The 72,089-nt window shown below is 38.4% G+C and overlaps 2 long non-coding RNA genes across 2 annotated transcripts in view; one reads left to right on the forward strand and one right to left on the reverse strand.

Moving 5' to 3' along the window:
• Positions 1–8,332: 8,332 nt before the first annotated feature.
• On the forward strand, positions 8,333–9,885 carry LOC106149224. Its single transcript, XR_001235254.1, has 2 exons — positions 8,333–8,480; positions 9,700–9,885. It is a non-coding gene; the product is annotated as an uncharacterized LOC106149224 (long non-coding RNA).
• A 48,553-nt stretch (positions 9,886–58,438) lies between these two features.
• LOC102030003 overlaps positions 58,439–72,089 on the reverse strand; it is a 20,571-nt gene continuing 6,920 nt past the window's right edge. Inside the window, exons 2-3 of the long non-coding RNA XR_262026.1 lie at positions 67,124–67,213; positions 58,439–58,687 (exon numbers count right to left, since the gene is read on the reverse strand). This is a non-coding gene — a long non-coding RNA (uncharacterized LOC102030003). The remainder of the gene's footprint in view (positions 58,688–67,123; positions 67,214–72,089) is intronic.

Genomic DNA, 72,089 nt, shown 5'->3' on the forward strand with positions numbered 1-72,089 from the left:
ACCTTCACATATGGGTGCTGGAGGGTCACATGTAAACATCGGTCACGAGGAACTGATTTGAATAAATACTCCACAGACCTCTTGCATTTCTGCAGTTTGGGAGGTGAAGATAGGGCTGGAGAATTTCTGTGGAGTAAGTAGAAGTTTTGTGTAGGGAGTTCTATTCTGTGCTATCATCAAAGCAGTGTCCATATAGCACTGTTTGCAGTGCATCTTGGGTGGAGAGCTAACTTTACCAAAGGTTCCAACTTCATGTAAACCCAGAGTAGTGAATTTACCTGTGGTCATTGTAACTTTCCTGTGAGTCAGATTACCCCTTAGGTGAAACCTTTCCTGAAGGCACGTGAGTTAAGTGACTTGATCCGGGGTTATCAGGGTGCCAGCAAGCCCTTTTCTCCATAGCAGGTTGCGTAACCTAACTCTATGCAGGGCTGATAGACAGGAAGGCTTTTCAAGGCCGCTGACTTCAGCAATCCTGTGTAATCAAATCTTCTTTTGTGAAATGGTAACATATTTTACATTCAATGACCTGAAAAGAAGCACCAAAAATAAATATCTTACTTGATTTACTCCAGACATTGCTGAAATTATTTGATCACAATTTCCTCTCTCTTTTGTTAAATCTAGTAATACTCCATAAGACTAACAAGTATTTGCAGACACTGGCTTGAATGCCGCTGTCTCAGTAATAATGAGCACAGTTAACTGCTGTTCAGCGTGTGGAGTCTGACCGACACCCTTTTGATGTATCTGGTAATCCCAAGTGGAACTGTTTGAGAGCAGGAGTCTCCAAACCTTTTCTGCAAAGGACATGCAGTAAATATTTTTGTCTTCAAGGGACACACAGATTCTACCCAACTCTGCCTCCATAGTGTGAAAGTAGCCAGGAATAATCTGTAAAACAATGGTTTTGGCTGTTTTCCAGTAAGAATTTATTTTTACAAAAAACAGGCCACAGAATCAATTTGAGAAACAACCGTAGCTGGTAAAACTGTGTCAGAGCGGGGTAACACTCATTTACAACTCAGTTGTCTAATATCTTGAGAGTATGTGAAAAGGTAAAAAAAATAAAAGGGCAAAAGGGTCACTGCAATTTTGCTCTGCAACCAACCTGGGTCCACTCTAAGGTTTGGGAGACCGAAGCTTAGTTCACTTAGGCCATTATGTGAGGTACAATTCGTGGTAACAACAATCAAGATGAAACAGTATCTTCAGAGGAAGGCCAGAATATGGCCTCCCTTTACAGTTAAGGGAAAAAGGTACGAAGTAAGTGCCCTACTGCCTTAATATTTCTTTTAATTCTCCCCAGTGGCCAACTAGGAACTTACTGGTGAAGGAGGGATGTTTTGTCAGCAAGACTCCAAATTTCCTCTAGGAGGTTAAGTACAAGAGGGAAGTTCTTAGTAAGGAATCTGCAGTAAGTACTAGAAAACACAAAAGCTGGGGTTATTTTAAGTCAAGCCCTATTGCAGAATCAACAGTCTCCATTATGTGCTAGGGACCACCCACCAAAAGAGCATCCAAAGATAATAATCTGTGAGAAAAGAGACCACAAAAATGCAGATGCTGAATTTCTGGCAGACCCAGATTGCTCATATTTAAAGAAGTGATTGTCCCTTAGATACGAAGGCCATGTTACTAGCTTTATGTTGGCAAGATTTCTGTTTATTGATGCTTTATCTTTGTGTGACCCTTAAAAAAAAAACAAAACCACTCTTCTCAAGCATGTAGATTTTCCTTCAATATCAAAGTAAAAAGTTTTAAAGAGAAAAATGATTTATAGAAACCTCTTGATGAACGGAATGACAACATAGTACTTTAGTGTTTGAAGATATCTGAAAAATATATAATTTACATTGAAAAGATCAACTAGGCATCTCGGACAAGATACCATTTGATCAATGAGCAGCTGTGAGATTTGGGTTTCCTGAGTCAATCCACAGCTGTTGAGAGGACAGAGTCTCAAAGTGGATGATCCAGACCTTATGAATGCTCATTATCAGATTCCTGGCTGGGCATCTCTTCTTAGCATGAGTAACATCTGTGCTCTCTAGGGTGGAAAATATCACTGATGGACAGCAGAGTATCTGCTTCTACGCTGCTGTAGAAAAGAGGGAAGGCTCGGGTCCTGGGATGAATGCTTTCTCAAGGAGCAGGGGGATTTTGGCTAACCCTAAACTGGGAAAGAAAGTCTGGTCCTGTTTGCAGACTAACTATCTGCAAACTTCCTGGATGCGCTGATGAACATGTTGAGAAGATGATGCTTTGGAGAATTTGGAAGCAGACAGCTGTGAGTGCAGGTCCCTGGGGGAGAAGCAGAACATGGAGAAGTTTGTGTTTGGCTTTTCCTTCCTGGGTCACAGAGACTCATTTGTCAGCTTCCTGAAGGCAGAAGCCAAGGAATTTTCTTACTCCGAAGTCTCTGTGAAACAGGTGGGCTGCAAAGAGTGGCGACTCAAGCTCTGGAACAGGGGAAAGAGCTGTCTTTTATTTTACCTGAAGGTTGCGAAAGCTGAGGGACCTGGTGCGATCTGGCAGTTTAAGGGTTTTACCGGCCGTGGGAGCCCAAGGAAACGGCACGCAGGCAGGAGCGCTGTTGTTTTTGGAGGCAGCAGCAGGTGTGCTCATTCAACTCAGCCTGAAGCACGTGACAGAGGAGAAATATCTGTTCTTCCCATCTTGGGTTCACGGCGGTGGCCCCTCTGAGAAAAGACAGACTAACAAGAGGAAAGCACACAAATGCATTGAATGTATGTTTTATTTGACACAAGAGCCCTCAGAAGTGAAGATCCGAAATGCAAGGGAAACTGTATTGCTATGTTTAGGTTTGGTGGATAGCAGTGACTCCTGGAAAAGGATGGGCACAGAATGGAAACTCCAGAACTGATTGCAGGAGAGCGGGAGAAAGTCAAAGTGAGAGCGAGAGATTCTTTGGTTTCTTTTGAGTCCCCGTGTTTTTAGAGGCATGGGTGCTCCTTTTCTCCAGGGATAGGGAGGGCGCTCTTGAATGGAGTTAAGGTCTGTTTTAGAGAGGAAGGACTGACAGAGGTCAGAGCAAGACCTTCCTCAGTTTTACAACCTGCTTCGGGGTGAAAGGCTGTGAGTGTGATCTTCCTGCTTCCACTGGTCTGAAGAGTCTTGGTCCCCTGTTTTGAGGTAGCATGAACCCATGAAGCAGCAAGGAACAGTGTGGCTTTGTCCCCACCGCCCTGTGAGACAAAGCCCCGGCAGCTCTGCGGCCTGCCTGTGGCCACACTCTCTGTGATTAGGAGCTAGCAACCCCAAGCCATACATGTCATTATTCCCATATTTATTCGTAATCTACTGAAGTCTGGGAATGTTTTGGTTACACCTGGCAACAGTAAGAGAAAAACTTTCCAAAGGAATATTAAAGCACTTTCTCAAAATTAGAACTTTAGTTTTTTAGAGTATGATTCATGTCCTGTTGTTAAGCAACAACCACCCAAAATTTAAAAACACTAAATTTTAACATTCCTTTTATTGTTTATATTCTAAGATACATTCTAAGGTAACCATCTCTTCCCACACACAAAGTTTTGAACTGAAAGCAAAGCAATCGGTATATGGGGTTTATACCAAAAGAAGTTAATTAAAATATAAAGAAACAGTGTCTTGTCCAACCAGTGCAAGAAGCCTACATTTCCCAATGCCAGCAATGAAGAGCAACATTCACTATAAGTACTTTGTGCAAATAAATGATAGTGTGTATTCCTTTTATTGAACATGGTAGGCCTGCATCGCAAAGATGCATTTTGAAATTAATCTTCTGTTCCTTGCCCAAGAAAATTTATTTTCAGAGTGAATAATCATGCTTTTCCTGGATGATAGATCCCTATTTCCACTAAGTTTCTTTGTATATGCCCTATTATTTTCCTGCACTCACTCTACCCATACTTTTTGGGAATGGTTCTGCCTCCAAATCTTCAGTACCTCCTTGAGGTGCTTAAAAGTTATGACTATGCTTGACCTCCCTCCCGGCTAAATTTTTCTTTCCATATTTATGCACAGCTCGTGCTCACAGCACTGGACATCCTGCACTCAACGTTGCGTCAGCCTGCACCGCGGCATGTGATCCGGAGGCGCCTGGCTGTGTATCATGGGACAGATCTGCGAGATCCAGACCTGACAGCAGCCTTTTAGCAGCTAGGATTAACTTTCACATTTGAAGCGTCAGTTTTCAAAGGTGGAAGCCCTGGGTGTGCCCACGACATTACCACAGTTCTCCTGTTCATGGAGACCTGGACTGGCCTGAGCCGTAAACGCTTACAGGAATGGAGATGCCACACATTCCAAAGCCCGTCTTCAGACCCTGGCTTTGGGCCGGGCAATTACTGCCTGGGGCTGGCCTCCGAGTCCGCTTCAACAAAGGAGAGCTGCTCATTGTCCCCTCACCAGCCTGTGTCTCCCCACTGCCTTTTCTACTTTTTGCCCGAATTGCTACATACCCACATTCCATCTTTCCCTCAGACCTTAATTCCAATTCTGCTTATTCTGCAAGTTTTTTCTTAGAAACTCCACCCACATGGGCTCAGCCTTCTGGGTTTTCATTGTACTTACTGTCTGTCCTACTGTGAAGTTCCCTAAATTGTCTTCTTACTGGGTTATTTGATTGTTTTCCACTCTTGTGCTCATGTGGCCTTTCTCGAGTTTATGATTTATGTTCACTTCAACTAAATTGTCAAACGTTTGGTTTATGTTGCTCTTGAGTGTTCCAAATGTGCTTTAAAATCTCATTCTGTTGATTTCAGTGTGAATTTGGTCACAGAGGCGGTGGTCAGTGAACAAAACATGAAAAACAGCCACTGAATTTCATAGCAGTGGGTTAGAAGAAAGCAATTCTAGATGTTTCTTTTCTAAAATTTTCTGATTATTCAAAATTAATTGCTACTTTGATATCATGTGGTGCAAAGAAAACCAATGCATTTGAACCTAATCTAGCAATTAATTCCTCCAGGCAAACAAAGGGCCAAGGGTATCATTACTGACTTGCAGTGTTTGGGCCATAAACCCTAACAGATTTGACTTCCTGGGTTTTCTTTCAGTCAAAAGCAAATTGCTTAACTTTCTTGAACCACAGTTGTGTCTTTGTCTACCTGAATTATTTAAGAACTCCAAATATTACAATGGAAATCAGAGTTTTCAAAATGACATTTTACAAGTGGCAACCATTTCTTCAATCCAGTTTTTATACTAGACTTTATGGAGATACAAAAGTGACAGTCTGAAATTGGTGAATGTAAGATAATTCTGTTATGGAGGTGAGAAATGGTTTCTCATCTTTGCTTCCTTGCAGCACATTATGTTTGCTCATTCGTGTTTTCACCACAATTCTTGGGTAGTAATGTGTGCCCTAATCCTGTTCTTTCTTATAGGAAAGCAACTTAATTCCTTGATAACTGTTATTGTTAACCCTTGTGTTTATATAAAAAAAAAAATGTCTGGAGCTGGGAGTGCAGCTCAGTGGTAGAACATTTGTTTAGCTTGTATAAGGGCCTGAAATTAGTCCCTGGAACAAAAAAAGAAAACAAAAGAAGAAAGCAGCATAAGGCTGGTTGCAATTTGAATTTGTGTAGTTAGCTGGAAGAAATATGTGACAGTATATACTGAAACACACTTATGGCCTAGTAATTTCATTTTTAAGGTATTATATGCTAAGCAGAAATGCACTCATATACTTACCAACAGAAATGCACTACAATGTTCATGGCAATTTATTCTTAATACTAAAAACCACTCTAATGTCCATCATTAGACTAAAGACCAAGTAAATTGTGGCATATTCAAACAGTATAAATCTACACAGCACTAAAAATTCAGAAAATAGCTCCACAAGCAGCATAGAAAATCTCACAAATATAACTTTGAACAAAAGAAAACAGATCCAAAAAGGGATGTAGTGTGATTGCATTTACATGGAATAGAAATAAAGGCAACTTTACCCACGCTAGGAGTTCCCCTTCGTGATATCTAGGATGCTGTGTTGATGACACATTTCTTTGTGAGGGTGTTGTTTTTCACAGATTTGTTCAACTGTGGAAATTCACTGAAAACTCTCACGTATGTATATTATGTTTGAAAAGGGTTTTGCTGCTGTTTGGTCTTTGTTTGTTTTTGAGTGCTCACACCTTTCCTGTCTGAGTCCGCTTGGAGCGCAATAGCCTTCCTGGGCAGGGCCGCCAGGTCTTCTCCTCCTTTTCCTACAGAGTTAGGAGGAAGTGGCCGGGTCTCTGCTCTGATTGCCCCAGGACATGATTCTGTTTCGCTCCCTGGCTTTATTATCATCAGCTGCTGGTTAGTTTACTCTTTGCTTTATGTTTCGCCATTTGATAATCTTTCAAAACCAAATTTCTCTTCTTCGGTCCATTTCTTCTGACTATTGCAAGGTTCGTCTTGTTGTTTGCTCTGCTTTGATTTTTCTTTCCTTTAGATTGTTACCTTTGAATCTGCAGCCATTTCTCTAGTAACCAGGAACGTTCTGGGGCCAACTTCTGATGTCACCAGGAGTTGCAGGGTGTGGTCTGTCGAGCAGCTGGAGACATTTGGCTTACGGAGTTCTATGAGGGAACGTGAAGAACTCTTTCTGCCTTACTTATTTCTCTTTCTCACACTGGCGCTATTAAACATGGCGCAACTTGCACTGAAATTCTGCTGAGCCCTGTATTTATAGGCAGCATATGGAGGCCCAGGGTGCAGCACCTCCTTCCCTGGGAAAGGCGTCTAGCAGACGGTTACCTTTGTTGCCCTTCTCAGGCTCGTCCAGCCTAATTTTGCTATTATATCTCAAGAAACAGTTGTATTTCCACATACTCGTACATGTAAAATCTCATCCTGGAATAACGCTAAGGGATTCCAATCTGCTGTCTAGAGTAGAATGCATGGGCCCAGGGAGATAACACTTACAAACACACCTAAGTACATGAATGGAGGAGAAAGCAGAGCTCTTCACTACCACAGGTCCCTAATTAATAAATATCAGGGTTTTGTATGCCTTACGGTAACAGCTGAGGCAGCCGGGGCGCATCAGTGGTGCTGAAAGGAGAACATGAACTTGGATGGGGAGCAGCGTTCACACAGTGTCAGGAATACTGTCTCCCCACAAGCTATCCATTGAGAAGAGACAAAGGGAACTACCTTGGCAAAACTGGGGGAGACCAGTTTACCCAGGTGAGCAAAGGGGTTGCTGCCCTTACCAGTCATGGAATAGGCACAATCTATGTGCCTCCCGGTGTCGTGCACTTAAGCCAGAACACTACTTTACCGCATTCCCGCCAGAAAAGCGCGAGTCTAACCATGAAAAGCATCAGAAAAACCCAAACTGAAAAAGCCTATTTTCAAAGTCAGTGTCACAAAAAAAAGGCTGAGAAACTTTTTCAGGAAAAAAGAGGCAAAAAGACACTGAATCATTGAATATGATGTATGATCTTTAATTGGATCTTGAACATAGGACAGGAAAAAGAGCTATAAAGGGTACTATGGAGATAATTTGCAAAATTTGAATATGGATGGTATTTTAAATAATGATGTTTTGTAGATGTCAGCTTTCCTGTGTGTGATAATTGTGCCATGATTTTGTCAGAGTACGTACTTATTCTTAGGAAATATTTGTTGAAATATTGGGAAATACGCGGGAAATCCTCACATTATTTACTGCTTACTTTGGAATAGTTCAGGAAAATGACAGGTGAGACAGTACAAATGTAGCAAATTTGTAACAACTGGGGAATTTGGCTGGAAGTACAGAAGAGTTTATATACTCCTTTTGCACTACTTTCAAGATTTGCATTATTTCAAAGTAAAGTAAAAAGTAAGTGTTCCATATGGTTCTCAATTTTTTATAAGGTGATAATGGGTATTTATTAAAGAAAAAAATCAGTATTTCTGTCAGTATATTAGAAATTATCTGACTCCCAAAGGTTGCTGTCCTGATACCTGAACAGTAGGCTGGTACATTGCACGTCACCTCTTCTAAGGTTACAGTCAATAAATGTCCCACAAAAAGATTTTCAAGAGGAAGCTTTCTGATTGACTTCCCTCGAACTGACTTCCCTAGACGCTTGTCCAAAAATTCCACGATAAGCTCTTTGCCCATCTTTGGCCCTTCTGGCCTATGCTTCGGCTCCCCTGCCCAGACCCCGCCCTTCCTACCCCTAAGCCAGCGCTCTGCGGACTCTCACGCCTCTCCCCACCCCCTCCCCACTCCAGCGCCTGCAGTCTTGGGGCCAAGCCAGCTCTCCTCCTTCTGCGTGTTTGTTGGGAAGTTACATTCCCAAGGAAGCAGTCAAGGCTCCAGATATTACACTGCACTCTCTCACTTCCTTGCTCCAATTCTTCACCTTCCTTTTGCGGCCCATACCCATTCATCCTTCTCAGCTTCTGCTCTTGCTGTTCTGTATTAGCCACTCCTTAGCCTGGATCCATGAAAGATGCCACCAGATGGATTATTTCTTTCAGTAAAGAAGGTAAAGTACTAACCAATAAAGAAATGGTAACTTCAGATTTATAATATGTATATAATACGTACAGAATACATGATGTATGCACATGTGTGCTTGTATTTGTATGTATTCACTTCAACTAGCTTCCTAAGTAATTGTTTTTTACACAAAACACTTGTTTCCTCCATTCATATCAAAGCAGGTTGGGCTCAACAATGATTATATAATCTACATGCATTTTCTAATTTCATTCCTAGAATAATCTTGTGAGAAGAAGGTACTGATTTGGGGGAGAGAATTTTGCATGTGAACTTCTCCTTGAGAAGTCTTCCCCTCTGCGGCCCTTCTTAGAAGGCTGAGGGCAGCCTCCCTCTGAGCTGGCTCTGAGGATCTGATCAGACTCCTTCCAGAACTCTGGGAGCTGGCTTGAAGAAGTGCACTGAAAATGAGAAATCAGACAATTCTGTCAGGAATTCGGCCTCAAGACCAGCTATCCGGGGGCTGGGGATTTAGCTCAGCAGCAAAAGCGCTTGCCTGGCAAGCGCAAGGTCGTGAGTTCGGTTCCTGGTACCGGAGAAAAACCAAAAACCAAAAAAAAAAACAAAAAAAACAAAAAACAAAGACCAGCTATCCACAAAGAGGCAGGAACAGATGAAGACGCGTTGTGGTGGCAACATTTAGTGCCCAGTGTGCGGGGGCAGCGGTGACCCCAACAGGAGCCTAATCAAGCAGTTTCCTAGGTTCGCAGAGCACAGGTCTCTCACTCCCTCGCTTCTGCAGTCTCTAGACTCTGAGCTGACACCATGAGCGCCCTTCTTCCCTGCGGGTCAATTTTGGTTCAACTTGCTAAATTCAATATATGTCATTTGTTTGATAGATCTAGACAATGTTAGAATTTCAATTAGGAATCTGATGTCCACAGACACAAATTCACCAGCATCCCACAGCAGGTGATTTTCTCAGCCAGAATTATAATTCTAGCTTACATATTTCAAAACAATTTCTCTTATGTTATACCACAAAGTTGCTTCTAAATGTTGTTTTTACCTTATTAATAGAATAGAATTTGTAGGCCATTCATTCCTAGTAAAATTACCAGTACCCTGAATGCTCTATAGGCAAAATCCAAATGCCACATTCTTTGATACGTCTCAGTAAACTACACTGACTGCTGTTTGGACATATGTCATTGTGATTTCTTTGCACTGGTTAAAAAAAATCATTTGCTTTGTTTTTCCTCCAGGTGACCTTGGAGCTATTCTGTAGCTGCAAGAAGATAAAGATATTTCCTGGTTGGAGATTTTCTATTTGGCAGGCTTACCTCAGTATCTTGACACTGACCTTTGTGAGGAAGGACTTTTTTTCCAATGCGGAAAATGAGTCATTAGTATATGAAAGAAATATTCTTTAGAATATATTTGCTCAAGGATATTGGCTGTGTGTGTTCTTCTTTCTCAGTGAGAGCTTGCGTGAGTGTTTCTAGCCCAAACATTTTTCATATTTCCATAACCTGCAGAATTGTTGGCAATGCTACTTCTGAAAGCAATGCATTGTGGGACTGTGAAGAATGCCCTATTCAAGTCTTAGTGGCCCCAGCTGTGTGTCCTGAAGTGTAGGCACCCTGCGAACACTTGTCCCCTGAGAGGAAACTTGTTTTCCCACTCCCTCCTAACCACAGTGATGTTGTAAGGTGTTTTCCTTCTTGCCCTTGGACTTGGTCCTTTGAAAGTCTGACTTGAGCTAAACTACATCTGGTTGCAGAAACCCTGAGAATAATAACCTACTGCCTGGTATGGAATGCAAATCCTAGCTGTCAAAGCAAAAGTTCCAAATTAAAATGGCTGGGCTTTTCTTCATTTGTATGTAAATAGGTCAAAGGCAATGTCATGAGACGAGAGTCTATATGGCCATCGATGAGATTTTTTCCAGTTTTATCTATCTTGTCTTCTTCACTCCTCTCAGATAGGATGAGGGTCAGAAGACACGATACACAGAATCTGAATGTTATTCTAGAAACTCACCCGAATCTTCCACTGATGCTGTTACTACTACATTACTCAAAATATTTTTCATTTTAATAACAAATATATATTTAAGCCAACAGTGTATCATAGCCAAATCTCTCAAAGGAACATATTTGTGTTTTGTTATTTTGCAATAACATATGCCTAGACACTTAAAACTTTTAATTAATATTCTTTTTCTACTTCTGCCTTAAAAATGTTTCTCATTAAAAGAGGATAGCAGCCCCTAAAAAGTAAAGATGACAGTTAACACATATTTATTTCACTATCTTTGATTTGTTAATTTGAAAACTCGCATATACTGTATTTCCAGAACATATTTAATAGCAACATTAGTAAGTAAAGTTTAGAAAATAGAATCTAATTGCTCTGAATGAAGAAAGCAAGGCACTTCCAACTTCTGACAATAAGTTGCTTGGTAGAATTTATTAACAAAATTATAAATCTCAGTTTTGGTATTAAGATGTAATACAATTTCTCCAACATTTAGTTGCAGTTTGGTCTGATTTCGGATTGGTGACACTTGGCTTCTTCCTTGATTGGTTCTGACAGCTCCAGGTCTCTCTGTGGCATCAGAGGTTGGAAGCCCTCGTGCGGTCTATTCGTGTGGCCTTGGGCTGCCCTCCTGAGCAGAGTGCCATGCTTCCCCAGGCACATGGTGTGGGCATTGTGCATGTCTTCCGGAGCGTGGCGCAGCGTTTAGTGTGGTACTTAGCACACAGCGGGCATGGCATGCTGCCCGTGACCGGCATTTACACTCTTTCTGCACTGACAATTGTCATATAGCCTCTTTCTGTGCTTCTTGCTCAGTTGGAATATTTATGTCTCTTGGTCAACTTGGAATTATTATTCCTTACACATCTATCAACAACATTCTTCAGTCATCTTTATAAGTCTTGTTACTTCGGACCAAGCACGTAGACCTCATTTCTCTTATCTTTAAAATGAAGGACTCAGACAGAATGATATTTAAGTACTCTCCTAGATTGAAGTTCAAAGGCCTATAATACTCAGTCACCTAATATCTATCTCCACCTGGATGTCCCACAGGCATATTTAAGTTAGCAAGTTCCAAATAAACTCCTTTTCCCTCTAACACATCAGTACTGTCCTTATTTCATGTCTTAGTTACTTTCTTATAGCTGAGACAAAAACCCTGACAGCCAAAGTTAAAGGAGGAAAGGTTCATTCATCTCATAGTTAATAGACAGTGTCACGGCAGAGGGACATTGCAGAGGACAAACAGTCCATGGCAAACCAGGCAGGAGACAGCAAGGCACAAGCAGCAGCAGCAGCCGTCCTGAGCACGCCTTCTCTCTCTCCCCTTATATTCCATCCAGGCTGTAAGCCTTTGGATTGGTGCCACTGACTGCCAGGGTGGGGCTTCCATTATCCGTGCCAAGAACTATGCTAAACCAGTCAGTGAACTAATTCACTCACCCTTAATCCCAGTATCACACCTTTAATCCACATTCACACAGCCTAGATCAGCCACTTCCAGAAAGCCCCACCTATGAGTTCCTGAGGCTTTGGGAGGACATCTAGGTACCAGCCATAACGTCTCTTTTGCCAAGATTGAAAGCTTTTCCCTGTTTGAATCTTGGTTCTTCTATGTATGTATATCCAATCAGTGGTAATGCCTTCCAGCTTCTAACTGTATTGTCTGTCCAGTTACACACTTCTTGTTCGCACAGAGACTGTTTAACACATTATGGCTTTTTTTCAATGGACCATCATTTTTCCTGTCTATTGTTTCTTTCCTGTCCAAACTTACATTGTGCTTTTCCACACTTTTGAATGGTCATGTAATTTCTGCCAATGGTATCTATTATCTACCTACTTAATTAGATGCATATTTACATCTGCTGTTCTTTGTATTATTATCCCAAACTGCCTTTCCTGGTATTTGCCTGTTCTTTCTGATGCGTTTCCTATGTTTCAACCAAATAAAACTCCATGGTGCTCCATAACACACCTTGAATTTCCTTAGCCCACTCACTCATTTCAAGGAAAACTATCATCTCTTCCACTCAGATTTTCATCTCATCACTTTATTTCAACTGCAAAATATTTAGGACACTTTTTCATAAAAGTTTGTTGACACTTCAATAAGATTTGATTACATGATCCTTTGAATTGCCACAATACTTTATGTACTTACAGTATTACCTTCACATAGGAAGTTGTGTACTTATCTAAGATGTTAATACTCTGAATCCTTTTACTATGTCTTTTTTATCTTTTCTAAATCTTTCTATTTTTGAGGAAGTCTTTCTTAGCATCAGTTACATGGAAACTCAAGAATTTATTAAAGGAAATTGATAAATGTAAAAGGTTATCTAAATGATCATTGGATTGCAATTTGTAGAAACCCACATGACATAGCTCAAGCAAAGATCATTCTGAACAGGAATATATCCCAGAGCTTAAAGTAAGATAAATTTCTCAATTGCCAGGAGTGTACATGTTCTTTTTTTTTTTTTTTTCTCTTCCGACTGTTGGCTCTTCTATGTCCAGGAAAACACAAATTGAGTGACGTTCTCCAGATTCAAACCTACAGCAGAGACTAAGGAGAGTCTTGGAATCTCAAGCCAAATTCTCAGAAAGGACTCTGATGAGCTCCTCTGTTCAGTCGAGCCCTGCGCCAATGAACTTTGAGTGGGGCAGGTCATCTCTAGTGTCCTTTCCTCATTACAGGCATCCTAAGCAAGTTTGTTTAAAGCACATTTGTCTGAGAAAGGGAAAAGAACAGACAAGTGAACAAATGTTAATTACAGAGAAAGGGACAGAGGTGGAGCACACCATAAGAAAAATCATTCCAGTGCTCCAAATCTATGCATGAGCTTGTATATAGACGGGTGCATATTCAGAAGTATTCTAAGCTTCATTTAGGTCTATAAATATTCTGCAATACCTCTGTTATCCATACGACTTATGTACCTACATTACATGTATATTGTATCATTATCCTTTGCTTTTCATTGTATTAAAACTTAATGAGAGATAAGCTTCAAAAGGAGTTATCAGTATGGTTATAGTTATACTTTTGTCATCTGGAATTAAATAGGTGGGCAGCATACTCAGTTTCAGCAAAAATTGTACTGTCAGAGGAGCCACCTATCTAGATTACTACGTGACTATTTGAGATTTCAAGCAATTTAGCTCTCTTAGTCTTTGATAATAGCAAGTAGTCTTAGGAAGCTCACAGCCCTCAGAAAGGCACATTTCCAATGCAGTCTTCATATATGACCAAGGATGACTACGGCATGGAGTCAAGAACCTCTATGGTAAATGGTCTAGCAAGCAACACCCAGGGAGCGAGAGCAGGGCTTACGCAAGGAAGCTTTTCTGTCAGCAAGGAGGATCTTGTAAAGTTTGATCAAAGTTACTGAAACTTTTCAGAAATGCTGCAGACCAGGGGCTGCTGTGGGCCCATCATCATTTCTTTCTTAATGGGACCTCTTCACGGGGTTATCGTGTCCCTGTTCAACTCCCATATGTGTGTGATGGGGGACGCTGGTAACTTTCCTTTTAACCTCGTAGGGTTGTAGATTAAAAGGACCTCTGTCTGGCCCTGATGTAAGTGATATAAAATTTTGAGCTTGATATGATTGGTTTGATTAGATTTTGGAGTTTCTTTTTTTTTTTTTTTCTCCAGTACCAAGAATCAAACTCACAACCTCACGCTTGCCAGGCAGGTGCCGCTGAGCTAAATCCCCAGCCCCTGATTTTGGAGATTCTTTCCAGGACAGGGAAAGAGTACATGTTATACAAGGAAGAAAAGAGAAACAAAAATTTAGAACCAGAAGATAGAATGGATATGTTCATGAAGAGAGCACTGTAGTAATTGTTCTTAATTATTTTCTGTCAGTGCCTGCAAGAATATAATTTTTCCCCATGCTTTACTATCAGTCTTGGCCATGTGACTTGTTGCAGTCAGTAAAATGAGTGGGATTATCACAGGCCACTATTTTTCAGAAGTATCAAACTATATCACAGTCCGACTGTTTTTCTTTTTCTCTGATCTGGCATAAGAGTGTCGGTCTTGAGTAGGAAGACCTCCTTTTTCACTGTGCATATTAAAAGGAAGACAGCATGATATATAACCATTGCCGAAATCTATAGGATAAGTAATGTGAATGAGAAATAATATTGGTTATTGTAAGCCTCTGAGATTTAGAAATTGCGCTATAAAATTTGATCATGATGCTACCTGGTTTATGAAGTAAACTATAAGATGGTTTATAAATGTTGGGTCTCTTCTAGATTTGCACCATTTAAGATGGCTAAAGCTTTCCAAATCTTAGCACCTTGAATAATAAAGTTATAATTGTTTTAAAAATCTATTCTTTTTTCTCTCTTTCTTTGGTCTTCTTCCCTGTCTTCTGCATATCCTTCTTTTCTAAGCACTGGTACAATTATTTTTTCCAAGTGAATCATTTAGAAGAACAATATTAAATATCTAGCAGTTGAATTATTCTGGAAGTGGAGGAGTGACATGAGGGGAGGCGAGGGCTGAACACTTTTTCCTTTGTTTCCTGACAGATGTTCTTCTCACTTGACATGCCTGCGCTAAGCCTTTGAAAGGCCCTTCAAGGTAGAGGGTAGAGAGGGTTTGTGCTTAAGGAAGGAAAGTAGTATGCCCACAGCTTCACAGTTATCTTGTGAGCCAGGCAGGAGACCATTAGTGCAGTAGACCTCACAAAGGGACAGACGTAGGTGTGAACCTCTGCTCTGCTATTACCTGTGTCCTTGGGCTGCTTCCGCAGCATCTCCAAGTCTTTCACCCATCCGTAAAGTGGAAACATTGGACTAGGTCTCCTAAAGCAATTCGGAGGATTCCATGAAGCAGTTTGCTTGCACGAAGGATGTTTTTACTTGTTCTTTTTTCTCTTGATTCTGTTTTTTCTTCTTTCAACACAGAAAGATTTGTCACAATCTTGGAAATTTTACCAGAAAAGTGTTTATAGTGGGTTATTCCTTTATTCTTTATTTAAAAAGGTGGACACTGGCTCACCCATGGTCACACCTCTAGGCTTGGGAGCCTCAGTCTCCTGTCCTCCGAATGTGGCAAACAGCAGCCAAGTGGCAGAAGGTCTCTGTGTGTATGGTGTTGAATGAAATCCTCCCGTATTTACGGAAAGTGCCTCTTCTGCTGGAGTGAGCAACTGGTAGGTTTCATTTTTCTTCATTCCTTTGACATTCCAAGACTGAAATGTTTCCACTTAGCTCAGCAAAACTCAGCAAAGCATATCAGAAACTGAGAAAACTGTACTTTTGGGTTCAAACTGTAATTGATTCTGAAGTAGCGTAAAATGCTAGTGTGAACGAACCAGCTCCCCATTTCCCTGAAGGCATTCCGTGCCTAAATGACAGATAGTTGGTGCCATAAAAGGAGGGGACTTGAGACCAACAATTTAAAAAACAGTTCTCACATCTCTTCCAGGAAACGGGTATGACTTTAGCATCAAAGACTTCCCTGCCAGAAGCAAGAGGGTCCAAGAGAGAAACCTACCGAGCAATGCAGCCCAGCTTGTCAATTTCATTAAAAGAGTGCCTCACCCTCATGGCCTCAGTTTCTCAGGGCAAGGTTTTCCTTCCCGGACAAGAAGCAACAGCCCTTGGGTGTGGCCAGTCAGGCATGACTTTGGTTTCCCAACTTGCCATTTTAGTAAATGTGAGCCAATACCTTTGGGGCCAAGCAGGTTGCCCAGAATGAAACCACTGAAATTGCACATTCTTTTAGAATGCAGTCTCTGCTTGCTGGGTCTTGAGGTTTTTCTCTTCTCAAGATTGAGCACAATGCTCAGACAACCAAAGAATGCTGAGCTAAACGTTCTCTTGAAGACTCATGTCCAAGTGTGCTTGTTGCTGTAGAGATTTATGTCTTTACTTCTATTTCCATTTCAGCTCAGTCTGTACTAAGATGGGATTGATAATCTGGCATGAAAGCATTGACTTCACCTTTTCCAGTTCCATTTTGAAAGCTTATTAGGATTCTAACTAGCAGGTGACCACTTCCTAGAGCTAGTACATTTCCCTGGAAGCCTGGGGCTACAGTGGTACGGTTGCACCCCTGGTTCTGGAAGCGGAGAAATGATATTGGTCTCAGCAGTGAGGTGGCGCGGGGAGGTGCAGGCTGGAGTGTGATTCTACTTTCGCTGATGGGGCGTTGTCTGGGAGAATGGCTAAAGTCTTGGCTGTGTTTTCTTCATAACTGAAAGCAGGATTTTATTCTTTCAGCTGGTGGTAACTTTTCTACATAGGTAGATAATATGTATTACACACACTATATAATTTTTTCTGTATCTAATTTTCTATATATGGTTTTGAACCATAACATTTCAGCATAACAGTGTTTGTTAGGACACAGCTGCAGTACATAGCGATCACATTTACTGTGCGGAGCTGGCGCACAGGTACACTGCCTCTTGATTCTTTTTCCATTTCCTACTCCTCTCATCCCTCCATGCTCCCTCTACTGCTCCGTCCCCTTCCCATCTGCAAAGCTCTATTTATGTTTAGTTCTCTTGAAAATCACCTTTCCCTCCTCTACCTTCTCCCTCCATCTCTTTTTCCCCTTCAAAGTGGAAAAAGATCTCCTCACTTGTCTCAGTCTTCGAAAGCCTCACTGTCATACACAGTGACAAACGGACGCTTTCAAGTTACAGGCCACCTCTCACCTTTGACCTCTAAGGGGGCGGCAGCGTGGCTGGAGAGTTTCAGGGGCAGCTAATAGATGTGAGTACGCAGCCCCAAAGGAAGTACACGCTGCCAAGTTCAGCATTACAAGCTAGTCTTAGTGCTTATTGAGAAAGTCTAATAACAAGTTTGGAAGGACTCCAATACTCATTCATTCAAATCTATATTTAACTTACTTCAGTAAGACTTTGTCTTCTCTTTAGAAAAAAATGAAAGAATAGTCATACCTCGTCACTGGTTCCCTCAGAGAGACCGTGGGTGTTTAATTACTATCAATTTCCTTCACACTCCTTAAATGACTGAAATGACTGGAAGGCTCAGCTTAACACATTTTCGGAGATGCTCCATGAAAGTTTAATTGTGGATTGTTTTGCTCTTTTAATCATCTGGCTTTTTTTCTCTTCACTGCTATTTTATAATATGCTTTTGTGTGCTCTTAAAATACTATTTCATATGGTAAAATTCGCTGTCACGGTATAGTACATGGTATAGCACAGTATAGTATAGTACAGCTCTAGTCTGAGTGCATTAATACTCTTGGTCCATAAAATGCAGAATTTCTGACTACCTTACCTGGGAGAGAGTCTATTTGTACTATGTCTCATGTTGCAGTGACCCTGGGTCTAGGAAGGTGCATGGGCAGTGTGTTAGCCAATGTGTTGGAAAAAAATGGTGATTATAGACCATATAGCCTTGCTCACCAGGTAGCAGTGGCGGCGAACCTATGGCCCACGTGACGCAGTGGGCTGCTTGTTATCACTGAAGGCTCTGTAAGTTTTGTCACCCCTGGTTCAGAGTTTCACTAGGACTGATTTCTGAGTGCAGAGGCAAAATCATGCTTGTTCATGTTTTTAAATGTCAGTTTCATGAACAGTAAATTAAGTAGTTTGCATGGATGAATCTTGGGAATCTGATGTTGAAAACTCATTCTTGTGAATATTGGGGTCTGAAAAAGAGTAGCATCTTGATATAATATGTGAGGAACCATTTGTTCGTTCCCAAAGTCTTAGGACTGTGCTACAGTCAAGCAAACTAGAGTAGCATTGAAATCTCCTAGTAAAGAATGCATAGTTTTGGAAAATGCCAGAGAAGGAACGAGATTTACCTGATAAACATGGGACATGTCCCTGAGATCTCAAGTGTATGCAAGTATTTTAAAGAAAAATGAAAGAGGATAACATTTGCAATATAACATCATATAGTTGCGAAAATAGACATATTGTAGAGCAGAAATCACATGATTTAAATTAAAATATCTTCAAAGAAATACCAAGTGGCTGCAAGGGCTTAGACTTCTTACCAGAAATGTTGCTGTAGCTACTCACCCTCCCCTGTAAGGGACATTTTGCAGATGAAGAATATGACCCATTTTTGCGGGAAATTTGGCCGACAAGGTTAGGGTAAGTAATAGCTTTTTAAAATATAGGGTGAAATATCTATGAAAGTGCATAGGTTGTCCACATTCTTCATTTATTAAAACAGCAAATGTTTGATACCCAAATCAATAGCGATTTTGAAAATTTTTTAACCTTTAGAGTATGACACGGGAGACAGTGAAATTCAGTCTTCACAGAAGCATCACCTTCTGCATCCGTGGCATTTTCCAAAGATAACTGAAGCTCCTAGAAATGACTGCAAATGTGAAAACGCCTCATTCAAACTAGAAGCCTCCCTGCCGTCAGAGCGGGGACTCTTCCCTAATATTTTTGCCGTCTCTTTCCCAAGTCACTTTAGATTACGGCTCTCCGTTTTGAAGAGGTTGTTTCGAAATACAGATCTGGTGTCTTTCCCTCTCCTCAGCGTCAGCCACCCCCGCATCCACCACAGAGCTAACACGGCGTATGTACTGCGGCTCCGTCCCGCCGTTCCAGGCTCACGATCCATCAGTGCGCCGTCTGCCCCTTTCGTTCTCCTCGTGTTTAAGACACAGATCAAGCTTGTTTTGAGGGCATCCTCCCATCACACTATTGGTAGTAGCTTTTGCTCCCTCATGCCAATGGTACTATGGGAACGACTGTTCCATAGAAATAAACACACTTCACTCTAAATGTTTACTACCAAGTGGTAACTATCTTGCTAAAATTTTTCTGAAGGCATGCTATAGAAGTTACCTTTCTGCCTTTTACAGTGAGCACAAAGAGGAGTGCTTCGTAAATGCTCAAAACATTTTTCATTAAAATTCAAATGTTATTTTAAATCTACACATAGAAATAGAATTTCATCTTGTAAAAATATTAGGTGCACATGGTCTTTTAGAGGCAGATTAACTTAAGCTTCAGTTTTACATTTTTCAAATATTCAGTTTGTGGTTTGGACCAGCTTTAGATTTCTGAGTCTGTTTCTCCTCTATAAAAGTCATAAAATGAATGCAAGCCTCACTGTAGTATAGATAAATAATACTTGAAAACTCTGGTACAATAAATGCTACCTTCTTTCCTCTTTCCAAAGGTTTGAATTTTTAAAATTCTTTTTGTTTATTTGTCTAGTTCCTAGTCAACTAGAAAATTAAGTTAAATGGAAACCCACACCCAGAATTCTCTAAGCTTGGAGTCGTTGCTGTGTGTGTTCTAATATACAGCAGAGGTCAGAGGTCTGTGTCCGTAATAACACGGAGCTGGAACTTCGGGGTCTCAGAGCTAACAATTCTTTACCATGCACGGGAGCATCCTCGTTCACTGTCCCACAAACTTCCACATTTTCTGTAAGCCGAGCCAGATCCCAGCTCTCAGAAGGTAGGCACAATAGTTAAGCCACTTGCAAAGCTGTCATATTTCAACTTTGTCAGTGTTCACGTGACTTTGCACACAGCTGGCGTGGTAACTCTGATACACTGGGAAATTTCTCACCCACATGTTTCTAAGCCACTTCACCCGTGGGGACGGGAGGAGCCCGTCAAAAAGATCTGCTATTAATCTCAACCGTGTGAGAACACCAAGTATCTCAGAAGTTTGAAATTCTCCAGACGCAGACTTGGATTACCTTGCTTATGGGTTAGTATTGGCCACATTTTGGTCTGTTTCATTTTTACGCGGAGAGATTTTGCTTTTCAAAAGAGTATACGGATTTCCAAGGCTCTTCTGATCATGTTAGTTTTCTGGCTATTGTTGGAACTTTCTGAGAACTTCAGAAAAGTAGAACCTACTTAAAGTGGAAGCTCTAACGCTCAAGTAGAAAGCCAAACCTCAGGCCATCACACATCTAGTGAATAGTAACTGGATAGGACTGCAGAGCCTGGGCTTTTATCATAAAGGAGGAACCAGGGATATACATGTTCAAATAATGATTTTGAACAGTTTAGATGTACTATGAACTCTCAAGGAATTTGATTTAGTTAAAGGAAGTGAAGGCAATGGAAACAAGAAGATGAATACAAAAGATATATTACATTACCATCCAAGAGCAAACATTTTGACTGTGATCTTTGGGCTTCGTGGCAATTCTGTACAGAATGAGATTGTTCACAATTCTTTACACATTAATTAAGAAGTGAATACCTTAGCACCTGAAGCTAGTGAGCCTAGGGAGTGGCAAAGGTGCGGTTCAAACACCAGAAACTTTGGTGTGCACCAAAGCACAGTTCTCATGCTACAGGGAAAATTGGGACTTCAATTCATTATGTTATTTTTAATGGAGACTCATGGAATTCAAGATACTTTTCTGCCAAACTATGAACAATTAACAATCAGTGACAAAAGTACGACCAACATGATTTGTTTCTTAATGTAAAACCAAGTGATTTCTTGACATATAACTGTGTTAGGCAGAATACGATTCATTCATTTAAAGATGGTGATTTTTTTTCCTCCAAGGAACTGAAGAGTATTTCTCACTGGAAAATTTTCATGTTTGTCTTTGCAATATTTCTTACTGATTTTAAATGTAATTACACAGTGAGAGGAGAAGAGAATGAAGCTTAAACCCACTCGCAAACTCGGGCGCTCTGATGAACAGAAAGATGATCGCTACTTGTGCTTGACGCTTGCTATTTTCCACTCACCATAATCCTGATGTAAATATTATTAAACTAAATTTTAAGGTTGGGGTTGGATATACTCATTGGATTCAAAGCTCGTAGTACAAATTGACTTCCACATCACACTCACTGTTCTGATCTGAGCAAATCATACTGATGATTAACACAGACCCTAAGAAAAGATGATGCAGGAATAGCAGGAAGTATCCTTCATACCGAAGTTTCCTTTGTCAGGTGAGAAGCTGCTTAAGCACTTAATATTCTTAGACTTTGGAGGGATTATCGGTCTTTTATTAAAATAGCCCAGAATCTTCAGTAGAGCTCTCTTGGAGAGACAGTTTAGTTGGTAAATATGTCACTCACTGCTTTAACTCTTTTTAAAGTCATTACCATCCTTTAATAGCGTATTTTCTATTTGGGGGGCTAATACCCTATACTGAAAAAAGTGAACCATATCTTGAGAGACTTTTCCCTTTCTTTTAAGTTAAGGGAAAGGAGAAAGACAGACCCTTTAGTACATCATCAAATATCAAGCAGCAATGCCACTTTATTCAGTGGAAATTTTTCAAACAAGTTTTTATCTCCGTATAGGTTTCAGGCAATAAAGACAAGCTGAAAACCGTTCCCAAGCCAAGTTAGGATGACATTGCGAACAATATGCTCTCACTATTTACAGAGACAGAATGAAACATCTTAGGTATTGTTGATTCTTTGGGAAACCTTTTTTAAAATTAAATTAGAAGTAATAACTAAATAAATCTTCTAGTTCTAAGGATTTAATGATAGATTTCACCTTAATTTTTGACTGTGATAGGGCAGCAAAAGTATTCTTCATGGGGCTAAGCATATAGCTCAGCGACACAGCACCTGCCTGGCAAGTGCAAGGTCCTGAGTTCAATTCCCAGTACCAAACAAAAGTATTCATCAGTAAAAAAAGTTTATAGTATGAAGTTTGTGAAAAATGAAAAAATAGAACTACTACATGTTGAGCAACCTCATTCCTGAGTATATGCAAAGCAAATGAACTTAATGTGTCAAAGAGACACCTGCTCTCTACTGCTTATTGCAGCACCAAGCACAATAGCTAAAAAATGGAAACAACTTAAGTGTTCATTAACTGATACACGGATGAGGAAAATGTGTACACAAGCATAACAGAACGTTACTCATAAAAAATGAATGGAATTTTGCCATTTACAATGATGGAGGTGAAACTAGAGATCATTATGTGAAGGGAAATAAGCCAGACACAGAAAGACAAGGGCCATCTGATCACACTCATGTATGGAATGTAAAAATACTTGACCTCACAGACATTGAGACGAAAAGGTGCCAGATGCAGGGGAGAGGAAAGAGGAAAGAAGGTGAAGGTAAAGAGGAAAGATAGGTAAAGGTTCAGCAGTGGGCACTCAGTTAAGTTAGATAGAAGGAAGAGGTTCTGGTGTACTACTCCACAGAAGGTGACTGCAGATAACAATAATGTGTTCACATTTGTAAATCTCGAAGAAGAGAAGTTGAACGTTTTCACTGTAGAGAAACGTTTGACTGACCATTATACAGTATACACATGCATGGAAACATCATGTTTTCTCATTAAAATACACTATTTTTATTTTACCAGTTAGAATGATTTTTTTAAAAAGAATTTTTGTAAGTACACAAAAAGCCACATTTTAAAAGTTTGTATGCATGTACATTTTTTTCCTCTGCAGACAGCTAATACCCATGTGTAAGACAGATTAAGCTTTCTTTAGTGATGTAGTGACTTTCTGATGGGTGCCTAAGTGCTATTTCCTTACTCTTTGACCATTTTTCTTTTTTAGGAGAAATCCAAATGTAACTAATTAAAGTGTATAATGAACATACATTGTTGTACAGTAGTCCCTCTTTATCTGTGGTTTCATTTATCTGAGATTAATTGTTGTGTAAAATATTAAATGTAAAATTCCAGAAATAAATAATTTATAAGTTGTAACTTGTGCATCCATGTTTCATAGCGTGACAAAATCTTATGACATTCCACTGTGTCTTGTCTAGGATGGAACTCTTCCCTTTGATACATACCCATCCTGTATATGCTACCCTCTTGTTAATCATTTAGTAGCTGTCTGGATGATAAGGTTGACTGTCACAAGTATCCCAGTGCTTATATTCAGGTGATCCTTATTTTACATAATAAATGCCCTAAAGTGTAACAGTAATGATGCAGAGGAGGTACCAAGGGACAAAATGTGGAAGAATAGATTAACTCTGGTTCTGTGTGACAATGCTGCTGGGCATAAAGGAAAAAAGTACAGTTCATATAGGTTTCAGTACAGTCACCTGCCTTGGGCATCCAAAGGGGGTCTTTGGACATATTCTGTGTAGATAAGATGGGGACTTCCATACTTTGAGAAAAACACTAAGTTGCTAGAGTCACTGTTTTGGAATTGGCTCTCAGACTCTATATTCCACTTCCAAATTTATTTCTAGAAGAATAGTACTCCACTGATCACCATTCTAAGGATTAACGTGGTCCCATACGTCTTTGCTTGGGAGAAGAAGGAAAATGCTTTCTTCTGAGACAAATAATAAAGCCCTTATCTTATGTTCCCATTATATGTATGTAAATAATAACAACTCTTCACTTGAGATTTCTTTCTTATTTACAAAAGTCTGTATTTAAATAGTCTCAGTTACCAAATGTATGTTAGTATAAACCTGATGATATTAATTTTGACAAAATGATTTACCAAAAGATTAAGTTTCAAATTAAACAATGTAAAATTAAGTGACTTTAAGTGACTTCAATTATCCTTTGCAGAATCATAGGAACACAAGTATTAGAAAGGGAGAATGCCGAAGTAGGTTCTATTACTATGGAAGTTTCAGATAAAACAATTAGAAAAAAGGAGACGTCCAAGGCTACATTTTTACAAAGGTGCAATGGCCAGGTATGCTTCTCTACTCTGAAACTGGTGCAGGGACAATGAAGTGCAATGTTTCTCGATCAAAGCACTTTGCAGCCCTTGTGTTTCTTGTGATGTAGTAGTGTTTTTAAAATCAAAGCCTTAATTTGCTGAGCAGAACCCATATTTGAACATAATGTCCAAGTTTGTATCCCATATATGACGCTTTTGCTGTGATTAGTCAGAACTGTGTAAAATTTCTTAAAATATATAAAGTTCTTACAGGAAGGCAGTGGGAAAACAGATGATCACACAGACATGGAATATCCGAGAGATCCCACATGACAAAATGATGGACCTGGACATTCCTGAAAATTCATTTGTAACAACGACATTTTACAGATGTCATAGCTGAGGTCCATTGCAATTCAGTATCGCCTAACCTATAATAGTGAAAATATACCTTAAAGCCATATTTTGAAATTCATGCATTATTTAGTATTTCTTTCATATGGTTCTGGATTGGGCTGGCAGGAAATTCTCTGAAACTTTGGAAGAAGCATGGGAACTGTATGCGTGTAGATGTCAAAGGCAGTACTGAAGAGCAGTCAGCACCTTTCTGTTTCTGACCATGACAGGTGGCCCAAGTGAAAGCACACATGTAGTTGTGAGGATTTGAATATAAGCAATGTACACTAACGTGCCTTGTGTCATAGAAGCTCTGAGTATGGTAAACATTTTTCTTATCCCAATTCAAGACACATTCTATGAACTATGTGAGTGCATTTAAGGCAATAATGAAAACTTACATCTGAAATTAGATTTTTTTTTCTACAACTGTAGGCAGAGAAGTTAATTAGCTGCAGAAAGGCTATTTTAGCATTAGATCAGCCTGAAGAATTCAGAAAAAGGCCCTTAAGAATGGAAATCAGAGGACACAGATCCTCTTCACTGTTGCACTCCCAACAACCAAGAGTGGTTACCATTGATCCCGGGTATTAGAACCAGGAACAGGTGGTTAAGAATGGACTTCATACCAGGGAGCCATAAAGAAGGTAGTTACTTGGAGAAACTGGAGAAAGTACATAAAACTCAGTATTCAAAACTGATAACATCTTGATGCAATATTTTAAAAAAATTAATGCCCCCAAATTCATGTTGAACAAAATACCAGTGTTTTAAATGAAGATAATGTCTCATCATGACTTGCACAAAATTATCGCATTTGTCTCACCCCAGTTCTGGCCTTTATGTATCCTACCTTGGTTCAAGTTTTTGACATTTTGTTCATTATGGTTTTTTAAATTAATTACTTTAAAAATTACCTTGTGTATTATTTACCTGATCACTGTGTGTTGGGTGCCTCCTTCAGTTTTGCACTGTGATGAATATTTCACATGGATCACCTCCTTCCTGTCCTTGTCCTCAATTATCACATGACACACAGCAGCTCTCAAAAACAGTTCTTACATCTATCACAAAAGCAATACTTTCTGTTTCTCTTTCTGATTCCTTCTCTACAAACTCCTCATTGGAAGAGACGAATGTGTGTCATGTTCCAGAATTCTTATTTTGACAGAGCCATCATTTTCCATATTTTTAAATAATAGGTGATAATAGAAACTTCAATTTTTCTACTGCTAAAATAATGCGATTATAATTAATTACTGTCAGGATGTCAAAGGCACATATGGGAATTCCCATTGAAAATGCAGTGACACCTTTGCCTACTTCCACTTTGTTCTTAGGATACACATCTCTTTAAGCACAGCATGTGGGACCTGTCAGCTGGATGTTAGGAAGCCTAGCTTATCCGGTAGATTCAAACAACAGTCTGAAATAATGAAAAGCTAGGAAGAAGTCAGCAGTGCAGAGGGGGCCTAAGGTCCTCTACTCCATTGTCATGTGTGTATGTAAGTGTGTGAGTGTGTGTGTGTGTGTGTGTGTGTGTGTGTGTGCATGCACGTGAAAGAGTGAGTCCTCCGTCATCATCCACAAAAGAGAAGTGCAAACTTTTAAACCTGAGGTAGAGCTGAAATACTTTTCCATTAAAGTCTTTTATTCAACTAGAATGCAAGTTTCTCAGATCTGCTTTCATTGGGAAAAGATGGGGGTGGGTGATGGTGGATCAGTTAGAAAACAAAAACAAAGACAAAACAGAACACCCTCTGTGTTTCTCTGAAGGACGTGGGAGTCAGGACCACTGTGTATTAAATGCTTGTAACGTTAGAGAAAAAAACATGAAGTGAAATCCAGAATGTCAGCTTCTTTCTTTGTGCTGAGTTGAGTTCAAAATGACAGAAAGAATTCCTTCTAAAGGTAAAGGTGTATTTGTCTTCAACCTCCACACTCCAAGCCTTGTGAACTCATCCAGGGTGTTGGTTCCATAAAGCAAGGCCATGGCCTTTTGGCACCCCAAGGAATGAGTTTCTCTCTTCATGGGTGTTAGCAAGACCTGCTGTCCTGCTCCGGACAGTTTTTTGAAAATATGGTATTTCAACAGTCTCCCAGTTTTTCATCATTTTTCCTCTTTCTCTTCCTTTGCTAATGAATTTCTGTGGATTAGAAGGAGGTCTTCAGCTTGATACTAATTGAAAGAAGCAGTCAAAAAAGCTCAAAAATTGAACTTAGAAAGAGTCTTTGGGGAGCCCCTACGCAAACACCTCTGCAGGAAATAGGATTTCTGCAAGCCCAGCAAGGACCTTGGGTATCTTCCTTTGCTTATCTAGGGTTATGCAAGAGAGAGCATCTATAATGCTATTTCTGCATTTTCCATCACAGATAAGTGGAAAGAATGAGTTTAGCCTAAATTGAAAAATGCTTAGGATGGAGAGGTGGTGGGAAATCAATGAATTTATCTGTATAGATGATCATCTCCAGGTCATAAATGAAAAACAATTGTATTTTTGAGAATGCAAACATGTAAGCTAATTTTCCTGAAGTTATTCTGTGGAGCAAGTGTGATTAGAGGTTACTGTGATGAGATGCAGTTTCCAATTTTCTTTCAGTTATGACGGTGTTGAATGGATCGAAGAAAAGGTAGTTTTCTCACACGAGCTGTCGCAGAGCAACTCCTCCTTCTTCCTGCACATCTGCCTGAAGCGGTAAGGGCACTCGTTGCACTCAGAGGCTCATCTAGGGGTCTAATTGAAAGGCAGTAGCTTCCTAGAGTGTTTATTTGAAATTTAACACTGGTGACATTGAAACCATGATTTTATGAAGCTGTGTTCAATTCTTAGTTATGGTTTCACTATGATTCTCTCTCTGTGTCTCTCTCTCCTCCCCCACACTTATTATCAGACACATACATTCCTGACCCATGGAGCCAGTGCTTAGAAGAGTTGATTATGTTTGTGTAAAATTGATTTTGCATATTTTTGGTGACAGATAAAATGTCTAAAGAAACCCGCAATATTCTACGAGTCCCCGTATGTACCCAAAATAAAACAAGATGGGACAAATAAACAAAAATATCTAAACACTTTCACTGGAAAATAAAGAGTTGATGACTTTCAGTGAATTTAATTTCTTGAACCACACACTATGTAGAAATGCTTTTACTAAAAAGGGGAACAGACAGAAAGGAACAGCTTGGATGTCCTGTTGGACATTGACTCCATGGGTCAGGACCGTAGTACAGAGTCACGCTACAAACTCCGTGAGAGTCCATAAGAAGGATCCCAGGCAGTGCTCATGCAGCGTGGTGTCTGAGGGACACACTTCGGCGCTCACCATCCGGCACGGGCGTGATGTTAACTCCTGACCTGGTGTAGTAACAGCCATCCTTTGTGGTCCCTCTGCAGGCACTGTCCCAGGGAGTGGACAGTTTCGATAGAGTTAGAAACTTTCCCAGTGTCAAGCAGCTAATAAGTGGCAGAGTTCAAACTGTAATTTGCTTATGTGAAGTCTATGCTCATATATATATAATGCACACTATCATGAACTTATAAGAATTTATTCTACTTTATATCATGTGTAGTTTTATAGGCAGACCTTACATTATGCATGGGTAAAGTGTGGTAGAACTATGTAGAAATATGATGCATCTTCACATGGATTTTCTATAATTTCTCTCCTTTTGCTGTGTTCCTCCACAATATATACCCTTACAGTCCCTACTTTACATGTGGTGATTATCCATCTTGACTCTTTTTTTTTGTAGGATATGTCCCGATAAATACATGTTTATTGAGTAAAAGGATGAACGAATAGCTCCCAAAAAACTGTAACTCTTAGAACTAGATCCTCATCCATCATCATCATCAATATCAGATAATTTTCCTATTTAGTGTTAAAACACAAGATAAGATCAAAATAGGTCAGGTTTATTGTAATTTTTAATTCAACAGCTGGTTAATGCAAAAGCTTCTGAAAAGGAGCAGAGAACCATGTCTTAATTCTCAATTGTGTCTTCATTCCATCTTTGTGTTTGACATACAGTAGTGCTCAGTAATAATTTCCTGAATGATCTAATCATCAGTACCTTAAAAACCAGGAGCATGTGTTCAGTAGCAACTGTGTGCAAGATACTAAGTTAGGTGATGAAAAGAATTCAGGAAATTGTAATAGTCGTGGTGACCAATGACTACCATGTGCTGGGCATTGTGCTAAGTGTTTCCTTTTGATCTAATACTGCAGTGAATCTCCCCAACAGCCTCCTAAGGGCAATCAGTACTCTACATTGGAAATAACAAAATTAACTCCTAGACAAGTTAAAAAGTTATTTTCCCAAGTGACAGAGTTCACATTAAACCTAAGCCATGTATTCCAAATTCCAGAAATCTCCCTTTAACATCTCTTACCTGGTGCTGAAAATTTATGCAAACATCTAGTTAAAATGACAAACATTTATTAAATATATTTTAGCTTATAATATACAAATTCATACTAACTTGCCTAACTTTATCTGTAGAGCCACAACTTGGTATTTACTATGAATAGTTTCCTTGGAATTATGGTTTTTCTTTTCTTTCTTTCTTTTTCTTTTTTCTTTTTTTTTTGGTACCGGGAATCGAACTTACAACTTCGCGCTTGCCGGGCAGGCGCCGTGCCGCTGAGCTAAATCCCCGGCCCTCCTTGGAATTATCTTGTACAGATAATTGTACAAGTACAGTAATTGTACAGTATGATCTTGTACAGATCATACTGACTATGCATTGTCTACAATTTCCAGTTTCATTTTGTATTAAGTGGACCCAAAACTTAAAGATATACATGGGAAATAATTTTCAGTATAAAATCTTTCCAAATTTCTATGATTATTCCTCAAAACATCCCAGGTGCTTCACAAACACTCAATCTAAGAGATTTCTTTATTATGGTTAACTAAAGCCTTTAACCTAGTTCTCCTTACAATTTTCTCTCTGAATGTATATTTAATAAGTTTACTAGTAAGGTTTAAATATGTAGTAACAAACTGAAAGTAACTGTCAAACAACAGACCAGGGAACAAACATAACCCAGTGTTGATAAGCAACTCATTCTTCTGAGGGGTGAACAAGAGAGTAGCCTAATAACCACGGACAGTCGGGGTCCTAAAGCATCAGATAACGCTCTGCAAAGCAATGGCATGTTGACTGAGTGGAATGTACTCAACACACTTTTATTGTACTGCCTCCGTGTATTTTCTTTAACAAACACAGATCTAAGTCTTATTCTGTTCCAGGCATGGTCGTTAGTGGTTTATGAATATTTTCCTATTTAATCCTTAAAGATATTCTCTGGTTACTTTTCGTATTATTATCCCATTTACAGAGAAGAAAACTGGTGCTCCAAGCAGCACCCTAACCTTGCCAAAGCTCGTGTATCTATTATGTGGGGAAGCCGGCGTTTGATCTTCCGTGCACACCCTTAGCGCCTTGCCTGCGGAACAAAAGTCCCGAGCCTCCCCTCTCCAGAAGCCCTCATCCAGACGGCGGGGCACATGTGCCCCTCCTACAAACAGCAGGCGGCAGTTATCTACCGAGGGCCCAGGAGCTCACCGACGTCTCTTGTCATGACCACTAAACGTGCAAGTGATTTTCAGTGTGCTAAAAGCCTATCATTAATAGAGCAGGTTTCCATTTTTCTTTCCTTCCCTAAGTGACAACAAGGAACAGAGGCATTTGGTTTTCTTTTGTGAAACCACTTTTGCTTATCTTTTTAAGACCATTTCCTTTATATGTTACTTTCTTCATGGTTTGTAGACCCTGCAGTGATAACACTGACCATGTGTGGAGGACCAGGAGTGAAGGTGAGAGGAGTGAGCTGGGAATGTATTCCACAGAAGTGCCCCATCCTTTTATCTCTCTCCCATGGATTACACACTGCAGTACCCACAACTTCCAGAGATTGTGAGTTCAGGGTTGGGGATATAGCTCAGCGGCATAAGAGCTGGCTTGGCAAGAGCAAAGTCATGAGTAGTATCCCTGGTAAAAAAAAAAAAAAAAAAAAAAAAGTTCAGAGATTCTGAGTTCAGATCACAGGGTAATTTTCATCTCCTAATGAAATTACACATTTTAATCTGAGACAAACATCTTTACTTCTAATGCCACAGACATATTTCTCGGTTGATAAGGAAGAAGAAATGCATCTGAATTCTTTCCGCAATAACAACACCCGTAATGGGCCCTCTCTCCTCTTGCGCAGCCCTAACACCACAGAGCTGGATGATGGGGTAGCAGGTCACTATTTACTTAAAAACAATCCCATAAACAACAGGCCGCAACCTCTGTAGCTTGTAGAAACCTCTGTGAGCTTGCAGAAATCACTTGGCAAGTTCATTTGGGAAGAACTTTAGACATATTCAAAGTAAAAATAAAGATTAAAATCAAGTCTTTTTGACGAATGATGTGTCCTGACACACATTTCATTAGCTTCTTAAAAGAAAGGTTAGTATAGAAATTATAGGAAATGAAAAATTGTAGATAGGAACTAAAGGAAACATTTTAGAGCTGCATTTGTTTTTAATTTTTGATTTATGTTCTCACAGAGTTCAGGGTACTCTGGTGGAAAGAGGAGCGTACATACCAAATGATTCACTAAGAGGTCACGTGTGAATGTTTTAAAGCTACTTTCCAAGGAAAAATACACCTACAAGCCCTTTTAGGTGACATTGCGATGGTTTACATACACGGTGAGCTTCGTTGAAGTGTCTCTGCGTGATCATCAGGTCCTCATCAGCCTGTTGGGTCTCTGGGGATTCACATTAAGATTTCTGTGTGCACGGTAAAACGAAGACTCTTATTTTCAGTGAGGAAATTCACTAATATCGTATATTTTGACTACCGCCTTTGCAGGCATCCTCAAGGAATTGCCCCATGCTCAGTCAAGGACAGACTTTGCCATCGTTTGGGTTCAGAATGTACTTCAGAGGCCCATGTACTGAGGACACGGTCCTCAGCTTGACCTTACCAGGATGTAACCCAACCTTCATGAGGTGGACCCTGCTGGAAGATTTTAAGTGACTGTAGGATTCTGGGCTCTTCCTTTTTCTGTCTTTGCTTCCCAGCCCCGACACAGTGAGCCGCTCACTGCACCGTGCACACCACCTGTGATGTGCTGCCTCTGACTGTGACAGTAAGGAGAAATGACTAGCTCGGACTCGCTTGGCTTTCACTGTGGATTTCTGTCACATGTGATGTTCACAGTGACCAATCCTCAGGCAGTGCGTACTATGTTTACACATGTTCATGGTACAAAATTGAGAACAGAAATAATTTACGTTTACTTCTCAGAAAGGACACTAGATTTCATAATAAAAACCCCTAAATAATATGGATGCACTTGGTGGTGTCTATAGACAAAGGCAAACTTATCTGGTAACCTAATCCTGATAAGTTATCCCTGAGGAGAACAGGAAGCATCTAGAATTCCACAGAGTCTCCTAAACCCCTTTATTGATCAGTTTATCCCTGCCCATCCTGCCCTGATCTTTTTGAAAATGGAAGTGGCCTAAGCAAAGTAGAAGGTGCACATTTTATTTTATTTTATTTTGTTTATCATACTTTCTATAGCTCCTAGCCAATGAATAAGCAGCAGGAAGAGAAACAAAGGGTTGATTCTATGCCAAGAATCCACAAAATAAATTTTTAAATGCTTTCGCATTTCAATGATTTGGTCATGATAATGAGTTTCATATTATGTTTACTACATTCTGAAAATAATATATTATGGGTGTTGTTGATTGCCAGGTTTAAAATAATAATCCATGCCCGAGCTTTGGTGCTATGACATTTATTTTACTGTGATCATCATTGTCATTATCATCAGCAGTGGCATCACTATATAAATCCTTGTTTGCACATGTTATACATTATTCCCGTTTAGCATTGCCCAGGCTAAGTGGCCCCTGTCCATTAGCTGACAACAAATATAGCTGTGACTGTGTGTTCTAGCTTTCAAAAGATTGCTTTTATGACTCCAACAAATTGATCTAGCAATTTAGGGGCAATAACCCCTGGTGAGCACTGAAGCTTCTCATATTTTATATAAAATCACAGTTTATTTGGGTTAAAGCAAAACTGAAACAAATTAAGTTAGACAAAAACAGCACAAAACAAAAACATAAATAGTTACCGAGGGACTATTACATTCCGGCATCCTGTTGTGTATATCATGCCAAGTAACAAAATCTGCACTGCTGCAGAGATTAGGCACCAAGGGGGAGAAGGAAATAGGGACTTTCATAGGGAAAGCATGAAAATCTGGGCAAATACACACCAGGTCACCTTTTCTAAGGCAGGCAAGTCTTCACCAAAGGCTTCATCAAAGAAGACCTACTGATTGGAGCCATGAAGCCTCTGTGAGAATTAGCCAGACCTGAGAGGACAAGAAATGGAATAGTCACTCTAGAAGAGAGACCATTCTGTTAAAGGTACAGGGACCCCAAGGAGCAGGGGGTGAAAAACTGAAAAGGCATTCAGTATAATAAACGTAAGTGCAAGGGGAATAGAAGATGGTGAGAGATGAAGACAGCAAGTTAGTCCAAGGTTTATGACACGAGGACTTGTTTGATTTGTTAGTGAGCCTGAGCATAATTTTAGGAGCAATGGGAAGAAAATAATTATCTTTTACTTCAAAATCATCATGATGACTGGACTAGAAAGGGCAGAACAATGGTAGGCCAGCGATTAGGAAACAAGCAAGGCTATCCTTGAGAGAAATGATGGAGGCAGCCATGGCAGTGATGACCGAAAGAAGCAAATGCCTTCTAAGATATCCATGGCGAATACAGAGGTACAACTCCCGCCAAACGTGCGAGAGACCACAGTTCCTGGTTGATTTACAGGAAGGCGGCCCAGACGGAGGGGAAGATTTGCTGAGTTCTACTGTGAAATTGTTGGATTTCAATTCTTGGTAGCAAATCCAAGTGCAAATGTCCAGTGGAGTGTTGGACATAAGGATCTCAAGTTCAGAGGCAAATCCTAGGAGTTGTACAATTGGTAATCATCTTCATATGGCCTTTGGAGGAGATGGGGTTATTGAAAGTGTGTGATAGGAAAGAAGCAGTTCTTAACAGATTAAGAGATTGTATTTAGCAACAAATCACTAGAAATAACAATTTCCATGGAGTGGAGCTAGCAGAATCCCGAAGGCAGTGGGTTGGGGGTGGGGAATGGTAGTGTTTTCAGGAAGTTTGGTTGTGAAATGGGAAAGACAAGTAAAACAAGTTCCATTACAAAAACAAAATTCTTCATAATGCCAGTTAAACTTAAATATTATTTAATGTTACACAACATCATAGTTAAAGTATAAATGGTTCTACAGAACATTGCAAAGGAAATACTTTTCTCTGCAATTCTTAAATGTTTTGAATTTGTGCCAGTGGTTAATATTCAGGATTCTTGTTTAGCATATTACTTTGCTACTGATTACATTTCTCTTAACAGGAAAATTCCACGTCTCTGCGAAGGGTGTACTTGGCTCCACAACTATGTGGCTTTCAGCCATTTTTGTCATCAAACACCGTTTGGATTGCTAGTTCACACAGCCCACAAAGACAGAATACTCTAACCGCTCAAAACTAATTGTAGAAAGGTTTAGATATGCCTTCCACTTTCCCTGCTATCTTGTTTCTTTTCTACTGAGAAATACCTGAGTGACCTCAAAGTCCAACTAATTTAATCTTCTTGGTTTACAGATGAGGAAATAGATACTTAGGGAGTTATTATGTTCAAAACATAATATGTGAGTGGCAAAATGGGTGTGAGAACACTGATCTTGAAGACTTGGCTGTACAGCATATATTTTCCAAAAGAATATGTGCTGGTGAAAGGAGTCCCTCTGTCCTCCAACAGGTAGTTTTAAAATATGAGATAGACATCTTCTCTTCTCTATTAGTAATTATTAGTGGTTACTGGAATTTTATATGAAGTTCCAGACTGCTATAGCGTCTGCTTGTGTTAGGATTTTCTATATAGGATCAGATACAAACTGCTTCACAAAAATGTTCCTTTCATTTCAACTAGAATTTGTTCTAACCTAAAACATGACAGCTGTACACAATTCTATTTGACAAATTAACCAAGAACCCAGCAATCTACAAGACTACTATAAATGCAAGTTTGGGGCAAGTTATCTTAAATGTGTTGGACAAAAACTTTGCCAAGCACTGTATACATTGGAATAGTTCAGTTCCATAATAAGAAACCAATGGAGACATTAAGCAAGAAATTTGATTGCTCAAAAGCCATATGGCGTGTGGCTTTGAAAAAAAGTGTGTGTGTTCTTAAAAGGAAATCTATTGAATGAAATGGTTGAAAAAAGCAGTACTGGAACGTAAGTAGTGATCTTGGTACTGCAATGGTCAGATTTGGGCACACACATACACAAACACACATCTGTAGTTGCAAGGAAATGATAACTTGAAACTACTATGAGGATAACTTTTTAAAAACTTGATTTAAAAAAATGGAAGAAAGAAATGTTCTCTGAATGTCTCTTCTAAAGGAACTGGTTCCACATTTCCAATACCTGAATCATGTGCACTGTTAAACCCAAAAATGATGTTTTCATATTTTTTAGCAGCTTCATGAGAGTTTCAAGATTTAGAAACTGTCAAAGCTTTGATATGCTTTGCTTGTTCTCTCTCCACTTTGATGGACGTAGTTTAAGCAAAACATATTTTTTTAATATTTATTTTCTTATCAAATTGTTCTATTAGATATTTTTCTCATCAAAGAAACAGATAATAAAAGCTATTGATCCAAGTAAACTCAAACAAACATTTCAAAATTGGAAAACAAAATGAAATAATTTTCTAGATCAAAATATTAAACTGGCAACTGGGGATTTAGCTCAGTGGCACAGCGCCTGCCTGGCAAGTGCAAAATGGTGAGTTCGATTCCCCGTACTGGAAAAAATAAAAAATTAAAAATTAAACTGAAGAAGACAGAAATTCAAAATTCAATAATGTAAATGTGTCAAAGAAATGATAGTTTTTGGATATACAATATATTGCTGAGTCTATATTGTCACCTTAGAGTCTAGGAAAACTGGAAACACAGGGGGGATCAAAAATTTTTGTTTTGTGTTGTTTTGTTGGTTCAGTGTATGCTTAGATAATAAACATAATACGTAACAATTACTTTCTAAAGGAATGAAATTAGATAACAAGATTTTTCTTTGTATGAATTTTGTTTTAGAATAAAAATGAAGCATCCTTAGAAACAGATGCAATTGAGAAAATAATATAAAACTAAACCATTTCACAGATACCTCTAGTAGTATTTTAATATGAATAAAGTACTCTCTTAAAAGAAGGCCATTATATCTTTCTTCAATATTATTATAAAATATTGGCTCATTTGGGAGTAGTTTTCCAGTGAACAAAGTACTTTCTCTTGCTCTCTCTTTAATTTCCATAACCATCTTGTAGGTAGTCAACATCATAGAGATCATTATTTTATAAATGAAGAAACTAAGGATAAAGATTAAAGATTTCAAAGGCAATCTGAATCTTCATTTTTTTTTCTGTTTACCATTGTGATATTCTGAAAAGATAGTACTTTTGATCTATTTATTCTGATTATATTTATTAGGTCAAGGTAGGTATTCACATAACCATTAAAACTGAGTATGTAACTATTGATTATGCATTAATTCATAATGCATTTCTTTTTTTACTTTTAACAAAGCTGAAAGTATTCTGTAAAATAACAACTACAGTTCTCAGGCAGCTCTCTCATGAGCATGCACCCAGGTTGTGAGTCACTTACTACACAACAGAGCAGGGGTCCCTTCCAAGGACAGGTAGAGTGTATATTATCTGTGAAAGAGTTAAAGCACAATTATATTTGAAAACTCGAAGTGTAAGTCAGTTTTCATTTATTATTTGCATACAATGGCAGTTCTACAAAATATCAGTTTGAAAACAATCACCCCTAGAAAGTTGAATGGATCATATTGTCTTGTGCTTAAGGTGTATGTTTATATCTGTCATAAGCCCTGAAAGCTACTTTTATTTTCTTTTTTATCTCCTTGTCTTCCTCGCCCCTTCCTCTTCCTCATCATCATTTTTATTAAGAGACAGTTTGTGCCTATTACCCAGGCTGACCATTTGACCTCCAAATCACTGTCCTGCCTCAGCCTCCCCTGTACTAAGCTATTCAGAGTACTTCGCCATACTCAGATGATGATAGCGAGGATGATGGTGACGGTGAGGATAATGGTTATATTTTAGGACAGCTACTGTTTACTTTGATATTTATTTTTTATAGTCTTTTGAGGTCAGGTTTGGGATCATTTTTCTTCTACCAAAAAGAAATCATGATTTGTTTTACCACTGGCCTATAGAAGATTATTTAAAGAAAATAGTCTCTGAAAAAATGTTTATTTTATCTTCATTCTAAATTATAAGTGGCTATAGGATTTCACATCAGCAAATTTTTTTCATTGTTTTTCTTTGTTTATTCAGACTTTCAAGATATTATTCCACACCCTTAGTGTTTCTGTTGATTACTTAGCTGTCAGGTGAATTTATATATATATAGCAAATAAACTTCATTTATCTGCTCCTTAAAGATGACGTTGCCAACAGCACAGATTCGCATACAGTACAGTTCATATTTATTAATTACAATTTGTAGTACTGTTTTTTCCTCTGAAAAATATAAGTACAAAAGCCAAGTAAATAATGAGGTACTGTCATTTGGGATTTCTTATATGCCATAGCTTAAAGAAGTAGTCTTTAGCAAATATTCAAGAATCAATGTGGATAGTAGTCAATTAAATGCCATAATTTATTAGGAAAAATCCATTAAGTTTCACCTCAAAATGTATCACACAGATCTTTGAAAGAAGAGAAAAAAAAAATCACCCTGAAAATAAATAAGGCAAGCAGATTTTTTAAAAGAGGGACAACAAGAATGAAAGAAAGGAACATTAATTGAGCCCATAAATCAGGTTAAGTCATTAAAAATATCTTTCAAATGACATAAAATTCTTCCCAAAAGAAAGCTTTAGAAAAAAGAAAAACTGGCACCATTTCTCCACTGATGAAATGTCTATTTTAAATGCAGCCTGCGGTGTACCTGTGGACCAATGTCAGATCCTTCTTTGTCTCTGGCTACACGAAGGGCTCTGAATGTCAGCTTCACTGTCGAATGAGTGAGCAAACATGGACAGTTTTCCAGGCAGCACTTTCCAGTATCACTCTCTGCGCTTCATCAAGATGAAGATGGAAGCCATGACGTTTGTTGTGCATCTTCCCTTTCCAAAATGTTCTGAGTCTGATCGTCAGGGAACTTTACTGTGGTGGTTATAACTTTTGCTACGGTCTTAGTCTCATGACCCATCTTAATATTCTTAATATTTTCCATTGGTTTTGAGAACTCACAGACATCTTGCAACAGCTGCTCATTTTATGGGACCCCACTGCGTGTATGTTTAGTCTCCTCACTACGTTTCTATGCCCTTAACTCCTTTCTATCCTTTGTCTCTCCATGTTTTATTCTGGATTTCTTTTTCTCTGTTATGTTGAGTCCACTAATTCTACCTCTGGGATAATCTGCTATTAACCCAATTATTTATTTAATTTTTATATTTTTTTGTCATTAACAATTATAATGAAGTTCACTTGTAATTACTTGATCTTGAAACTTTTGAATTGTGCTTAATATATCTTGAAATTCTGTTTAATACATCTTGAAATTTAAATAACTGTTTTAAAGCCTTTTCTGCTGATTCCAATATCTGGAGGCCCATTATTCCTAAGGTCATATTATTCCACTATATACGAAGGGGTTCCATTTGGGCTTCCCAGTGCAGTGAGCATCTAATCCTTATCTCTCTCACCAGCTTAGTAAGACCTTCAAAAATTCAGTGAAATCTTAGGCTCTTAGCTACGGAAAAAATAAAAGCTGTCTGGATTACTTCTGAATGCAATTAGTTCACCAGTTAATTTAAACTTTGTTGAGGGAAGAATGCATGTATAATCTTTGTCTAACCATGGGAAAAAAAAAAATAACATATACTGATCCTAAAAGAAGGTAATAAATGAGGAGAGAAGGACATAGAATAGCAATTATTACTTATAAGTGGACCGAATGCTACAATTAAGGAATAAAGATTCTCAAATTGAATAACAGAGGTCTTATAGAAGCAACATAGAGAAAGGTTAAAAGTATAAGGATAGAAAAAGAAATATGTTTAAATAGTAACCAAAGAAATCTAGTATCATTCATTATACTAATATCAGGCCAGGTAAGCTATAAGGAAGAGAAGTATTAATAGAGATTTAAAAACTTTCCATAATAAAAGTTTTGACTCATCTAGAAAGTGAATTACAATTTAATGTGTATATAACAAATAGCCTCAAGATACAGAAAGACAAAGTTTACCCAAACATAAGGAAAAATAAATAGAACTACAATCATCATGGGAAATTGTTAACATATTCATTCTAGATTGATCAATCAAGTAAATTAAAGAGTTAGAATAAATATTTGACAGCATTATTTAACAATTAACTAATAGAAATTCATATATAACTGAACATAACACTGCCAAAAATTAAGTACATAAAATTTAGGGAAATATATGCTAGGCCATAAAGCAAGTTTCACCAAAACAGCTCTGTACAAGTTGCTCAGGTTTATTGTTTAATTATCCCATGTTTATTAATACCTATTAGTCTGTCACAGATGTATATTTGTCAGATTTATTGTCACCCAATATGTAAGGCCTAACATCATTCTCATGACAGTAATACTGAGCATAAAGTCTATGTAAAAATTAAATAAAAATCACCTGTTGGGGTGCTATGGAGTCCAGAGAGCCAAATAGAAAGTTAAATGAAAACAAGAATTAGAGTATTTACAGACATGAGATATGACTATTGACAATAAAAAGAAAACAAAATATTATGGACATTATGCCAATAATTTTAAATATTTGGAGGAAAAGAGAAAACGAATTGAACCTAAGTAGTTCTATAACATTTGAAAGATCAATTTTCTAGTTAAATACACTTTCACAAATAATGTTCCCCAACTCGCTGCTCTATGAACTCTACTGCACACTTAAGGAATAGGGTAACATTAATACTGCAGAAAGAAAAAGAAGGAAGATTTCCCAACTCATTTTGTGAGGTCCGTATAATCCTGATTTCACAAGCGACATGGAAAGAAGAAGGAATAAAGCTAGCTGTCTTCCCTCATGAACATAGAGGGAAAAGCCCTAAACAGACTATCAGCTAATCACATCTGAAGAGTATACAAAGGATAGTTAACTAGGACTTAGGTTTATTTCAGAAATTCAAGGTTGATGTACAATGAAAAATCAACTGTTCACTACCTTGATAGAATAATAGAAAACATATCTGATCATCTTTAAAAATGCAGAAAAAATACACTTACTCAAATGTAACATGCATGGGTGACTAAAAACCAAACATTTGGCAATGTGAAAATAGAAGAAACCTTACCTCATCTTGTCAGAAACATCTACAAAAGCCTATAGAAGCATTACACCTACTTCTAAGTTGTTGGATTTTTTTCTTTTGAGACTGAGAACAGCCTACTTTGTTTACTATAATTACCCCTATTCAACATTGTACTGAAAGTCTAGTCATTAACACAAAAAACAAATTGATGACATGCATATAAGTTAAAAATAAAGAAATAAAAATATCATTTTAAAAAAAGAGTTTGCAAGAACTTATTGGAATTTATATGTGAACTTTGCAAGGCTACCTTATAAAAGTGAAGCACCTCCAAATTATATTTCTGCGTATAATATGAAAACAGAAAATAAAATTTAGAAAAATATGCTACTTCCAAAAATATTCAACTAAAGCTTCAGCTATGTAGATGTAAATTTAATAACCTGTGTGCAACTTTCCACATAGAAAACTATAAAGTATTAATATGAGAAATCAAAAGTAAGATACATATAGCAATATACTATGTTCATGGTTTGGAAAATTCAGTATTCTATAGTCATAAATGCTGCTTATGATGATTCACTGAAATACCGTACTAAAGTACCCTATCAAGTGTGATGATATATAGAACCCACCTATCAAAGGAAGAGCAGATGCTGGTGCTCCATGTAAACAAGATGAGTTAAGCTGTACATCTTCAAGAATCCTGGCCCAGGCACTAAATTCTTTCTGGCTTAAATTAGGGGTATTCATGGATCAGTTTTACCAGAACAGTATAATTGAGAAATACTGTAAGGATGTAATTGCTGATTTCCTGGTCTGAACCCCACTTCTGATGAAGCAGAACATGGAATATTGTCCTACATAGACTGCATATTAGCATAAAGAAAATGCTTAAATAAATGCAAATGAATTCAAATTATCCCATGCATATTTTCAGACCATAGTGTAATGAAATTGAAAATGAATGGCAAACAAAACCACAAAAAGTTAATGGATAAATGAAAGTTAAATAAGATCCCCCTGAATAACCAATTGATCACAGATAAAATTAAAGAAGAAATTATACAGTTTCTACAAGTAAATGAAAATGACAATACAACATATCTGAACTTATGAGGCACAAAGAAAGTAGTCCTAGAAATGTATAGTGGTGAATGCACATATGCGGAAACAGAGTGACTTTAGGTAAACAACTTAATATTGAACCTCAAGCATCTAGCAAAAGAAAAGTAAGTGAAGCCCAGAATTTGTATGTGGAAGGAAATTATAAAGATTAGAGCAGAAATTAATACAATGGAGACTAAGAAAACAACACAAAGAATCAAGGAATCAAGGAATTGGTTCTGTGAAAGATTAAACAAAATTGACAGACCCCTTAGCCAACCTCATCAAAAAAAGGAAAGAAAAGACTCAAGTCCATGCAGTTAGGAATGAAAAGGGTAAAATCACTGAAGATCCTGTAGAAATCTAGAGGATCGCCTTTATTTATCTCAAGAAGGTTATAGAACTTGTATTCTAAGAAGATAGAAAATGCAAAATAAGTAGATTCCTAGATACATATCAATGATGAAAGCTGAATTAAGAAGATATAAAAATTCTAAATAACCCTATTATCAGTCAAAGAAATTAAAAATGTGATTAAAAACTTACCAACAAAGCAAAGCCCAGGCCCTGATGGATTCACTGTTGAATTCTACAGGAAATTTAGAGAAGGTCTAATGCTACTAATGCTGAAACTTTTCAATGAATTTGAAAGGGAAACAATGCTTCCAAAATCCTTCCTGGAAGCAAGTATTACCCTGATACCAAAATCAGAGATAGACCCAACCAAAAAAGAAAATTTCAGGCCAATCTCACTAATGAGCAGAAATGCAAATATCCTCAATAACATACTGGCAAACAGAATATAGCAAGTTTTGTTAAGAATATTATACTCCATGACCAAGTGGGATTCATCCCTTGGATTCAGGGATGGTTCAACATATGCAAATCAATAAAAGTAATACATCATATTAACAGAGGCAAGGACATAAACCATATGATCATCTCAATAGATGCAGAAAAAGCACTTGCCAAAGTCCAACACCAATTCATGATAAAACCCTACAGAAAAACGAAATAGGTGGTCTTTATCTCAATCTGATAAAAGCCATCTATGACAAACCAGCAGCCCACATCACACTGAATGGACAAAAACTGAAAGCTTTCACTCTAAAATTAAGAACAAGACAAAGATGTCCACTATCACTAATCTCAGTCATTGTACTTCTAGAAAATTTAACCAGAACAATTAGACAAGAGAAAGAAATAAAAGGAATAAGGATAGGAAAGCAAGAAGTTAAATTATCATTATGTGAAGATGACATAATACTCTACATGGAAGACTTCAAAAACTCCACCAAAACAGTTCTAAATTTATTCATTCATTTATTTATTTATTTTTTGTTTTAAAGGTTAAAGAATGAAAACATATTAACAGACATACAGACATTTACATCATAACACAGAAACAATGCAATCAATACATAGTTTCAGACAAGGTGATAGGAAATTAACAATGGTGTTTGTATCACATAGCGATATGTTCAAATTGATTACTCAGATAAACAAATATAGGCATGTAAGACTGATCAAACATGAACATAAACAACAAACTCAGTGGGAGAGAAATCACGGAAACAACACCTTTCACAACAGCACCCAAAAATGAAATACCTAAGAATCAATCTAACAAAAGAATTCTAAATTTAATAACCAAATTCAGTAGTATAGCTAAATACAAAGTCCGCACTCAGAAATCAATAGCCTTCCTGTATATGAACAACAAACTCAGGGGGAGAGAAATTAAGGAAACAACACCTTTCACAATAGCACCCAAAAAATGAAATACCTAGGAATCTATCTAACAAAAGAGCTCTATATTGATAACTACAGTACTCTGTAAAAGAAAATTGAAGAGGTTATCAAAAATGAAATGATAAAACTTGCTGTTGGATAGGAAGTACCAATATAGTAAAAGTGGCCATATTTTCAAAACTGCTATACAGATTTAATGAAATCTTGCTCAAAATTCCCACAGCATATCTCATAGACTTACAGAAAAAAATTCTAAATTTATTTGGAACCACAAGAGACCTGGAATAGGAAAAGAAATTCTGGGCAACAAAAGCATGGCAGAGTGCTTCACAATCCATGACTTGAAATTATACTACAAAACCACTGCAATAAAAAAAAAAAAGCACAGTAATGGCAAAAAGTTACAGATGCAAGGATCAATGGGGCAGATTAGAAGAATTCCAGAAATGTTTACCCGTGCTATCTTTGACAAAGTTGCCAAATACCTTTACTTGAAAGGTAACCTCTTTAATAAACAGTGCTGGAAAAACTGGCTTTCCTCATGCTGAGGGTTAAAACTAGACTCATTATTTTCATCATGCTCTAAAGTAAAATTCAAATGGACCAAAGATTTAAATACTATGACACAAACACTAAATCTGCTGGAAGATAAAATAGGTGGAACTCTTGAAGACATTGATGTAGGCAAAGCTTTTAAAAAGAAAACCCAATCACACAGGAACTATCACAAAGAGTCAACAATAGTATCTCATCTTATTAAAAAGCTTTAGTACAGCAAGAGAAACCACCAACAGAATGCAGAAAACCCACAGTGTGCAAAAATTATTTCTGCCAGCTGTTTCTCAGACAATGGACTACTATCTAGAAGAACTCTAAAGAGTTCAAAAAATAAAACCACCCAAATTTGAAGACCCAGTCTTTAAATTGGCATTAATGGACATCAGAAATAAATAGACACATCTCAGTTGAAGAAGTACAAATGGTAAATAAATATATGAAAAAAGTGTTCAACATCACTAGTCATTGGAGAAATGCAAATTAAAACAACACTCAGCCACCATCTAGCTCCACAAAGAAGGTCTATTATGAAGAAATAAACCAGTAACAAATGCTGTTTGAGCTGTAGAGAAAAAGAAACCCTTCGTCATTGTTAGTGGGAGTGTAGACTGGTGTAGCCACTGTGGAAATCAGTGTGGAGTTTCTGCAAAACATTGGACTAGAGGTTCCATTCATTCCAGCTATTCACCTTGTTGGTATCTTCCCAAAAGAATAAAAAGCACCGTTCTACATTCATATATGCACACCCATGTTTATAGCAGCACAGTTTGTAATGACTAAATCTTGGAAACAGCCCAAATGCCCATCAACTGATGAATGGATAAAGAAGATGTAGTCTTTTATATAATGGAGTACTAATCTACCATAAAGAAAGATAAGCTTGAGACTTTTCTAGGCAAATGAATGAACCTTGAGACCATACTCTTAAGTGAAATAAATTGGACACATGCATACATGTTGCATTGTTTCTTTGATGTGATAAATCAAAAGTGTAAATAAGGACCAAAATGGATAATAGATACTGGGAAATGGGAAAAAGTCTTCAAATTGAAAGGGAAACTAGGGAGGGAGAGGGAGAAAGGGAATAAGGGGAAAAATGAGAAAAGAAGGAAAAAATAGAAACAAAGCTTTTTACTAATAATGAGGGGAAGAAGAGTTGTAGGAGACTGGGGAAAAAAAGAATCAATTATATCATGTACAAGTGCGAATTCCCTATGGTGAATGTGATCATTATGCATATCTAGCATATACCAAAACAAAATAAACTATACTAATAAACTTAATTAATAAAAAAGGGAAGGTAATTTTCACATGGTAGATTTCTTTGAAAAAAATTATTATAAAACTTACTTTCACTCTTTCTTTCCTTTGTATGACATATAATATCAACAAAGTAATGCATCACCAAATGCATCCAGATACTGATGTTAACTCATAGATAAACATACTATGTGGCCAGCACACAGACTAAATAAATAAATGCTGTTTTAAAAAATCAAACCTGTTTCCACTTCCTTCCATCATGACCCATCCACCCTCCCAAAGATAGCCGCTGATGTACTTCACAAAGCAGTGTCCTTGTGTTCCTTATAAATACACTCATACAGTATTTATTCATTCACTGCTTTTGTGTCTCAGTTCTTTCATTCTGTGTTTTTTAAAAATCAGGACTCCCAGGACGTGACAGTGACATGTCATGTACCTAACAGCCAAGAAAGAATCAGAAGGCACAGCTCTTGATCTTGGAACTAAAGCTGTATTCACCTAATGTTTCGAAAGATTTTCCTCCAGAAAATTTATTTATCTTTTCTTTTATACTATTTTAAAGATAAAAAGAACGAAAACAAAGACAAAAACAAAACAACACAAAAACTCTAAAAATGATACAGAATTTCAAAACAAGATGATAGGAAATCAACAGTGGTTGTTGCAGTATTTATTGTTATCTTTAAAGTAGTTACTCAGATTATTATTTATACATATTCAAGATTGATCAAACAATGAAACATTAAGTGTTCCTTTCAATAAACCAATGAAAATTAATTGTATAATTATCTTAGCTACTTTGTGTATATTTATTTTTCCCTTCCTTCTTTCTTTCTTTTCTCCTTTCCCTCATCCTCGTTGTTCTTTCCTACTGTGAAGTTTCTTTCCCTTTCATAATATCTATTGCACCTTTCAGTTTTTATTTACTCTTTCAGGTTTTTACACTAGGGAAACAATGCAATGTTTACACGTGTGGGTCTGATTTATTTCACTTATGAGTATGGTCTCTAGTTGCATCCATTTACCTATAAAAGCCTCAAGTTTATCTTTCTTTATAGCTGAGTAATACTTCATTGTATAAAAATACCACATTTTTCTTATCCACTCCTCAGTTGATGGGCATTTGGGTTGTTTCCAAGATTTAGCTATGACAAATTGCACTGCTATAAACATGGGTGCACATATATCACAGTGGTATGACGTTTTTAATTCTTCTGGGAAAATACCCAGAAGGGGAATAGCTGGGTTGAATGGGACCTCTAATCCTAGTGTTGTGAGGAATCTCCACACTGATCTCCACAGTGGTTTCACCAATCTACACTCCCACCAACAGTGGAGAAGTGTTCCTTTTTCCCCACAGCTCCTCCAGCATTTGTTGTTGGTTGATTTCTTGATGGTAGCCATTCTTACAGGGGTGAGATAAATACATGAAAAAATGTTCAACGTCACTAGTCATTCAAGAGATGCAAGTCAGATAATTTGTTCACAACTTATTTTCATCTTAAGGTAAAAGATAAATTTCAGATACATGAATAAGTGAAGAAATAGACATGGCAAAATTAAACATCTAAGTAAATAATTTATTTTTGTATACAAAGTAAGAAGTGTGAATATCAATTGTTTTTCATTTAGTTTCATAGATACACTAGATGTAAATAAATTATTTTTGACAGATAATTTTATTTTCATTTCCCTATCCCTCCATAAATTTGATTTACTCTAATTGGTCATTGTCAGGAGGCTAAGTTATCTCTGTGAAGGTATGACTTTAATAAACTCTTATCTTTGCACTGACTTTTGTGATAATCAAGGTGGCAGAAAAACAGCTAAGAAAACAAGCCACAGTGTTAGTAAATTGACTCCAGAAGGTATATGGTAGTTTTTTTTGTTGTTGCTGCTTTTTGTTTTTTGGGGGGTTTTGACCCTGCAAGTGAAGGCCATGTCAGCCACACCCTAGTTGTCACTTCTGAGGCTAATTGCTACTCTTGGTCTTAGCCTAAAAGTTGTTCAGTTTTATTTTAGAACTGTCCTTGCTTCAACTTCTAATATATATATATATATTTACAGACAAACTAAAATCAGTAACAGAAGTTATTGCTGTAAAGTATAAATTAAAACAGATTCATTACAAAAGAAAAACTATTCCCAAATGGGATATATATTTAGAAATTTTTAAGATTCTTAAAGAGAAATGCTGGAGTTATACTCTTCCATTTCCCTGGTGTTTCAGCTTGCTGTGTGGGGTGTGGTGGTGAGTGTGGTGTCCTGCAGTGTTCCTTTTCAGGTTTCTGGTTGATCTCTGTAATGCTCTTTTTTTATCTGGCCATATTCAAGGCTGTGTTTACCATAAACTACAATTTTTTTTACATATTGACAAATTAATTTCACAGGCATTATATTGCATAATGAAATACAACTAAAATTATGTCTTCCCTGGATCTAATAACACTGTTTTAGAATAAAACTTTGTTTTAATTCCTATAAAAATGTATAGTGATTTTCCATTTCCTCAACAAAAATTAGAAAATGAGAAGGAGGATGAGGGATGTAGCTCACTGGCACAAGTGTCTGCCTGGCAAGCCTAAGGTCATGAGTTCAATTCCTGGTATCAAAAAAAAAAAAAAAAGAAAAGAAAAGGAACAAAAATTTAACATGTATATAAAGTGCAGAAAAAGAGTAACTTTAGCAAACAGCTGGACAATATCAAGGAAAATAGCTTTTCTAGTCATATAAGGCACAGACATAGAAACAACATTTTTATTTTCTGCTCTGAGGTTTCATGCAGTAGATCATTAAAAAGAAAATTATTTGCAGGTCGAAATTAACTGTACACTGACACCATGTTTGTGTCATGTCTAAATTCACACTTAATAGTTATATGAAAAGCATAGCTTTGTAAAGGTATATACTATTATGGATCACTTTTCATCACTCTTCCACATAAAGTATTCATTTGAAAGGCATTTAAGGTAAGACTTTTCAAATCTATTTTAAGAAATGCTTCACTTTAGCCTAGGATTTAAAATTAATTTCACTTGCTATTTGTCTTCAAGGTCTCCATGGTAACGTCAGAATTCTCCGACTTTTTATTGCAGCATGATAGTGGATCTAAATTATTACAAAGGTCTCACAAAAATGTTTAAATCTAGATTGATTTCAATTTCAGAGGCAGAACTTGATCTTCCACATTAGGGGAACCTTTAGAGACTGAGCAGCACTGGCTGAGTTACATAAACACGCTGGTTGGAAATGTGAAGTTATCTTTGCTTCGCTCATGGACACTTTCCCATTTGGAAAATGGCATGTGATTGGGCAGCAGAACCTGCCTCTGCAGGACAGGAAGAGTGGTGTCCAGCCCTGGGAAACCCCGTTCTCAGTCTTATTTAGAAAGGATGTCATTTCAGTGTGTTTTGTATTGCCTACAGAAAGGTTTATGTGTCTGCCTCTGTAAATGTGCAGAGGCTGCACCTCATTCCACTGTATCTCAGTGCTTCCATCTCTAAAGTGGTTACAGAAACTGCGAATAGCGTTCTTTAAATTCCAAAGTCAGGCTTTTGCAAACAAGCTGTGGATTGCAAGGTGAACAGGAAGGAGATAGGGAGGAAAAGGAAGCTGACCAGTGTCCCTCTTTTCCCTTATTCCTAAACCTGAGCCCAGCCTGGCCTGACTTGATCCTATTTTCTCCCATCACTTATGCTGGAGAGTGCGAGGGAGGAACGGGGCAGGAGAAGATAACTAGAAGTCCAAAGGGAGCAGACGAAGCTAAATGTAAAGGAAAAGTGCATTAAAATTTTCTGCATCTGCTGTTCCTCTGCTCCTGAATAACTGGTGAAAACACACAGGGAATTGCTGAAACTATGATCCTCTTCTCGCTCTTCTCAGTATGAGGACAGAGAAGGAGGCTGGGACAAAGGAAGGGAGGGACAGAGAAAGGATATTAACAGACCTGAATTCCAGATGGGCCAGGACGAAAAAAGCAAATGGCATTCCGGCTGTCCCTCTCAACTCTTCGTGCTCTTTCCTACGGGAAGAAAAGGAGGCTCCTCCTCCTGGATTCTCCAAGTCAGGGAAGACAGTAAAACATCTCCACAGTGACAGCCGGGTTATTACTTCCCGGCTTGTGACCAAAACAAGGCTCAAGTGTGGCAAAATTAAAATTCACAGCATCATCCATGAAAAGATTTTCTGTACCAGGCATTTTGTTAGAGGTCTTTAAAAAACTGGCTTAATGTGTTAATATTGAAAATAGATGCATATAATCTGAGAGTGAGCATAAAATACCATGTGTATTAAATTAATAATGTTTCAGTACTCACCCATCACAGAGTCATTCTTTTAAATAACCATATTTCATTGCAGTGGACAGGGTGTGTAAATGAGTATGTATTTTTATGTAAAGTGGACCTGCATCATTATTTATTCATGAGTTTTAAAAGAATCATTATTTTTGACAGACAGCCCCTGTCAAAAGATTCATGCGTAACAGCTCATGTTTCTCCACAATAATCATAAATCAATAAACTTTAGAACTTGGTACTTAAAATTCAGTGCTACAGAGATGCATGTTTTGTTCTAATTAAACACGTGTTTGCATTTAGAAAATAAACTGCAACCTCAGTTCAATTATATATAATCGGAAATATCAATATTGCGTGTGCGGGTGAGTCATGGTTTAGTTAGGGAATGTGTCTAGTTACATTTGAAGGGATTGCTTTGCTTCTACATAGCAGGCTCTTTCTCTGTATCCCTCCGAAGCAGACAGGGAAGCTCTCAAGATTTGGCTTTTAACATCACAATTGGTTATCAGTGACTGTAGTTTGCTGAACAAGGGTGCCATCATTCTCAGCTTTCAGCCTGATTTACAGGAAACTGGATGTGCCTAAGCCAGGCATTTCAGTGGCAAAGAAACCAGCCTGCTTTCAGCACGGGTCGTAGAAGTGAGTCCGAGAGACGGGATGAGGTGACGCATAGATGATCACATCTAATGACAAACATCAGACTGTAACCGAGGCTGATGACAAACAAGCCTGATGAGAATCTGGCTCTGAATCCCCAGGATGGACCAGAAAGGCGAGGAGTCACCAGTGTGCCCCCCAGCCTCCTGCTCAGAGGGAGAGCCATAGTGCTGCTGTCGTCTCAACCCCAGAGGGAATAAGTGAAAGCCTTCAGAGTCCCCCGGGACCAGCCGTCCCTTCCGGATTTCCACAGACGTTCTATTAATGTGCCTTTCCCAGATCGCACTCTCCAGATGAGCTGATGATGCTCCAGACTTTTATTATCTGAGGCTCTTTTGAATAATCTGAATCTGAACGCCTGAATTAAATAGACTGTCCCACTTGGCAAAGCCTATTTTTGTATTTAGAGTTCTAGAACTTAGATTACCCATTATGTTGATGTATCGCTCAGCTATCAGGCCCTTCACAGCTGCCTTCCCTTCTGTCGGGGTCTGGAAGTGGAGCGTGGTTCAGTTGCCTCCTAACCATTCCCGGTAAAGCCTGGAGGACAGACAGGCAGGACTGCAGCCACGGAGCGCATCTCCCCGGTGTGGGACGGGAGAAATGGGACACGTGCGAATCCTATTTCCAGGCCGTTTCTTATCAACGGACTAAACACCTAAGCTAATGAACAAAAGGTCCGGCCTTTTCCTGAGTGACAAGAATTGGAGAGGGAGGCGGGAGGCGGGAAGGGAGGCTGCCAGCTTGGAGAGCATCTCCTTACAAAGAGCTGAGGAAGTACACGGTTCCTATGCGTGCGTCCTTCCACCATCACAGAAAGTATGGTGCCTTTACCTTTCTCATTAGATTAAACGAGTAACATTCAAGCTCTCGATAGGCATTCTCTATGGGCAGTGAGTGGCCAGTTTAGACACTGTGAATTCAGTGACTGGACAGCAAAGCTCTCTGAGCAGTGCTGAAATGGGTTGTGGGGAAGAAAAAAATCAAGGAAGTGCAACCTTTGCTCACGGGAAAAGAGCAACTTTCGAGCAGCCTCATAGGAAAGCAGGCCAGAGGGGACGGAGGAGGAATACAGTGCTGCAAGCTTAGGGACTTCCGGAGAAAAACGTGGCAGTGAAAAATACCCTGATGAGGAATGTATCAGAGTTCAAAAACGGGATGTTTACTATTATAGAGTTTTAGTGTGTGTGTGTGTGTGTGTGTGTGTATTTTTCCTTTTTATTTTAAAGACAATAATAAAAAACAATAAAAGTGATACAGAATTTCAGAACAAGATGATAGGAGATTAACAACAGTTGTTATATTGCATATTGTTATCTTTAAAGCAGTTGCTCAGATTACCAGATACAGGCATGTAAGACTGATCAAGCAATACAAACACTAACTGTTCCTTTCAATGAACTAATGAAAATTAGTAGGACAGATAGCTTTCTTATGTATATATATTTCCCCCTTTATTTTTTTCTCCTTTCCCCATCCCAGTTATTCTCTCCTTTCTGAGCAGTTTCTTTTCCTTTCACATATCTATTGTACACTTAGGATCTTATTTACTCCTTCAGCTTCTTATAGTAAGAAGACAATATAGTGCTTACATATGTAGATCTGATTTTGAGTATGGTCCTAGTTATACCCACTTACCTATAAAAGCCTCAAGATTATCTTTCGTTATAGCTGGGTGATGCTCCATTGTATAAAAATGCCATATCTATTTTATCCATTCCTTGGTTGATGGGCATTTGGGTTGTTCAAAAATTTTGCTATGACAAATTGCGCTGCTATAAACATGAGTGCACATATATGGTTGTGTTATGATGCTTTCATTTCTTCTGGGAAACTACCCAGAATGGGGATAGCTGGGTTGAATGGGATCTCTAATCCTAATTTTTTAGAGGAAACTCCACACTGATTTCCACAGTGGTTGTGCTAGAGTTTTACAGTGTGTTTTTGGAAAAAATAGAAAGGGCACTCTATCACAAGTATGTACTGCACAGGAGAGATCAGCTGCAGAACAAAGAATGAAAGAAAAGAGTTGTGGAGAGAGAGAGAGAGAGAGAGAGAGAGAGAGAGAGAGAGAGAGAGAGAGAGCTGACCAAGGCAGCAGAAGCTTTGGACTTTTATAGAAATCCTGAGAAAGCTTTCTGTGAGTTCTGGGGTTAGAGATGTGGTAGAGACAGCAAAGTGAAATCCAGTTTTATTTATAGATATTTTTCAACTTGAAAAGATACATTTAAAGATTATACTACAGAAAAAAAATAAGTATTTATTTTGAGCATTTAATTGTGGCACAAATTTAAACTTGTTTTTACTTTTGCACTTGGGCGTCTGACATTTTTCACTACAAATATATATTGAGAACTTTATTTTGTACTTACTAAAAAAATTTAGTTGTTACAAATTTCTCCCTGAATAAATTTATGAAGGACAGAGTGCCATTTTTAAGAAACAGAAAGTACAAGCAGATGTCAAATACAGTGAAAGGAAAGGACCGTGCTATACTGCGATGCCCGGGGCACCTAGCAATCTTCAGGTCAAAGGCAAAAATCCCCTCCACCTGCATTAGGACAGAACATGTGAGGCTATGAAAGTGTTTAAGTCCTCGCATGATAGACAGCTAAGTTAGGTAGAAATACATAGACAGGGCTGGGCCCTCAACAGAGTCGGTGCAGAAGACACATTACAACTGTGGGTGGAGGTGCATTCCTGGAAGGCCAGGCCTCGACAAAGACGAAATGACTGCACCTCCTTCCCTAGGTATAAACAGTAATGATGGATGTTCTAAGTTGGCACCAGTCATCTGGGGTGGGATGACCAGGACCTTGACCCGTCCCTTCCAGAAAAGGTCCTTGTTCTTCCCATGCACATTTTCTGTGACTTGCTTCCCCTTTGGATCAGTATTACCTAAGCGACTCTACTTGTAATCTTATTAGTCAATCACAGTTACCTTCTACCTGCCTCATGATTTTCCACCAGATCAATATTACCTAAGCGTCTAAACTTGTAATCTTACTGGTTGACCACAGTTTTTTTCCATCTTATACATCCCTCGTGGTTTTGCTAAATAAAACTTCTTTTAAGAACTAGGCTAGTAACCAACCCACTCTCTGGGTCCTGTTCAGTATCTCTTAGACAGAAGCTATCTTTCCCTCAATAAGTATTTCCTACTCTTAAACTTACAATTCATTCTTTGATTTTGGGGAACACAAACTCAGCATATCAGAGAGGTGGTTATCGGTTATATTTCCCTTATATTATTTGGATGACCTGGAGGTCCTTATATCATCCCTACTTCACTAAAGTTAAAATATCTTATAATTCATAAGTTATAGGTTTCAGCTGTAAATACAAGAAATATGACTATATATAAATACAGATATATCACATGATATCAATAGGTATAAGTATATAGGCTTAAATAATTTAATTATTTTAAAGTAAAGTTCATGTGCACTCAACAGTATTTAAGATATTTCCATAGGTGTTTCTTTGCGGTGATTTCATATCCTTTAAAAAAGTTTGAATATTCTTCATAATGTGTTCCTGCCATGTTTAGTGGTTAAAAGCGAGCTGAGAAGATGTAAGACTTCCCCAACAGCACGAGTGTCACAACCATCTATCTATCACCCCCACGTCCCTTATCCATGGGAAAACAGTTCCAAGATTTCCAACAGACACCTGAAATCACACAGTATTTAATCACCTTGTTATGATTTTTCAAATCTAGGTGTCCCCCTAAAGCCTCCTCTGCTCATAGCTGGGGCTTTTAGGAGGTGGTTGGACCACAAGGCCATGATATTCATGAATGGATTAGTCCACTGATACCTTTATTGCTGAATCTGATTTAAGAGGTGAAGCCTGGTTGGCAGAGGCGGGTCACTGGGGTCTGACCTGGAAGAGTCTGCCTCTCTTGCTCCTCCCATGATCACTCTCTGCTTCTCCCTCCCCTGCCATGAGCCAGCCTCTTCTGCCATGCTCCTCTGCCATGCCACCTGCCTTGGAGCCAGGCAACTATGGACTGAAACTTCTACAAACTGTGAGGCAAAATAAACTTCTCCTCCTTTAAGTCGTGGGTGTTGGCTGTTGTTTCTCGGTGGTGAGAGAAGCAACTGAGACACCTCTGTGTGCTGCATTTTTCCTATACATATTTACCTTATCACAAAGTGTGGCACTAGTTTGTTTTTTTTGATACCAGGAATCGAAATCAGGACCTTCCACTTTCCAGGCAGGCGCTTATGCCACTGAACTATATCTCCGGCTCAATCTTTTTTTAAATTAGATTTTATTGGTAAATTTTAGATATACATAATGATCACATTCATCAGAGAACTTGTACCTGTATATGATATAAAAAAGTTCTAAATCTTGTTTTTAAAACTTACATCTAAATTTGAGGTATATACACTTATAATGCTCCTTGTTGTGGCAGCATTAGATGCATGTGACTTCAGCATTACAATCACTCACACTTATACTTTATTAGCTTCCAAATCTTCTAGCATACTAAGTCCTAGTCCGAATTTTCTCAGTACCTGCTTCTCAACCTCTTCCCTTGGTACTGTTAAGAGAAAGAACTGTGCTCCCCCAACCTGCAAGTTCACATTTTCCCAGCTCCCATCAAGGGGACCACTGACACACAGTAATCCTTTTCCATCCCTCTCCAGAAAAGACTACTCAGCCACCAAAACCAGTGGCGCACATCTGTAATCCCAGCATTCGAGAAACTGAGCTCAAGGCCAGACTGTCTCCAATACATACATAAATAAATATTCAACTCCCTTCAAGCCTTCAACTCTTCCTTCTTCTGCCCACAACCAATAACACTGCCTCCTACTTTAGTGAGTTCCCCAGTGTCTACCTCAAGATCTGTTTGTGGAATTTTTTTCCTTTCCCCTTCCCTCTTATGTTTTCATTAAAGGTTAACACATTTCCCTCTAGATCTTGCTCTTTAAATTCTCTTTCCCCAACATCTTTCTTTTTCTTACAAGTACCTTTTATCTAATACAAATAAATCCATCTTGAAAACACAAAAATCACCCCTAACAATTGTCCAGTACTGTCTTCATTCTTACTATTTTCACATAAAAATCTTTCAGAAAGCAAAATGTTACAATATCTACACACTCTTAGGAATTACTCTTACTGGTTATCCAGTAAAGTGTGGCACTAGTTTGGAGGTTGAGATGGAGACCCAGGCAAGTATGAGTTCAGTTTTCCTCCTTCTCAACTCCACAATTAGAAGACTCATTTTTACTAAAGATCTTGACAACCTCTGCATAGGATTTTTTTTCTCTCCAGACTAAATTAAGTATTTATTGTTTCATTTAAAGCAAACATTCTCTTTGACATATCCAAATTGCCAGCACCACTATTCTTGAACTTTGGAACCACTGTTAAATACAATTTGAGTTATTTGAACTCAAGGGCTAGCTATTTAAACTTTGGATCTGGTAACCAAGAGGGCTACCAGGGGACTAATGGTTAAGTGGCCTATGCAGTGTGGATATGCTGAACAAGAGAATGATTCACATTCCGGGTAGGGCAGAGCATGACAGCAAGAGACTTCATCATGGTATTCAGAGCAGTCCACAATTTAAAAATCAATAATATTTATTATATTTCTGGGATAACTTGAATGATTAACCTGGATTGAGGTGCTGCAAAGCAAGTGATATGGTTTATAACAGAATAAAATCTATGTGTTTTTGGCACTTATATTTCAGTAGATTGTTTCACCCTTAATCAATTTTAATAAATATAGCAACTCCATTAAACCAAAGGACTGTGTGTAAATTATTGTTTGTCTATTACAAGTAAGAAAGTTTAGGTAAGTAGAGTGGTCACCATACAGGAAATGAACATAAATCAGGGACACAGGTCATCATCTTTTGTAAATAGTATTTTAGTGAGATCAAGAGTTGTGCAAGGTGACACTGTAATTCTAGCTCTTGGAAAGCTAAGGCAGTATGATTCTGAGTTCAAATCTTGCTTGGGCAACATAGTGAGAACTTGTTTCACATGAATTGTTTTTTAAAAAGGGCTTGGGGTGATGTAGGTCAGTATAACTAGTCATTCTATAGCACCACAATGGGTAATCATTGTGGGAATTAGCTAAAGGAGAAATGGATTCTGTTCATTTGGTTTCCATAGGGTTTGTTTACTTTCTGAACATAAGCGTTATATTTTCTCTGCCTTCCTTTAGTCAACAAGCTAAAGGACTGTGTTTGAGAGCATGGATTTTCTGCTGTAAGGGTCCTCACCATAACTTGGTCTGTCAAAGAACCTTGTTGAATTGCATTCTGTGCTAGTTGCTTTCCTCATTGCTGGAACAAAATTCCCAACACCCCCAGCGAAAGAAGGAAAGGTTTATTTTGGCTTCTTGGCTACAGTCCATGTCAGTGCAGCAGCAAGCAGAAAACACCAAAAGGACACCCAGGGTTTGGAGGAGATTGATTTTACTTTGACAAGCACTGACAGGGAATCAACTGTCCCTCAAAATGTCAGGCCCAAAATGTCAGGTGGTTTGGGGCTTATGTGTGATAAACAAGCAGGAAGTACAGAAGCAGAGTACTTGGCTGTCTTGGATTGGTTCTTTCAATATGTATCAAGGTGACCAGCTATGCATCATAGTGACCAACCCTTTCCAGGAGACAGAAGTAGCAGGGACTTGTAACAGGAACTGTTACCTGGGCAAATAACAGACTGGCTAGGGGGCATTTTCTGCCACACTGGCTGACTCCTAGCGGATAAGCCATGTTAGAAGGATCTGGGCAGAGGACAAGTACTTGCTGCATGGCAGTTAGAAAGCAAAGAGAGAAGGGAGAGGCAGGGCTGGTAGGGAGCTCCAACCTTCCAGGTCAAACCTGTTGCCATGGCCTTCTCAGGCCAGGCCCCACCTCCAGACAGCATACTCAGCCCCCAGACTCACCAGTGGAAGACCCCACCATAGAGAACAGCACCCTCATGGTCCAACCACAGGAGTACTCCCTCTGATCCTGTGAGACTTTGGGTGACATCCTTGATCTAAACCATGAAGCCTCTCGAGGTTCAGCTTCCTGGTCAGTGAAAGGACAGTATTCACATCAAGGTTAAAAGAAATTATGTATTTAAAGAACTGAGCTCTACATTGATGTGTTCAAAATAATGAATAGCTTTTTATCTACTTTAATCATTAAATAATTCATATAGCAGCCAAAGTATGAAAACATCGGGCTAAATTACCAAATAATCTTTTGTAGCACATAGTTTTTCTGACTTGTTATTTCTAACAAAGATTATTCACTCTCCTAAACACATGTTGCCAAAATCTGGCAAAGAGCACTGACACCTTAATATTCTTTTGCTGCCCCAACATGGTCTCTTTAAAACCCAGGACACTTGGCTCTAAAACCAAAGGCTAGTCCCCTATGACAGTGAAGGAAAGCTTTACACACCACAGTGGTACCTAAGGAATTTCATTTGGACATAGCTACTTTTGTTTCCTATGTTTAAAAAAAATATTTTCAAATAGAAAATTTAAACCTGGCATGGTGGTACACACCTGTAATCCCAACATTCCGGAGGCTGGGGCAGGAGGATTGCCATAAGTTTGAAGCCAGCTTGGGGTACAAAGAGAGTTCAAGGCGAGCCTGAACAGCACAGCAAAAACTTGTCTCAAAAAGAAACAAAAAGCAATTAAAAAATATTTATCTGCCCACTTTGTTTTCTAGTTTTGGCAAAACATGCTTTATAGTTTATTCCAATTTTAGGAAATAAAAAATAATTCCATCAGTTGCCAACAATCATTGTATAGCAAGCACTGCCTGCAGACTATAAAAGTAGGGGTGCAATTTGAAATACTCAACGTTCACTTAGTTGGCATCAGTGCCCCAAGATGTGTGGAATATATACACTTCAAGTATGCATAAGGTAATGCATTTAGTTGTAGTGGCAAAATATCAGAGCTTTTTGGCATACTTACCTTTTACCTCATCTTCTTATAATTCATTTCTGTAAGTATATGCTTTGAAATGTCAAAACTTAATGCTACAAAAAAAATCTCTTATAAATCTCTATCTTATGAATCTCTTTCTTTGCTTCCTGGATGCTGTGAGTTTAGCAGTTTTATTGCAAGACGTACTCGCTATCATAATATCCTGCCTCACCATTGGGCAAAAAGCAGTGGCACCTACAGACCATGGACTTAAACTGCTGAAACTGAAAGCCAGAATGAGTCTTTCCTCCTTATAAGTTGATTTAACTCAGCTGTTTGTTTAAAAATAGAAAGTGGATGGACACAGGTGGGCAGCCCCTGAGAACAACTGATAAAGAGAGATCAGCAAAAAGACCCACAAATTCTGCAGAAACAGTCACCGATTTAGAAACAACTGCATCCTTGCTGACCAAGGATGGGAGAAGTTTTTCCTGCTGTGCAAACTTACTGTTTCCAGACTTCATTCCCATAGATGATGTCTTTGATGCACTGTTAGATTATGCTTTCCAAGAGAACTGGTCAGTCATACCAAACTATCTATCTGCACTTCCTGTCTGTTCTCACAAGGGAAAATATTCTACATTTGCATGCCTTGAAATTACCTGAGTGATAAATCTTTGAAGTTTCATAGATTTATACAACATACAATCTGTCTGAAAAGAACAGATTTTTTAAAACCGTGCACTTATTCATAGATGAACAATTATTTTAAAAGTTCTTATTTTGACTGCTTGCACTAAAACTAAAAATCTTCAATGAGTTTGAACCAGTACCAGAAGATATTTATAGATTTGTATTAAATACAGACAAAGGCAGATAAAGATTGCTGATTGAATGAAATTTGTAAAGCATATGTACTATTTTGTATAGCAATGTTGGTAAAATACAGTAATGATGAAAACAATGAAACATTTGTAATTGATTTTATTATTGCTTATAGTTTTACCTATTGTTCTTTATTATCTTAAAGGCAAACTCAACAGATGATGGAAAATGTAGCGCCATCGCCCAGGGGAATGTGTCATTGTAATCCAGGGCCCCAGCTTTTCACTTTGGTCATGAAGCTTTCAGTGCTGAAGCAATATTAATCCATAAACTGGCACAGAGAAAAGGCCGTACACCATTGTCCTGACTCTTGTGAACTGTGTAGGTTCCCAGAAGATCCAATGGGAAGTCACCTGTCATTAATGGAGCAGTGCATTTCATGAGATCTATGTGTACATGTTTCCTTAAAAACCAATGCCACTTGATAAATTCTCTTGGTTAATCACATCCAAGATCAATAGGAAAAAAATTAGAGGGGTTAATTTATTCTGTATCTAAAATCATAGTGCTACTCTGCCTTGAAAGAAGAAATTTTGTTTGCAATCCCAAATTTCCTTTGTCTTATTCAAACTGATAAAAACATTTATTAAATGCCATTGCACCCTGGAGCATGCCTAAAGCACAGCACTACAGTGTCACTTATGGAAAAGATCGTGTTCAGAGGCTTGTGTGGTTACACTATTCCACAGCTCCTCTGAAGGTTTGTTTTACTCCTTCCAACTCTTGCAGCTGTGTGAAAGGTACCACGTGGCCATTGTCCTCAGCAGCATTTGCAGTTTCAGAAGGCAATGAATTCGCCAGGTCATTCTCACTAAAAGCCTTGGGGAAGAAAATTCCTGAACATGGCTTGTTGAAAGAAGATTTGATCTAAACATGCTGTGGCGCTCGGAATGTCGAGCCCCTTGGAAAAGCAAGGCGCTCAAGACAGCGCCACCTGATCAGAAATGGCACCATCATCAACTAATGCCAACAGTCACAATGAGGAAACCTCAAATGAGTGGGGACATGAGGCTCTAATTTCCCTTGCCCGGAATCTCTGTTCTTGGTGACACCTGTCATGTTTCATTGATGTGAATACTTTTGGAGGCTAGTTACCATCTTCTTGAAAATTGCATTTCTGACCAGAGCTCCCTAGGCACAGTGTAAATTTATTCTCATTTGCGGTGGCTCCCTAAACAGACCCTGAGTGCTCTGGACATGGAGACTTCACATTTGAAGAAGGGTGCAGAGCACTCAGCTGCACCCATGCAGTTAAACACAGATTTTTAAGAAAAACAAGATTAATTGGTACATAGGGAAATCCGTGTCACAGACACTGAGAGAAAATATGGTGGTCATGCCTCGAAATCCTTTCTTATCATCATTCACAAAATTTGCATCAAGGGAAGCAGTCTTACACTTTGGAAATGAAATATATGAGACTGAGAAACAGTTATGCAATTTAATTCCCAGGCTAGGAATGTTCTGTGGAAAAATTGAGCAAGGATGAACAGAGCAGAATTATCTTTTACTCTCTACCTCTCTCTTAGTGGAATGTGGCTCCTATCTATGGTTGCAAACCTGTAAGTTTGGGGGAAGAAAGACGGGGAGATGCACAGAAAATAGTGTATATTCACAGAGACAAACAGACACACAGATCTCACACACACACACACTCACACACACCATTAAATACCATTCCATAAGGCAACATGGAGCAGGTGAAAGTATCGGTAGATCCACTAGCACTTCAAACTCAAAGATCAATTGTTTCTTTTACTTTCTCATGCGAAATAGAAATGCAAAGGCCAAGGTACATTTTCCTGATAACATCTTTGTCTTTCAAAGAGTTTGGAGAAAGACAATCCAAATACAAAAGTAAGCTTATTGCTGGTGTATCAGTTTTGAATAGATAAACTGAGAACTATAGGACATGGTGGGTTGGTGAAATAATCGTTTTCTTTCTTCCTTGCTATTGCAAGCCTGGTGAAAGGCATTTTTCCTAGACCTTCAAGTTTCACTTGGATTGATCAACAACTGCTGGAGCATAGGATACATATTAAGGGCATAACTTCGTACTGGCTTGTTTTTTCCCTTACCTAATAGAATAGAGTTGAACACGTGCAATCTTGATGGATGAGCCTAAGGAGTTAATCAAATCTCATCTTCCTGTTAATCTAATTTTATTGTCATAGATGTGGTCTCAGCAGTTTATCTTTATCACTAATCAGATTTGATTTTTACCCATATAAATTAAATTGGGTTTCAACTTCTCCACATCTTCCTTGTTCTGCCAACATTGATCCAGGGAAGGTTTGGATTCTACAAGTGCTTGCTTTGTAGCAGCACTAGTCAACTTCTGAGTAGAACAGAGTATAGCAGGTACTGACTGTGGAAGCCCGTGGTGAGTGTGGGAATCCCAGCCCCAGCATGAACCCACTGGAAGGTTTACGCTGGCTTCTTAACATCTCTCAGCTATATTGTCCTTGACTCTTGAGTGGGGGTAATAATGCTCATCTTGCAAACCTTTATGCACATTAAAGGTATGAAGAAAGCCTAGCTTGGCATCTGATCCAATAAATGCTCAATAAATGGCATTTATAATTATGAATAACAATAAATGCTATTTTTTAAAAAAATCGAAGACCTCAAATACAGATAACTGAAATATGGCATTTATTGCAGGCAAAGTCAGTACTTGAGGAGATCTTTCTAGCAACATTTCAGTTTACTACAGTGGTGTGGGATTTTCAAAATTGCCACCAATTAAATTGGATCTATACTTGTGCGTGTGTATACTATACAGATGCCTTTGCAACTCGATTTGGAAAGTAAGGAAAAATTACAGGACATTTAATGGCTTTTCACAAGAAAAAAAGGCCAAGTGTAGAAGTTAAAAGTCCATTTAAAATGCATTGTACACTCTAAGCATGAATGCTCTTGTCTATGGGAACATACTTTTTTGTGCAATTATTAATATCCCCCCTTTTAATATGCAAAATGTACTGTGACAAAAGAGGGCCTCTGGGGGCATCACAGCACTGCTCATTGTAATGACAATGAAATAATGCTTCCTAAAAAACATTTTTTCTCTTGTTTTTCCAATCCTGATAGGAAATTGAAAACTGAAACTCCATTCCATTCATACTTTCCTTCCATTTCAAGCGCATTCCTGACAACCACTTAAAAAGTCTTTCACTAAACTGAAAATAATATTTTCCAGACTAGTTTTAAGAACAGCGGGTTTTTGGCTGATTGTCTAGCAATCAGCACACTAAGCATCACTGCAGCAAAGCTAGTGGGGGCCGCAGAGACCCAGAAGGGCTGCTGGTAAATAATTCAGACTCCTGGGCCATTTCTGTTGGATCACTGGGCAGAAGCACTGCCGTTATGCTTCAGTGAACTCCAATCCTTTTTTGTCTCTGTGTAGCTTCTTTTGATAAGGATGTCAAATCCCTTTGCAAAATGTCTTCTCTTTTCTTGTCGATGAATCTGGAGATGCTATGTGTTGTGCAGCTCTAGTTCTTGGTCTAGGGTCCTCATGGCCCTGAGGGGTACAATTGAGGTTCCATCTGCTCTGAATTGAGGAAAGGTTGCTTGGTCAACCTAAGGCCATGTTATGTGAGCATTACTGACTGGCATATTATCAGCATTACGCTTGAGAAACATATTTGTCCTGCTGATGATCGTGACAGTTTATGAATGAGTGGATTTTGATATTGGTTAATTAGAAGGAACTTGATCGCAGCAGCTGTCATCCAGCAGCAAAAATTTCTTCTGTGTGTTTTCCAGATAATTTTCCTTGCGGTGTAAATCTGGCTAATATAAGGTGTCAGCAATCAAGAGGTGAAAATATACACTTTTGAATTGTTTTCTGTAAAATAAATGGTATGTCTATATGGTGCAATCTGATAATCAAAAGCGTCCATAATTTGTTATAAGAACAATAAAGCTAGCATTCATTGGGCTTTTATAATGTGATTGGTACTGTCTTTAATGTTGTATTAGAGTCTTTGCAATATTGGAATAAACTTTCTAATCATTCTAGATGTGCCACTGTAGAATAAATTCTCTTCACAGCACCGATGGACTTTGAGAATCACAATAAAAATCTTTTTTAAATTTTGTGAAAATTATAAGACAGGATGATATCCGGACGTGTTCCTTTGGTATTCTGAGCTCTAAGCTGATTTGAAGAATGCCAGTTAGGGTATTTCGGTGAAACTGCAGGTGATACTGCCGCTGGTATTAAGTCCTCAGTTTCACCCCATCCCCTTCTCTGTGGAACCTGTTTCCCCCTCTTCACTATGGAGCTGATTTTACAGTGTAGCGTATGTCAAAGCCTAGTGAGAATTTTATACTAGCAAGGCTGATAGAAAGGCTGTACTTTGTATAAACAAAATAGATGAAGTATCAAAGAGCCCGGGGTGAGTAAAGGTGGTAGAACTCTCAGAAACTCTCAATAACAAAACCTTAGTCCTTTCCCTGGCTGTTGATCTAGGCTCCTTCCCTGGTCCAGAGTTCTATGTCTCCCACCACAGGCTGCCTGAGACATCCTGTTAGCGCCCTGTAAGAATTCGCTGCTCCCCACCTGGCTTCAAATCTTGGCTCTGCTAATTTTCTGCCACTTGGCCTTGAGCATATTTTCCAATATTTCTACACTTCCATTTTATTATCTGTAAAGTATGGACAATGATAGTAGTGCTCACCTCATAACGCAATAGTAAGGAATAAATGTCTTTGAGACTCAGAACGGTGCCTGGCAATTGGCTTGTTTGGATTATGAACTAAACTCATATTTCCTGTACTGACCTTATTTTCCCTGGTGTCTGTCTCTGCTTGGCTTCTTTATTTCACTAGGGACAACAGTGGAAACCATTGCTTGGGCCTTTTTATAAACACAACAGCCAAAAACTTTTGGAAACTGGAATAGAAATGCAGCTATTATTTCTGCCTCCACAACTGTTTTTCCCAAAATTGAAAAATAACCCTAGTGACACTTCCTTTTCTTCTAATTTACTTTCTTTATGTTCAACCATTGTTTATGGGACGAATACAATAACCTCTGGGTAAAATCACCCAGTTATGATATGTCTCTGATAGAGAGAGAGAAAGAGTAAGAAAGAAGAGGGGAATTTGGGAGAAAGAGGAGAAAGCACAAGAAAAAATATTTTAAAAATTAAACATAATAATGAAACAGAAGGCAAAAAATCAGACAGAAAAGTTCCTAAGCCCAGGGAGAGGGTGGCCACTCTCACAATGGGAAACGTGTAATGAGGTAAGCTCACATTTTAATCCTTGTATAACTGAAGTTTTGGAAGTAATAGCTGCAGCTGGACTTAGGAACAAGACAGCAATGTCAATGACAGGATAGGACAGCAGTGAATACTAAGACCTAGATATTAAATGCATCAAACTCTTCGTAATCCAGCTTTTTCAGGGAGTTCATGATAAGTTTATACCCACGAGCAGTAAATGTATAGATTTTGACTCCTTTATGAAGCTCACCCCTCTGCCTCCTAAAACTGAGATGAAGGCTCTTCTTTTACTGCTTTACCACCCCAGGGTCGCACCCTTCCACAGAGCACCATTTTGTACTGTGTTATGACTACCTGCTCTGCGTCCTGTCCTGTTCACCAGATAATGAATGAATTTTCTTTTTTTATTTTTATTTTTCGGTTTTTCTCCAGTACCGGGAATCGAACTCACGACCTTGCTCTTGCCAGGCAGGCGCTGTGCCACTGAGCTAAATCCCCAGCCCCATGAATGAATATTCTTGAAAATGGTCTCTGACTTCTTTCCTTGCTCTTTGCTCAGCTATTGCATGTTTACAGAGTCAGTAGGATGTGCTCCTGGATCTATTTTTAGCTTTTTTCCCCTGTGCATATAACATAGGAAACAGAGTTCAAGTTGGAGTGGTATATGGCCACGGACAATTTTAAGCAGCATGGCATTTCTGAAAAGTGTTCCCATTGGCCATCAATTAAAATAACTCCCTTTAAACAGCTATTAAAAACAGCACTTGCCTGAGTCCGAGTTTCATGTGAGTTTTGCTTTTTCCGCATAAACTTTAAGGTTGATAGCTCCCGTTAACTGGTTGGTCCTACGTGCATACGTAATTCTGCTAAACAAAATAAGTAGACTCTATAAATGAGACATTCTATCAGTTTTCAGTTTCTCCGTGCTGTGTTGCGAGCTGCTTAGGTATTTCTATAAAGCCGTCTTTGTCTTTTAAATGTCCTCTTAAGAGACTTGGCCTGTTGTGAGCCCTTTGATGAATTTTATCTTCCACCCTCACTGGGGCTTCATATTAAAAGGTTTTCTCTACAGTGCCTATTCAATCCCCAGGCCCCGTTTTCCCTAACTCACGGAGAACCCACTTGCCCTAGAGAGATACCCCAGTGGCAGGGTGGAGAAAGGCATCCTGGGGCTGGTAGCAGACTGAAGACAATGAGATGGTGATATTCGCATAGGACGCTGTCCCTCAGCGTCCAGGGCAATGGTCTTTACAATGGACCTGTGCTGATTAGCGAGGAAGAGATTTTAAAGGACCTCTTTCAATAGATGCAGATCTTCAGGCTGAACCCCTGTTTCAGGACAGCTTGGCTGCAAGTGCTGAGTGGCTTCTGGAAGCAGAACAGGGATATGATGACGATTTCCCATCCCAGCTATATTGTAGACACAAAATGCTTGATGCAGGACTATTTTTATACAGCCTAAAACTAATGCCAAGATACAAGTACTTAATGTCCTACTTTTCATCCAGAGGTATCCACACTATATACAGAGCCAGGATAGAACAGAGGAAAATAAACCAGAATAGAAATGTCATCCTCAGTGATTGAATAATAATGAAAAAAGAACAGGGTAGGTAGTAGCGTAAGCTGAGCTGTAGCTGTTTAGTCCCTCAAAGCAATGATGGGGATTGGTAGCAAGAGGCTGACAAAGGAGCAGGTACGATACCACGTGGAATGTTCTTGTAGGCATGTTCCACACTAAGTGAGAAACAAATAGGCCCCAGACATCTCACAGTGAGTGCTTTAGATAAATGTATATATGCTGAGTCTAGTACAAGGCAAAGAGAAACTACAGTAGTCAGTGCGACGTGGCCATTTAAGGAAGTAGAGTGTGGTGGTTGAAACAAATACAGATTCTACAGCCAGACAGCCTGGGTCTGAATTCTGGAACTGCTATTTTTTATCTGTTCATAAAAACATTTCTCTATGATTCAGATTCTAAAAACGTAAAGTGGGAAGATGGTAATAAACGTTGTCTAATTATGCTGTTAAAAGATAATGCAAGGTACCCTAACAAATGCATTAACATACTGGTGATCCGCACCTAGTGAATGCTGTATGGAGATTTGATGAATGAATAATAAACCCATATGGTACTTACTCAGTATTTTACTGTATATCTTCTAGGTGTAAAAGTCTCTCTAAATCAAAGAACATTTCTTACTTTAATGAGCATTTATTACATTTTGATGTTTTCAGCATGTACCAAGACACAAAATTTGGACACTATTCTCAAAGAAATTATAGTCTAGTTGAAAGAATGGGACACATGTACAGACAACAGTTTAAACATTCATCAAAAAGCATCACTCAAAATGAAACATAAATTATGTTCTACACTTAGATTTTGAGTGTGCACTGGGCTGATAAGTATGCCAGGAAATGAGGAGAAATCCCTTTGCTTCTGAATCATCACATACAGCTTATTTGAGGAGTGTCCTCCACGGGTGATAGTTCCACTTATAGGAGCTGATTTCTGTTCAAAAGCAACTTACATAATGAGGAAAACAGAAGGCATGATTGAGAATTATACCCTTGACTCCAAGTCTCTGTTTTTAAAGAACCTATATTTCATTTGTCACTCACTCATATATAGCTAGCAAGATACACATGTATTTCGTATTTAGTAGTAGACTATTTTATACAAAATTTCCCCAACAGTTTGTGAGCATGGCAAAAGATTTACTGCTAATCTTCACAGGATTTTTGTACCTCATCCAAAGGAATACATGTGGTTCACGAGATACCAGGCTTTGCTTACTACATTGCCAGAAAAGAAAGAAAAAAAGAACAATATGCTTAGCATCTAAACCTGTCAAAAATAAAATCAGTTACAGCACTGGAAAACAGAAAGGAAAATAATCAGTGATATACAACACAATTAGAAATCACATCTGTGCACAAACACCTGAGTTCCCGTTTCTCTAGAGAAGCTCATGTGGATGATAGTCATGTGACTAAGAAGAGTATTGAGGAAAGTTCGTTTTCGTTTCTGAACTACTCCTTTCTCTATCAACCTCCCTTCCTGCATTCCATCTCCTCCTGCTATTTTTCTTCACCTCTCCATTCGTTTTTGCAATTCAACATTCTTTTGTGTTCTGGAAAATTATCATCAGTAACGAGAACACATCCAAGTTTTCCTGTTTCTTCCATTTTCATAATTGGTACCTTTAGTTTATTACTATTACTATTTTATTATTTCCTTTTAACAAGATTTTTAAAGCTCTCTGTAGCATGCTGTAGGTTTCAGTGTGGAACTGTAAGATCCGGTGAGCACCAATAATACTAAAAGATATATTGTCGTAAATATCCCCGAGAAGCTGGGACAAGCCTCCAGAGAAGTGCACATAACCTGAAGGCTAATCTTGTTCGGATTACTTAAAAGATTTAAAATGTCATGCTTTGTGTAGTATAACCTTTGCTGGATTTTGAAAAAGCCGTTGCGCAGTTTAAGTTCCACATATCCTATTACAATCATCTTAGCTACTTTGTGCTCACTGTCCAGAGTATTACCTTATCTTTGAAAGAGGCGTTTGAATTTATGCTTCTCACACCATGGCAACAAAGATGAACATATAATGGGGGAGGGTATAGTCAGTAGAGCTGAAATGAAACAAAGAGACAGCAATGACCTAGAATCAACAGTGATGAATCATTTAAACCAAACCATCTACTTCAAGGACTAGGTGCTCATCCATGAATATTTATTTGGAATACATTCAAAAGAGCAACATATCCTAAAGAAGTTTTCATATAGCTACCCCACTAAAAAGTGTTCTACTGTTAAATAAAGTAAAAAACTTGAAATTCTGCTTCTATATCTTGGAGATTTACAATGCACATTAGCCAAAGGATTTCCTTAGAGAGGCCCTGTAGTTTTAAAAAACTGGGACGTAACTCATATCACAACATCACCATTTTGAAATAGTCGAATGCTTTTTGGTATCTTCTCAGTGTTGTACAACTGTTGCTATTATCTAATTCCAGAATATTTTTGTCACCTCCCCAGAGAAACTATACTTTTAACAAGCCCTCCCTATTCAACTTTCCTCCTAGTCCCTTGCATTCTTTAATCTACATTTGTCTCCAGTTATTTGTTAATCTAAAAATTTCATATAAATAGAACCATGTTTTATGTTTTGTGTCTAGCTTTTACTTATCATCTTCTTGAAGTGCATCTATGTTGCAGTACATACCAGTTTTTTATTCCTGTTTATGGTTGAATAATATTCTATTGTATCAATAACATCTGTAATGCTCTTGTGATAATTCATATACAACTTTTTTGCATGAATATATATTTAAGTTTTCTGGATATACAGCAAAAGTGGAGTTGTTGGATGGTATAGTAAATCTGCTTGGCTCTTAAGGAACTAAGCTCTTTTCTTCATCAGCTGTAGCACCATGGTCTGAGGGCACTAATTTGTCCATATCCTCAACACCACTTGTAATTTTCAGGTTTATCTTAGTTGATATAAATTAGGATACTTTGTGGGTTTGATTTGCATTTCTCTGAAGCCTAATGACTTTGGGCATCTTTTCATATGCTTATAAACCATTTATATAACTTCTTTGAAAAAATTATTTTATTCCAACCTTTGCTCAATTTTAATATATTATTTGTCTCTTTAATCTGAGTTGTAAGATTTCTTTATATATTACAAACACTAGAACTTTATCTGACATATGACTTCCAAATATTTTCTCCCACTCCTTGCTTACTTTTTTCCACTCTTTTGTCAATGTGGTCCTGAAGCTGATTTTCTAATCCTACCTGGCAACAATGAGAACACGCTATTAAACACCTTAGTAAGTGCTTAGATAAACTGCTGTCAGATTTTTCCCTTCCTTATTATATAGACAAGAGTGCTTGCAAAAGTATGAATTCAAATAAATAAAAGAAAGAAGAGAAATGTTCATGTTTTAGTGTGATTATCAAGTTTGAACATTTATGGTGATCTTTCTTTGCAACAATAGCCCACATGAGATGATAACGCTAGACTGCCTTAGGTATAATTTTTATTATTCCATAAAAATGAAGTGATATTATTGGAGGAGAATAGGTTAGTTTTTCTCTGTACTATATATATAAAAAGAGTTGGCCCAAACCTCCGTGCTATAGAGCACAGGTAAATTCTTCCTCTTACCGTAGAGATCAAAGTGAGAGTAAGGTGAGAAAATGTCAGAGGCAGCAAAAGGGGACAGAGACTCTTCTGAAATACAGAGCTGGGCCTAACCACTCACTCTCACCGTCCACTAGCCTCTGGCTGGGAGGCACACTCTGTAGGGCGACTCTGAGTGCTCACATCGACCCAGTGGAACCTGGGACAGTGACGGGAGCTCTAGGTGATTGACACAAAGTATCTATCCACCTTGCAACAATTTAGCCCAGTTTGCAATGGAAAATACTGGCTGTAAAAGATGCCAGTATTTGCCCAAGTCTAAACAGATAGAGGGTGTGGCTGCAATCATATAGGGTTAGAAAAACAGAGACCAGAACATAAGCAACTCTGTGTTTTTGTCCGTATTATGTTTTAGGAAGACAGTCAATTTTAAGAATAAGCTATTATCCAATATTATATATGTAAAGGAATTTTAAGGCAAAGAATAATAAATTTATTTTCACTGGTACCTAGCAACAAGGACAGTGACTTCCAGTAGCTCCTTCTCTGGTCCCCAAGGTATAGTTTAGTTATAAGTGGTTCCTAAAAGTTTTAAATGCATAAATGTTTTGTGTCTCATCCCCTCTCATCTCCTGAAAGTTTACAGACTATATTTTCTTGTACACTTTTATGTTACTAGAGCTTTAACCTAGGATCTGACACATAACTGTATTTTCTACATGCTCTAGTGAAAGAAGTTAACTAACAATTTCATGGATAAAAATTCACCAATAGTACAAGTTAACAGTCATATAGATTTTTAAATACTCAAGTATTGTTCTCAATACTTTTCGCTTATTTACTCATGTAAACTATATGTCAAAATATAAGTACGAAAATAATTTCCTATTACCTGGTGTTGAAATTCTGTAATGTTTTTATGTTGTTTTCTGTCTTTGTTTTTGGTATTTTGTTTATGTTCTTTCCCCTTTAAGATAAAGAAGCATAAGTACATTTAGACAGAGATTGCAGAGTAGGAAATCCTAGCCTTCATTTCCCCACAAAGAAATCTAGACAAACCAAAAAGACCTAAGAAGACTCAAGAGTTCATTAATGAATCTGCAACACACAGCAGTAATAAAACAAGAAAAAGATGCAGAGAATGTCCACAGAGAAAGGACCACTTTAAGGTCAGCATCCTGCAGTGTGAGGCGATGGCTAAGGACGAAGAGGAAAAGCACAGGTCATTGAAAGTGGCCACCCAGGCTGAAGCCCACTATCGCCACGAGCTTTCTCTGCAGAGAACAGAAGCATCTTTGTCACTGAGGTAGAGAACAGCTAGTCCTACTGGGGGACTCCAGAAAGGGACCCACGGCTGCTCCTCCTTGGCAGACCCAGGGTCTGTGTTTGCTCAGCTCCTGCCCCCGTCTCAGCACCAGAACAGCCACCGTAGACAGCTTGGTTTTGTAAGAGCCCTGTTGCTGTGGCCTGGACAGCGCTTGGTGCTGTGCAGAACTAAGACATGCTGGGATCTTAGAGCCAGCTTGCTCTGTGCGTATCTACGCTGCCACTCTCGACTCTGTGAGCGCTTGACAGCACTTGCGTCTGGCCTGCTGTGACCAATACAAGTGGGATGTCTGTGTTTCAAGAGACGGCGTTATCGTGACCCCGGGACTCCAGAGCCATAGTTTCTAAAACTGAGGCTGTATTTCAGGTCTCAGCCTGTGCCGGTTCTCCATGGGCCACTTCAAAGGCACTGGCATTACCATCACCGTAAGTGGCTCTACAAATTGGATTTGGACTCTACCAAATCCAGTGCCAAGAGAGATTCCCTCAGCTACAGTTTCTTTGGTGGCCACGCTGTTTTGGGTTAATGGATATCACGCACAAGTGAGCTAGAGCTTCTTTCCTACTGGTAGCTTCCAATGGTTTGAAGTAGTCACCGCTCAGAGCCAGCTAACCTGGAGCCTCATGGATTGCGCTAGTGGCTTTACCAGGTCATTGCTAAAGATCCCAACAACCTTGACAGCACTGTGGACATCTCTAGCATGGGCTGCTAAGGATCTGCGCAATTTTCATCAACACTGACTTCAGGTGACAGATCGCCTTGGAGAAATACAGAGCTGCATACTGACCCGTGCAGAACGGATGCCCTGAGCCAACAGCCTCACACCAAACCCCAGTGTGGAAGGGAGAAGTTTTCCACAGCAAAAATAGACTGTAAAATCTTCAAGAAATGACTGTGCTTCCAAATGCTCAGACGTTGATATAAGGGAACAAGAAACATGAAAGACAAAGAAACATACCATCACAAAAAGGAAGAAAAAATTGTCTAGCAGCTCACCTCAATAAACAGCGATAAACGAAGTGTTTGACAAAGAAGTTAAAGGAAATATTTGGAAGAATCTCAGCCAGCTTCAGGGAAACAGAGGAACAATTCAACAAAATCAGGAAAATAAATGAATAAATTTAGAAAATTCACAGGAAGATTGAAATTATAAATAAAATCCACAAAAAATACTGAAGCTGAAACTATAATGAAGTGAAAAAAATGCATCAACAGTAGAATTGATCAAGCAGTTGAAAGAATCTGTACACTCAAAGGCAAGTTGTTTGAAAATACATACAATTCAGAAAAGAAGCAACGAGAATGCAAAGGAATGACGAAAGCTTATGAGACTTACTCTTTTTCTTTCCTCTTTTGGTACCAGGAATAAGACTCAGGGCCTCATGCTCGCCAGGCAGGCCCAAGCTTATGGGACTTAAAAGATAACTTCAAGAAATCAACTATTTGAATGAAAGGAATTAAACAAGAAAGAGACAAAAGCTAATTTAAATGTTATAATTTATTTTTTTCACAGTGGAGCATTCTCTTTACTTCACATACCAAAAATATATTTCCCAAACTATATAAATTTATGGCTCCAATGAATTTCTGACAGCTGTGAATGATTTCAAATTCCTTGGAAGGTCACTGTTGCTATTTTCTCTTTCAATTTCTAAAACCAGTTTTGCTCTCTTAGCACATGTTTGCAGCAGGTAGTGTTTATACCGCTTGTGGGAAGCTGTGTGCATCACGCACCTTCATTTCACTGTCTGTCCCTTTCGGTCCTCTCCCTACCCTTTCCACCCACTTGTTGATCCCTTTTCTTTTTTATTTTTGTGTGTGTTTTTAGTATGCAAGCCTCACATTCCTCATGTGGAGTTCATACATGTGCATAGAATGTACCAATTCTTTTTCTCGTCTTTTACCCCTTCCCTCCCCCTCACTCTATCCCTTGGCCCCTCCCCTTTGAGGATAGTCTGGCTCCCCATTTCCCATTATCTACCCTTTGTTTTGCGCTTTATTCTTACTCTGGTTTTCTTACATAAGAGAA

The sequence above is a fragment of the Chinchilla lanigera genome, unplaced genomic scaffold (genome assembly GCF_000276665.1).
Source record: "Chinchilla lanigera isolate Chin_1 unplaced genomic scaffold, ChiLan1.0 scaffold00039, whole genome shotgun sequence".
Lineage (NCBI taxonomy): Eukaryota > Metazoa > Chordata > Mammalia > Rodentia > Chinchillidae > Chinchilla > Chinchilla lanigera.